The sequence below is a fragment of the Pinus tabuliformis genome, chromosome Q (genome assembly GCF_031772625.1).
Source record: "Pinus tabuliformis cultivar Carrire ecotype Pingquan chromosome Q, CPIR1, whole genome shotgun sequence".
NCBI lineage: Eukaryota > Viridiplantae > Streptophyta > Pinopsida > Pinales > Pinaceae > Pinus > Pinus tabuliformis.
Window position 1 is genome coordinate 249,868,097 of NC_142296.1, and position 72,089 is coordinate 249,940,185.

The window sequence follows — 72,089 nt, forward strand, 5'->3', positions numbered from 1 at the left end:
ATTTCCTTTCCAAGGAGGAATTATAATCATTGATCAACAAACGTTTCTCCCCAACAGTTTACAAGTTACAGGAAGCATTCCAATGATCCATGGAAGCTCTCATTCGCTTCAAAATGTCGGAGTAGGCCTACTGAAAGACCCTACCTTGATGGGTACTTTTTCCCTACTGCCTCCGAGTAATCTGGTAGAAGTGGAGATAGTAGGAACCTGCAATATGATATCTTCCATTCAGAACATTTCCAAAAAATTTATTAACATGGATCATCAACAGGTTTTGCCTCCAAGCCCAATAGAGATTTTGTAGCAATAAATTTTCTCAGCTTGGGTGGCAAACCCAAATCAACACTCATCGAGTGTTTGGGTGGATAGGTCAAAGGAATATGGCACCTCTTCAGATCCTTGGTCACATGTACATTCTACTGATGAAGGAATTATTCAGTCGATGATGATAGGAGAGGCACCATGGGAAGATTACCACCATTGTTCCCATCCTTCGGATTACAACGAAGATTATTCCATCGACCTTGATCATCCTTCAATTTTTTATTTTCTATCAAATACTATAAATACGGTGCATTCCTAGCAAAATCTGTCCAATATTGAAGAAACTATCGCCATAAATATCTCGATCAAACCTAATGTTGTAGAGAATATTCATGTCGACAAATCTTGTTCTTCTTCAGAACTGGAAATATATTGCGCTCTCTTTCGTGAATTCATAGATGTCTTTGCATGGTGATACGAAGAAATGCCAGGCATTGACTCGAGTATAGTTGAACACGAAATCAAGATGTATGCAGATGTCAAACTAGTACGACAACGGCTTCAGCAGGTGCACCTGAAGAAAGCCGCTGCCATTAAGGTAGAAGTTTAAAATTTTTTACATGCTGGTTTCATTTACCCGGTTCCTCTAACTGATTGGGTATCGAATATTGTTCCTGTGATGAAAAAGCAAGGAACAATTAGAGTGTGCGTTGATTATAGGGATGTAAATCAAGCTTGTCCAAAGGATAACTACCCTACACCCTTCATCGACCAGATAATTGATGAATGCGCCGAATGCGAAATATTTCCATTTATGGATGGATTTTCTGGGTATAATCAAATAAATATCCGCCCACAGGACCAGCCAAAGACTACATTTATATGTCCATGGGGCACATTCGCCTATCGCAAATTACCTTTCAGTTTAAAGAACGCAGGGGAAACTTTTCAGAGGGCTATGAATTATGCCTTCCATGACATTAAGAACATTGTTCAACCATATCTCGATGATCTTCCAGCTCATTCGCGAAAGCGGACTGATCATCCGCAGCATTTGAGAGCTATATTTTTACGTTGCCGACACCACAAGATACGACTCAATCCACACAAGTGTGTGTTTTTTGTTGGTTCTAGTCGTTTACTTGGCTTTGTGGTTTTTAAGGACGGAATTCGACTCGACCCATGTAAGGTTCAGGAAATCATCAATATGCCTCCACCTTCAAATTTGCTTCAGATTCAGAAACTCCAAGGGAAAGCAAACCTTTTAAGGAGGTTCATTCCAAATTATGATGAACTTGCTAAAGGTTATACACGCCTTTTGAAAAAAGAAGTACCCTTCAACTGGGATCAGGTTGCAAGCTTCCTTTGATGCTCTAAAGGAATCCCTAATAAAAGCATCATTAATGTATGCTCATGATTATCAAAAAGACTTTAACCTGTACCTAGCTGCAGCAAATACAACCATCGCAATGGTTTTAGTTGAAGAAGAAAATAGAATCGAACATCCTGTCTATTATTTAAGCTGAAACTTAAATGATACAGAAAGAAAATACTCCTATGTTGAAAAGCTGGCTCTTGCAGCTATTCAAGCTATACAGAGATTTCGACACTATATCCTCTTTCGCAAAACTACCATTTTATCAGATTGCAACCCTATGACTTACATTCTGTTACGTCAGTTACTTGGGGGCAAATATTCAAAATGGATAGCTATTTTGCAAGAGTTTGATCTGGAATTCATAAAATCCAAATTAAAGAAATCTCTAGTTTTTGCGGAGTTATTATGCGACTTCCCATCGTCGTCCAACGATTCAACATCCAAAGAAACAATCATCGATGAATCTTTGTTTTTGATATCGTCAAGCGATCCATGTTATTGAGATATAATCATCTATCTCCAAACCCAAACATACAGGCCTAATACCTCACTCTGAACAACAACGTACTCGATACCAAGCAAAAGGCTACATGATTGTCAGTGATATGCTTTACCATCATGGTATCAATATTGTTCTGCGAAGGTGCCTCACCCATGAGGAGGCCGAAAAAGTCCTGAATGATTGTCATTCAAGTGCGTGTGGGGGGCATCAATCTGGTTATGCTACGACACAAAAGATTTAAGAGCAGGTTACTTCTGGCCAACAATGTTCAAAGATTGCATAACCACAGTCAGAAGTTGGCATGCTTGTCAAATCTTTGACCGCAAAACCAAGATACCACCCACACCTTTGCAACCAGTAGTTGTTGTTGGGCCATTCACCAAATAGGGCATAGATTTCATGACATGTAACCCCACCTCGGCCAGGGGGCATTGGTATATCATAGTCGCAGTTGACTATTTTATGAAATGGGCTGAGGCGATGCCTACATTAAACAACAGCGGTGAAACGACTGCTCTATTCTTTTTCAATCATGTAGTCTCTAGGTTCAGTGTTCCACAAACTATAGTCACAAATCATGGATCACATTTTCGCAATCACATGATGGTCAAATTGGCTGCGAAACTAGGATTGTCCAACAATAGTTCTACTCCGTATTATCTGCAAGCTAATGGACAAGTTGAGGCCATCAACAAAGTCTTAAAGCACATGCTGCAAAGGATGATTGGAGTCCACAAACGGAGTTGGCACCTAATGCTATACTCAGCCTTGTGGGCATATAGAACCTCAATAAGAAATGCGACCGAGATTACACCCTTTCAGCTGGTGTATGGCCTGGAAGCCATCTTACCAATTCAATGTGAGATTTCATCTCTCAAGCTTGCGATCGACCTTCTCCCGAAACTTCAGAGGAAGAGGCTCATTTCTTGGAACTAATCCGATTGGATGAAACCCTTCATGACGCCGCCTTGGCTAACAAAGCCCATAAGAAATGAGTTAAGGTGCAGTTTGACAAAAATGTCAAACCCCGTGTCTTCTTAGAAGGTGACTTGGTCTTGATTTATGATCAGGAATCTGATAAATTGGGAGCGGGTAAGTTCCAATCTTTGTGGATGGGTCCCTACATTATTAAACGAGTGTTAGTAAAAGGAGCCTATGAGCTAGTAGATTACGATGGAATTCCACTGGTGCAACCCTGAAACTGGTTGTACCTTAAGCATTACTATGCTTGAATAAGTGTAGTAACCTCTTTATATGCTTTTGTTACATTTTTGTTTTCGTCAAGGGCGATCATTTTGGTTAGGTAATCCACTTTTACATTTTTTGTAGATGTCAAATCTATTGGAATCATTCATTGGATATGCTGACGGAGCTAGTCGTAGTACACGGAACCTATCTTCTGCAGCCTGGGCCATTTTTGATCCAAGTGGCGAATTAGTGTGTTTCAAAGGAGTATGTATCGGTCGATCCATGAACAACATTGCTGAGTATAGCTTGTTGATAGAACTTCTCTCTGATGCCATCACACATGGCATACGCTGACTTTTTGTCAAGCTAGACTCACAACTTGTCATCCTACAACTTACTGGCATATATTCTATTCGGAATCCAGTGGTCTATCGTATGTTCCTAAGGGTCATGATTTTCGAAAGGAAGTTTGATTTTATTCAATATAAACACATTTCCAGAAACTTAAACACATTAACTGATTCATTAGCAAATTATGTGTTAGATAAACATTTGCAGCATTTATAAAAGAAAGCATTTCAATCAACATTTGCATCAGGATCATATAACTTAACCAAAGTAAAGCTCTGAAAATAAAAAATATATATAACTGTTTATAGTTTATCAAAGATGTTCTGTGTCCAAGAAAAAATTAGTCACATGACCCATAAACTCAAAAATGCAGAAAAGCACCCTAGACTAATGGTGACGGTGATAAAAAGTCATCGCTTGTGTGATCATACGTAAAAGCCTAGTCCATCGACTCAGCACGCCAATAGTATGGCGCTGTAATCTCAGAGGTAACTCGTCGGTCCTCACATCCTAGATACCAAGGGTGAGACCCTCGATCTAATCCTGCAATACTGCAATGGTCTCGGCTACATCCAGATCGCGAAGGACAACCCTTCCCACAACCTCTCCTGCTGGAACAACAACTGCTACCCTCGGGCGCACTGCCGGTCGCACTGGTCCAATATCTGCACAAATATATGAGTTTTATTAGTCTTGATAGCATTTAAAAAACATAAGAACATTATAAAAACAATAAACAGAGATATGGTCAGATCTTTTACCTATAACACCCCACTACTCACCAGCTGGCAGCACCAAATCTAGGTCACCCCGGAAATCCATCTCAGCATATGGATACTCAGCAAAGACCATCTCCTGATGGTCGAACCATTCAAAGAAGGCATCAAAGAATGAAATCTGTGACTGACTAGCATGTTTGGCCATAAGATCGACCCATCTCTGCATCCGTGGTTCTGTCGATACTAGCAGTCCGAGTGAAATGTACTGTGGCTGCATCAATGGATCTTCTCCAAGGCGAAAGCGGTCAGAATAGAACCATAACCAAAGTTCTTAGATCTTCCATTCTTCACCTTGGTAAGTTGTTCTTTTATAACCGGAAGTACTGCATCACACCAGTTGAATACCTTTAGTTCAAGGAATTCCAGAGCATATTGCATATAAGACCTATTGGCCAAATGAAGAGTCGCACTACTAGCTAATCTAACAAAGGTGAATAAAATAGTCCTCAAGGACCCATCAGTGACATCTCGAATACTTATCTTACCGTCCCTGCTCGGCTGAGATACATCTCTACAGAATCAGCAAATGTAATCCCTCACGGATTCACCTCCATGGGTGGATCTTGATAGTGAGAGAGGAACACCATGCCTTGATAAACTGGTCAAGAAGTAGATATCCTCAACTATCAAAGGAATGGATTTACCTCGAATCTGGAACACTTGGTTGGTAGGATCCCATGCATCGAGAAAATATTGCAACAAATTAATTTGTTGCCTTATGCTAGATATGCGGAAGAATTTGAGCAAGCCACAGTTCCGCAATGCAGTCACCGTACCCAGATCATGTAAAGCAACCATGTCCTCTTCTTCATGCTCATGTTCATGCCATGTAATGACCATCTTGATCCAATGAATCTCTGAAAAACAAACAAGAGAAGAATTAGGATCTTGATTCAAGAAAAAATAGGCAAAATTTCCATGAAAAAACAGTGCATAAACTTTCCCTTTTGTGCCCATCGCACCCCAGCTGTGTACTAGGTGAGATGCATCCTGATTAGCAAATGGCTAGCTTAGTATGCATTGCACCTTTCGATGTACATTAGGTGCAATGGGGAGAGAATGAATTGTTCAAACCCTAGAGGCCTAGAAGAACAGGAAACCATGCTCAAAATCAGAAAAGGAAAGAATGCAATTGAAGAGCTCAGGGTTAGCTCCTACCTAGTCTAGATGGTGCCAAAAATAGTCCACAGAATCTCCCAAAATCAGCTAGTGAAAATCAAGGGGGAAAACACCTCCAGAGCTCCAAAAATCCCAAATTTGAATGAAATGGTAAAAATGAGAGGCAAAAACTATTATTATGTTACTATTCACGTCGTTCAAGTCAAATATTGTTGTTTAACTCATTTTTCAAGCATGTATTTACATTTCTAATCAATTTGATGGAGTAATTGAACAAGCAACACGACCGTCAAAGGAACATATTGTTAATGGTGAAATCAACGTCTCTAACTAATATCATGAGCAGTTTTACGCAAAGTTCAAGCTCGTTAAAAAATAAACCTAGCCATGAGCAGTTTTACGCGAAGTTCAAGCTCGTTAAAAAATAAACCTAGCAATGAGCAAGTGTTTCCATAGAGTTTAAGCTCATTAAAAAGTGGACCCTACCTTTAGTAAATAATCTTTGTGATCGCAAAATTATTAGCTTTTAAATCTTGGTCGTGTTCTTACCATCACCTCCACTCTTTTTTAGCTGATCATACGCCTCCATTTGATTGTTTACCCTTTTGAGGAATAGTTGTGATGAGTGATTCTATTAGCCACCTTCTTTACACTTCCGTGATTGAAAAGTTCCAAACATTACCTGGAACCAGTTGCTATCCAAAAACATCACTCGTTCCTCAAAAAACGAGTCTCCTTTAAGCTCTTTTCATCGGACTCGTAAAATATGAAAATATTGCTGAGAAATTGGCCTCTCCAGCTTGTTAAGGTGATCAGAAGTGCCATCCCTTCGCTAGATTTTAATCTTTTTGGACCTGAGGTATTATTACATAAAAAGATCGAGCGCTTGTCTTTTTTGGCTCATTAAAACTATCGAAATGGTCATCCCTTTCGTATTATTTTATACTTTTTTGGACTTAAGGGATTACATTACGAAAAATTACCACTGGAGTTTCCTTTCCGTCCCTTTTTAGACTCTGTAAAATTGAAAAGGACCGAGTTATCTTTATCGTTAAACTCGTTAAAACAATAGCGACAAACTTGTCCATGTAGATAATAGCGAGTTTCACTGTCACTAGCCTCGTTAAAACATAGCGACAGGTTTTCCCTAAGGGAAAATTATAGAACAAGCATATGCTATCCTCCTCAAGCTTGACAAAAATAAAGAGATACTGGTCAGCAATGACTGGGGAAAAAGGGAAGAAAAATTGAATAGCTTCATTGGTAGTAGGTCGCTCTTGAACATGACACTTTCACTCCATCACCATGATTGAGTTGGTTTGGGTTATTCCATTCACTAGTCATATCACCATTGGTCCATCGTACCATCCACCTTGGGGTTAACGCTACCAATCCGTTTCAGTGTCACCGGTATGTTCAAGTGAAGTCGCTCAGAGAATTCGCCAACCTAGCTAATGCCTCATCCACTGCAATAACTTCGCTCTCCATTTTTCATGACCGCCACCCTGAACCTTATATCATCAGATCATTTTCACCTCCACAAAATCATTTGCTCCGATCCATGTTGTAGATGTGGGATTCAATAAGGCCCTCCTACAATGGGTCACTTCTTGTCGACATCAGCTCATTATCCAAGAAGTTGACTTAGGAACAACCTTTTCAGTACTTTGAAGCTTGCATGCCTCAATGGAAAGTTTCTCACTTCCAGCGACAAGTTTACATCAATGGCCTTCGACCAAAAGATTTTATGTGGAGTTTGACATCAACTCATGTATTCACACCACGTGAATTGTACTACAGTACCTTGAGGGTCATCATCATTATCAGTGATTCCTCTCACGCCTGTTAACAACTTATATCATTGGCTGGTAATCAGGCGATGTATTTCATGTTCGACATCAGATCATCTTTTGACATGGATCAACTTGTACTTCGGGTGAAGATTGAATGAGTTTGAATACCCTAGATCTAGTTTCATCCATTTGGGTTGTGATAGATTCAAGAAAATAAAGACATCAAATGTACACCACAGCTGCACAGATAATCATCCAAACTAAATGATGATGGCTCTACCAGAATAATCAGTCAGCCACACAGATGATTGTCCATCTTATGTACATGAATATGAATTTATAAAGCTAAGCATGGGAATGTTTTCCTCAGCTAGATCATGAAAATATTGTGAAAATAATGTATTGTATTGTATCTTATTACAGGTCACCTTCCAGTTCGAAAAACCTCGGATCCTCATTATAAAGTATTTCACCCGACATCAAAAGATTTATGACCTCATGCTTTAGGGGGCAACTGTTATAGACATATTTGGGCACTGCAACCCCAATTACATATGTCCATAAACCAAGGGCTTCTAAACCCCTAAAAGTGTTGTTTCATACCCTAAAGGAACAAGGTCAACTGATTACATAATCTCCCAGAAGTTCTCCATGAAAAAATACTCAGAACTGGTCAAAACTAGACTATACAGACTGCTCCAAGCATAGGGTGCGATGCATACTGGAAATCCCTTCTATAGGGTGCGATGAGTGAGAGTAGACAAACGGCGGAAGCAGTTTGCTAGGTGGAAACCCAGAGAATCTTCTAGAAACTGCTCATATGACACTTCCCTCTCTGAATTTTCCCAGGGATGAGTAAGAGATCTAAAATCTCCAAGTGGAACCAAGAACTATTAGTGAAATGACACTAATCAAAATCCCAGAAGCTAACTCACTCTCTTGTAAACATCTATATATGGATCCCTCATCCTAGAGATCCAAAGGCTGGAATTTTGTAATTTGCAAGGAAGTGTTGTTGGTTTCTCTTTGAAGACATTGTTGCGTGATCTTGCTTTGTATGAGGTGAAGAGGGCTTTCATGCTAGGAGGATGATGCTGGATCAGACAGCTTGGTTGTAATCCTCTCTTCTACTACTTCTATCAATAAAGCTATTTGAGTTTTCCTCCATATGCTTGTATATCTCTCAATCTTGTTTGTGTATGCATTTATATGGTTAATGTACATTTGATCCTACATTATTTATGGTTATAGATCTCTATGCTTTGATGGTATTTTTCTGCCTTGACTCTACAGGTGTTCTTTGAAGCGGGACAAGTGAAAAAGGAGTGGCGAAAGCTATATCAAAGGAGAGAGGAAACAAGCAAGGAGACTAGTGAAAGACTAAGGTTGGTGCTCTCTGCTTTTCTCTCATCTATCTCTCATAAAGGAAAACCCAAGTGACTTTAGTTTGCTTGTTTCTAAGATAGCTACCTGTCTTAATGGGACTAGCAGCTCTAAATGGACACTAGTTTTCCCGATAACACACAGACTTGACCAAAACCTCCCAACAAATTAGGAATCTCGATCAGATACAATGGAAGTCGGTAACCCAAAATGAACCCATACATGCTGAAAGAACAACTTCGTTGTTTGTTCAGCTGTAATCTGCTTATTACAAGGTATTAAAATGCACATTTTGTTGAACCTGTCCACAATAACATATAAATAGTCATGACCTTTTCTAGATTTTAGCAATCCCCCAATAAAGTCCATGGAAACGCTTTCCCAAGGACGAGAAGGAACTGGTAGTGGAGTGTACAAGCCTAATTTTATATTGCTGGGCTTGCTTTTAGCACACATAGTACACCCTTTAATATATCTGGAAACGGTTTCAGGCATTCTTGGCCAATAACAGAACCTTTGCAGCTGTGCAACTGTTTTACTTACACCAAAATGACCTGATATAAAATAAGTATGTGCTTCTCGGATTATGTTAACTCTTTCATTTTCTGGAATGCATAGCTTTCCCAAATGATACAAGAGTTGGTCCTTAACATAATAATCCAATTCTTCTACTTGTTTTCCATGACTTAAAGTTGCATATACATCTTTAAAATCTATATCTTAAGCATATTGTTCAATGTAGCTTTCATGCATTACTGAGTTATGATTAAGTATAGTAGATGCATTTATGATTGGTCTGGATAACATATCTGCAACCTTATTGTGTATGCCCTTCTTATATCTGATGACAAGATGAAATTGTTGTAAAAAACCCATCCACCTATAGTGTCTTAATTGCTGCAATTTAGTTTGTGAGTGCAAATACTGAAGTGGTAGATGATCTGTATGGATGATTGTTTCTTTGCCCATTAAGTAATGTTTCCACTTTTTCACACTCTGTACTAATGCATACAATTCTTTATCATATGTGGGATAATTAAATACTACGGAATTAAATGTCTCAGAATGATAGCATATGGGTTTACCGTGTTGCATCAACACTGCTCCCATGGCATAGTCACTGACATCTGTTTCAATCTCAAATGGTCGTTGAAGATCTGGCAGTGCTAGTACTGGTGCTGCACTAATTTTTTCTTTTAAGGTGTCGAAGGATTTCTGCTGTTTGCCTCCCCACTGTAACACCTTATTCAATCCTGTTAAAGCATGTAAGGGAGTTACAATCAAGGAAAAGTTAGTAATAAACTTTCTCCAATATTGTGCTGCTCCTAAGAAACTCCTAACTTCTGTAGCAGATTTGGGTTTAGGCCAGTTCACAATGACTTCAACCTTAGAGGGATCTATCTTCAATTCACCACGCCCTACAATATGACCTAAATAATTTAAATAAGTTTTGCCGAATTCACATTTTGACAACTTCACATAGATATTTTCTCTTTTCAAAACATCTAAAGTCTGCTTTACATGCTTCAAATGTTCTTCCCATGTTTTACTGAAAACAAGAATGTCATCTAAATATACAACTACAAAATCATCAATAAAAGGTCTGAGTACATCATTCATAACTCTCAAGAAAGTGGCAAGAGCATTAGTTAAGCCAAAAGGCATAACCAGCCATTCATACAGCACTTGCTTTGTTTTCAAAGTAGTCTTCCATGCATCTTGTTCTACTACTCTGGCCTAATGATAACCACTACGCAAGTCAAACTTAGAAAAGTAAATTGCCTCTTTCAGCTAATCTAATAGATCATCAATGCAAGGAAGAGGATAACGATTCTTGATCGTTATTTTATTCAGTGCTCTATAATCAATGCACATCCTCCACCAACCATCTTTCTTTCCCACCAACACAATTGGAGATCTACATGGTGATGTGCTTGGTCTTATGAACCCTTTATCGAGCATCACCTGTACCTACTTCTTAATCTCTGCATTCTCTAAAGCAGATAACCTGTACATTCCGATGTTAGGCAATGGAGCATCTTGCTGCAAATGAATATCATGCACTATTTCCCTTTTGGGTGGCAGACCTTTAGGTTCTTGAAATAGGATATCATATTCTGAAACAACTTTTACTAAATCAGCTTTCTGTTTAGCATCACAACCTTCAAATACATTGGTTTTATTAGGTTTCTTTTCCTTTACAACAATTAGTAAAAATTGCTTGCATGAATTTACAATTCTTTTCATTCGCCCTGAGTTTATGAGAGAATAGTTATTTTTGAGTTTATGAGCTCTTACAATATATTCTATTCCATCTTTAGTGAGTTGGTACTTATTTTCAGCTCTATAGAATATGGCTTTTCTATCATACAAGTAAGGACTTCCTAAAAAAATACCACATTTATCCAAGGGAACTATATCTAACTCAACCTCATCTACAAATGTTGACCCAATGGCAAACCTAAGTTTACATTGTCTAGTCACTAGTAGATTTTCTTTATCACATACCCAACCTAATGGATATGGCTTCTCATGAGGTGTTGTTAGTAAGCCCAACTTCTTTACAATTGTTTTAGAAATCAAGTTTACTTGTGATCCACTATCAAATAAAGTATCAATCATTGGATGCTTGGAAATAACTCTAATATGAAAAAGCTCATGTATTTTCCTCTCATTATCTTCATTATCAATAAATTGTTCAGAATTACTTGTAGATGCTTCAGAATTTTTACCTTTTATACCTGTGGATGTGACTATTGTTTCATCACCTGAGTCTAACCCCAAGTCTTTCTGAATAGTTGCAGTAGTTTTCTTCTTCTTACCACCGAAATTCTTGGGTTTCAGCTCTGGATATAAAGACTAGTAGTGTTCATCATCGTGTCCATCCTCATTGCAGTGAGTGCATGAAGGTTTCTCTTTCTGTACAACGTTTGCCTTTCTCTCTTTCCATTTCGGCTTCTTCTTTTACTCGTTTTTGCTTGCAGAGGGTTTTGATGATCTCCCAATCTCTAAGTTCACATTCTTACCTCTAGCCTCTAGATGTGTAGCTTGAACTGATACATCATCTAGGCTGGTGGGAATAAACATGAGAATGGTGTGCTTCAAATAGCTATGTAGACCACCTATATACTTTGACAAAGTTTCAGGTGAGTCTAGAGAAATGCCTAGAGTTAAAGCTCTTTTTCTAAATTCCTGGGTATAGATTTGTACACTTTGGCCCTTTAATTGATCAAGAGTTTTCCAACTCAGAATTTCTTGCCGCATATAAGCTAGAGGATAGAACTATTTTTTAATGGCAAAAACAAATTCTTTCCAAGTAGAAAGAATTTTACCATGCTTCTTCAAATCAGCTTGTGTCCTGCCTTCCCACCACACTAGTGCAGTTCCTTCAAGGTGAAGGTTGGCTAGCTAAATATTTCTCCTTTCTGAAACAATGTTCTACACCCTGCAATATACATCAATCTGTGTAATCCAGTTATCTAGCTTTTCTGCATTTAATTCTCCATCATAAATTGGCAAATCAAACTTTAATCTAATTTAATCAAAGATGTTTTCTTCTTTTTCTTTTCAGGGCTATAAGGAGGTGTTAGTGGAGGAGATGATGGAGGAGGGTCTTCCCCTTTCCCTTTGCCCTGTGGATGGGCATCTAGAAGGGGTTCCTCTACTCCTTTGCCTTGTTTGGGTGTTGGGGTGCTTTCACCTCGACCCTTCTTGAATTCTCGATACATCTCTTCTACCATGGTTCGCATGGTCATGAAATTGTCTATGAACTGAGATTCTAATTCCAATGGGACTTCTCCAGCCATTCTCCTCTGAGAGTAGACTCTTCCAATCTCTGGATCAGCCTCAACAAGCTCTCCTTCTCTTAGTTTGAGCTTTGACCTAGTTAGCATTCAAGGATCCAACACAAGCTTGTCTAACTTTAGTAAACCTAAAGCTCTGATACCACTTGATCTGAAAATGAAGATCTTAGATTACTTTTAAGGTATTACAGACTCATGTGCATGGATTTCCCTATATTACTTAGTGCAACAGATCGATAAGATTGTGAATAACATAGACAATAAGCAGTTAGAGAAACATAATAAACAAACACACATAACAGATCAAGTTTAATATGGAGTTCACCCAAAACTCTTGGGCAACGTCTCTTGGTCCAGCCTTCAGTGGTGACCTCTCTATTATGTCTTCAAGAGAAGAGTTATACAAAATGTGATCTCAAATTGAGTCTCAACACAACAGATACAAACAATAGGAGTTTGCTTGAATCCCTCAAGCCTCTCTGAGTATATAGACTCTCCCTCTCACTCTCTGTCTCTGTCTTTGCTCTATCTTAGAACTTCTTGCCTCTGTCTTCTGTCTTCTGTGGCTTTTAAGCCAATCGGCGCTGTCTGTTTGTTTCCTCTTCTGGGCTCTTTGGCTTCCGGCCTCTGTCCACTCAAATTCCCTTTGAGCGTTAAACAATCACTGTTAAACATCTTTGGGTATGGTGACCACCTGTTTCGTAACGGAATGGACCATCGGCGCCTTTGAAATCCCCAGAATAGTCATTCTCTATTTACACAGAGAAATACACTAAAACACGGGAAAATCCACCAATCTGTTGTTTATCGGACCTGAAATATCATTAAATCTTCCCTAGACTCCTATCGGGTCTGCCTTTATATTGCTATCGCATGTCCATCATTGATCTGAGTGATCTTGATCCAATGGTTGAGATTCATTTCGGGCGACTAAGGCATACAGAGATTACCCGCCCGAAGAGGCGGTTTTCTCAAGCCATGTGTCGGCTAGTGGATGGGATCAAGCAAAGCCCGTCCAATACCACTTACCTCCTAAGGCCCGCCGAAAATCCCACCATTACAGAACTCAAATATATTAAACTGCATGTATAAACCCTTTCAGGTCCGTTTTATCGCTTTATTTGCATTTCCTTTGTTTTTCGTTTATTTAATGAAAATGCGAAATACATTGAAAAACCCTTTTACCGGACTTGAAATATTATCAAATTTCATCCATAATCCGGTCAGGTCCAGCTATCGTAGTCGCATATGTATCGGCCCCACTCCTTTGTGTTGCTCCGATGCGATATTGCAATGTGATATGTCACAATCCCATATCGCGTAGTCGTCGGGCCGTTGGTAAATGCTCCTTGTATTTTGCCGATGCGATATTGTGGGCTAACCTGGGCCGTCGATCTACTCACTTGATCGGTGGTCCTCGTTGATTCGTGTTGATCGCGATTGAAACTTTCATATGGTAGCCTCTGATATCCTCCACTTGACATCTCCGATTGCGATATGACAATTGGATCTGGACCGTTGATCGACCAGATCTGACGGCTCCTATGCATTGTTATGCAAGCCCTCGATAACTCTGTTTTTGGCCATTTCTTCTTGTTTTTCCTTTGCGATAGTGTTTTCTGCCTTTTGTAAAGGTTTTTATTTTCCGATAGTTTTTAATATTATGAAGACTTAGAGGGTTTTAGGATCCATTTTGGATCACTTGTTCAAGCACTTCCTCATTGGAAAAATCCAACATTCAACCCAAGCCCCATCCTTTGTCTGCCTTAACCTCTTTCTAGACAACTAAAATAGTTGTGTTATAATAAATTCAAGTTAAACTCTTCATTTCCCTCTAAGCTCTTGATGTAGATGCCCTAAGAAATCTCATCATCCCTTATGAAAATGACCACCCCTACCATGCGTCAAGGGAATAAAAAGGCAACAAGGATGTATCAAACAACTAGGGGAGAGTAGATGGAGCTTGTATAAAGATACCACAATATAACTAACCAAAGAGTTACAAAGGGAGTGTGCTAGGAAGGACTTTGTTGAGGAAACCTTATGGAAATATCTTGAGATACAATTATTGATGATGCCATGAAACTTCAACCCCAAATTTGTTAAGGACTTGGTATCGAGAATGACCTTCCAAATTTATTGCATGTGGATAAAATACAGTGAAACAAGGCTTGATACTGAAACCAATAGTACTGTAACTTATAGCGATCTAGGAGAGAGGGATAGGGGCATGGGATGAGGGTTATAAACAAATACTAGTTGAACAAAAATTGACAAAGAGTTTTGAACTAAAAGAACCGATCTTAGCCAACCAATATCAACTAAAGAGATAGACCTAGGATTAGAAAATGAATGCCATCCTTTCCTTTTAGACCTGCCTTTGCATATAAAGCATACCACCATAGTAGAATGCACAAAAACGGAAAACAGGTTTAAAGCATAAATACTACTTGGAAGTGAACATGAAAAGTCGAAAGGAAACAACCAAAAAGAAAGGAGAATAACCTATTTAATATTGATTTAGAGCATAAATACTACTTAGAAGTGAACATGAAAAGTCGAAAGGAAACAACCAAAAAAGGAAGGAGAATAACTTATTTAATATATTACGGCTGAATAATAACTCATTCATATGAAGAAGAACTAGATCCTCTTTTCTCTACATAGACTCTAGCCACCCGTCCCATCATTATTGCTTTTAATATTATTCAAACCCTATGTAGCTACCTCCATGATGCACTAATACTACTCAACATCTATGGAACTACCTTTCCTCATTTGAATTTTCATGTGAACAATCATTGTAGCTAATTGGAATGCAAGAGATGGTGGAGTTGAATATGGCATCCCCACATTTTAATTTAATCTTATTATTTATCTGCCAAGTGAAGGCTATCTTACCCTCGCACCTCCTCCTCACTTGACATATCAAGTCAATCATTAATTCCTTGTTGGAGCAACCACCCTAGGTATATATTGATATATATTACTTGAATTTAGATTTTAGGATTAAATGATAATATTAAAAAATATTTTCAAGATATTTAGGCATTTAGGGGATTGAAATGAGAATAATGTGAAAATATTTTATCTTAAAAATCAATTAAGGTAGTTAAAAAAATTATAAATTTCAACAAATAATATTATAAAATGTTGATGCTAAATAAATGAGAAAAATATATCTTATAGAAAAGGTGCAAAAATAAATTCATTTTAAATGGTAAAAATATTAAATTCATTCCATTGATATGAATTAGTGTATAGCTCAAGGAGGAAAAAATAAATGGTAATAAAATATATCTTATAGAAAAGGTGCGAGAATAAATTCATTTTAAATGGTAAAAATATTAAATTCATTCCATTGATATGAATTAGTGTATAGTTCAAGGAGGAAAAAATAAATGGTAATAGGTAAGTTATTAAGGTAGTCCTGTTGTAAAGGTTTTATGTTTGAAACTCCGTGAACACAAATTCAACAATTATCAAGAAAATAATTATTATTCATCTCATCTTTAAAAAAAAAAATCAATAGTTTCTTTCAAAATCATAGAATTATTAGTGTTGAGGTGACTTTGCTATGATTGAAATGGAGTTGTCTTTAGTGCGATTTTTTGGAAGTTTTTATTGTGGGTTTTTCTGGTGTAATTTTTCTAAAATCCAGTAGGAATTTATTGAAATCACAAGCTTCATGGGTACTCCTGTGCAATCGATGTGCACTAGGGGTTTTTTAGGGCATTGAATCCATATATGAAGTCAAAAAACTAGTTTAAATAACACAAACCAAGATTTCACCTCAAAATTTGCCACAGGATTCTGCTACCAGAAAGTCCAAAAAGTCACTCTAAAGAAAACTCCGATTGAAATTCTTTCACAAAATTTTCTAGAGAAAGAACGAGTGTCCCAAGAAAGGAAAAGATTTGACATAAAGGCTCATATGGAATTTTAATTTTCCTCAAGGTCAACATGGATTATTACCATGCTAAGGGATTATCAAGGAAAGACTTCTTTATCAAAGAATATCTTTGGAACAACAAAAATTCTTTATAGTACATGTACTACTTTTTTGGAATAAAAAAGAAGACACGTGGAACATATAAGGGATTATGTAGGAAAAACTTCTTTATCAAAGAATATTTTTGGAAAAAAAAAATCAATATAGTACATGTATTACCTTTATGGAATAAAAAGGAGTACCCATGAAACATATCTAAATTAAATCTGATATAGTTAGTATTAGTTTTTAAAATTTCATCTCTTATATGTAATAAGATACTGGAGGCATTAATAGTGGAGCAATAGAAGTATTTCAACTATGTCACTAAAGAGTTGTGCACTAGAAGGAGATTTGAGATACTTAGTTAACTTTAAGTTCTTTTGGCTTAACCTAGAATTAGGGTACCTATGAATTTAAGGGGAGTTACTAAAATGGATGTCAAAGATATTGATCTTGGAAAATTCAAATTGGCAGTTTATTAAATCAATTTTCCTTAATCTTAATACTTTCTTATGAAATTTATTATTTTTCTTGTGTTTTTTATTACATCTTCTTTATCAAACAAATATCAAGAGAAAAATAATAAAGACAGTGGACACATAAATTACACCCTAAGCTTCGGCAAAACCTCTCTAACAGGAAAATGCATAAACCTAGAAAAATCAATAATATAGATTAGTAATAAGCTAAGATATTTTGGAGAAATCACATAATCATTTTAGGGTCGACATGTTTTGAACCTTTATCTAGGTTCATGAGCAGGATAGGGATGAGGAGCAAGATCAATAGACCATTAAATTATATCATAGATGAAATGGTAAATTTCCAACGTTCAAAAAGAAAAATAAATGCAAAGATCATTTAAGAGATAAAAACAATTTAACTGTTAGTTATTTTTGAATTTTATACTTAATTTGTTTAATTTTCAAACTTCAGAAATTATTATATACTCAAACAATTTTTTTTTAATTGTTATGATTCAAATATCATATTAATTCAAATTATATTAATTATAAATAATGATTTATGAAAATAAATATCTATATAATAAGCATGGAAATTTTTATAATAATAATAATAATAACCAATAAAATTATATCTATCTAATAATATAATAATATTATTATTCATAAAATCAATAATAAACCAAAATTCAAAATAAAATCCAAGACAATTACAATAAAAGAGAAAATAGAACCGGACACATACCAATCCAAAAAGGAGAAAGACCAAAGGACGAGAGAGAAACCCTAGGGAGGTTTAAGAACAAAGAGAAAGTACCCATGAGCTACTTAAATTCCTTCCATCATCATTATTAAGAGTCTTACTTCTCTTTTCAATTTCGACAACTTCCCTTAATTTTCAAAGGTCGAAATGATCAACCCTTGTGAGGACCTTAGAATCCTCTGAAAAAATATGGTGTTTTTTTAATTTAGCATGTTCCGCTAGAGAAGAGGAGTGAGTCCTACAGTGCCTAAGATCTATTGTGTGCTCCTAAATCCTTTGAGAAATGGAACAACCAGTTTATCCAATGTAGGCGGTTCCACAAGGACATGGAATTAAATAAACACTCTTCATGCTTTTGGGATCAATCGAGTCCTTGACGGATCTTAAAGAGCCACGAATGGTTTTCAAAGGTCTAAAGGTGGATCCAATCTTATGATTCTTCAGGATCATAACAATCTTGTCAGTCATCCCCTGGATAAAGCGAAGTTGGATACTAGATGCCACCTCAACCTCTTTCTTAGTTCTAAGTCCCTGACTAGCTTTGGAAGAGGCCCATAAACCCTCAAACTTATTATAGCCATTCTTCTTGAAGATATTAAAGAGATGGGTTTTCTCAACCCCCATATGTTCTTCATCAAAAACCCTTAAAGCCCTACTAGCTAGAGTGTTGAGAACCCCTAGTTTTTGGGTTGGAAAGTGATGAGATTTAGAATGAAGATATTGTTCTGTGTGGGTTTCCTTACAAAAAACTTGGTGGGAGAAACACACATGGAACAATATCTTCATTCTAAATCTCATCACTTTCCAACCCAAAAACTAGGGGTTCTCAACACTCTAGCTACTAGGGCTTTAAGGGTTTTTGATGAAGAAAATCTCGAGGTTGACAAAACCCATCTCTTTAATTTCTTCAAGAAGAATGGTTATAATAAGTTCCAAGGTTTCCAGGCCTTTTCAAAAGCTAGTCAGGGACCTAAATCTAAGAAAGAGGTTCGGGTGGCCTCTAGTATTCAACTTGCCTTTATCCAAGGGATGACTAACAAGATTTCTAGGATCCTGAAGAAGCATAAGATTGGATCCACCCTTAGACCTTTCAAACCCATTTGTGGCCCTTTAAGATCTGTCAAGGACCCCATTGATCCCAAAAGCATGAAGGGTGTTTATTTAATTACATTTTCTTGTGGAACCCCCTACATTGGAGAGATTCGTCATTCCATTTATCAGAGGATTCAGGAGCACGCAACGGATCTTAGGTGTTGTAGGACTCGCTCCTCTGCTCTAGCAAAACATGTTGAATTAGAAAAACACCATATTTTCTTAGAGGATTCTAAGGTCCTCGCGAGGCTTGATCATTTCCATCTCCGAATATTAAGAGAAGCCATCAAGATTGGAAAGAGAAGTAAGAATCTTAATAGGGATGATGGATGGAAGTTTAGCAACTCATGGGTAGGCTCTCTTTTTTCTTAAACCCCTCGTGGGTTTCTCTCTCCTGCTTTCGTCTTTCTCCTTTCCCGATTGGTATGTGTCTGGTTCTATGTTTTCTTTTGTTATAATTGTTTTGGATTTCTTTTTGAATTTTGGTTTATTATTGATTTTATGAATAATAATATTATTATATTGTTACATAGATATATGTTTATTGGTTATTATTATTATTAGTATAAAAATTCCCCTCCTTATTACATATATATTTCTTTTAGTAAATCATTATTTATAATTAATATAATTTGAATTAATATGATATTTGAATCCTAAAAATAAAAAAAATGATTAGAGTATATAATAATTTCTCGAGTTTGAAAATTTGACAAATTAAATATAAAATTAAAAAATAATTAGCACCATTTGTAAGTCCCTTAGATCTGTGAAGGATCCTATCGACCCTAAGGACATGAAAGGGGTATATATTATTCCTTGTTCTTGTGGGACCCCGTATATTGGTGAAACTAGTCGCTCCATTAATCAAAGGATTAGTGAGCACGCAGCTAACCTTAAGCATAGGAGAACCAAGTCTTTTGCTTTGGCAAAGCATATGGAGAAAACCAATCATCATGTATGTATCGAAGAGGCTAGTGTTATTGCTAGAGTTTTGCATTTCCATCATCGGAAATTTAGGGAAGCCCTTGAGATTGAAAAAAAGCTGAACAATCTCAATAGAGAGGATGGCTTGAAGATCAGTAGTTGCTGGGTCCCAGCCCTCTCCTCCTAGTCGTTTTCTTCCTTTGGTTTAGCTTGTTCTTGTTGTCTTCTTATTTTTCCCCTTATTCCCTGTATCGTGTGGCCTTAGTTCTTTGAGATGTAGTTGTTATAGTTTGAGATATTTTAATAGCACTTAATTTATGATTCTAATAACATAAGAAAAATAATCTTGAAACTAATCTTTAACCCTTAATTAAACTATTAATTAATTTTAAATATTTAAATATTATTTCTAACCCTTAAATCACTCTAACATTTATATATTTAATAACCTTTATATATAACTATTAATTTAAAATTAATTTATTTTACAGTTAATTTAGTTTAAAATATTAATTTATTATTAAGATTATTATTTAATAATTTTAATAAATCAAAAATTTATCAGAACATTCTTGTGAGTTTGGATCATTTATAACCTTTATAAATAACTATTAATTTAAAATTAATTTAGTTTAAAATATATATAAATATAAGTATAGTCACTTTAACTTATATTTGAAAAAAAATATAACTAACTATTTTACTCTAATATTTATATAATAATTTTTGCAACAAACTACTAATTACTCTATTATTTATATAGATGATTACCTTGTCAACTTATTAACTTATTTTATAATTTAGTTTTTTTATTATTTTAAATTATATTTATAATTGTAAAATGGTCCATTTACTTTAATAAGAATACAACCTTCCAAATTTAACTTATTTAATTAAATAAAGGTTATCCCCCTAGTCAAACTCACTGTTCCCCGGTCAAATTTAGTCGTTGCCATCATAGCCGTTACCTGGTTATGAAATATAGCCGTTGGATATTCTGCTAGGGCTATTTAATATGCAAAGCGAGATCTGTTCATTCAACTTGTCCTGATGATGAACCGCACTGGTTGGTTCGAAACACGTCAACATAAGCATCCTGATGTGATTTTCGCTGAAGAATTCTCTCTCAAACTTGATATGGATCACAGAAGCCTAAATTCAATAGTTAAATTGTTTTTATCCCTTAAAGATCTTTGCATTTATTTTCTTTTCTAACATTGTGATTTTCGCCGAAGAATTCTCTCTCAAACTTGATATGGATCATAGAAGCCTAAATTCAATAGTTAAATTGTTTTTATCCCTTAAAGATCTTTGCATTTATTTTCTTTTTTAACATTGGAAATTAATGGTCTGTTGATCTTGCTCCTCATCCCTATCCTAAAAGTTCGACTCGTCTCTAAAAAGGTTATGTGATTTCTTGGGAAAATCTTAGCTTATATCATGAATCACAAAAAGATCCAATATAAAATGAATTAATAATATTAATAATACATAATGTTATACATCACATTAATCCATAACAATAAATTTGAGTATTACATATTCAAATTTATTATCACTTTCTATATTAATTATTCAAATTTATATATTCTTAATTTAAATAAAAAATTAATATTGAAATAATTTTTATTTTTTTATTTTAAATAATGAATATCATTCTCCACCTATTTATTTTTCTTAACTTGAACTTCATTTATTTTATAGTGATCTTATTGTTATTAATTTTATTTTAATAATTATAATGAATTATTTATTAAGTGTGAAGCCAAATTCATGCAGGATCCTAAATCCTTTTACACTGCCATTATAATTTTTAATAATTATAATGAATTATTTTTCTATTAATCTCCCAAAATTTAATAAATAATTTATATTAATATTGAATTTTTTTCATTAACCTATTTTTACTTCCGAAATCTTTCCACTAATTTATAACATTAATTTTGACCAAATTTAAGAGAGATTTACAAAAGTGAGACAACACTTTGCAAAAAAAACAACTATTAAATCGCACAATTAAATTCCCAGAAAGAGCTATTATATCGACATCTAAATTTACATTTAAAAACAGAGAGACACTGTTACATTACAGAGAGACGCTCAAAACAGTATTGTGTGAAGTGGGGATTTCGTGAGAAATGTAGAGCATGTTCTTTAGGTGGTATCAAGTTCTTGAATTCTAAAAGGAATCTGCTTTAAGCTCTCTCCCGACATATTAATCTAATTTACAAGCAGAAAGGAGCAAGAAATCCGGGCGGATTTTCTCCCCATTGACGTTGCTTCCCGGCCGAATGTAAAAGCAATTTTTTTTCTCAGAGAGCAGATGCCAACAATCCGTCCTCTGCAAAATCTGCAATTATTTTTGTTACCTTTGTTTTCAGAAATAGTAGAGCATACCATCATTCTTTAAACTTTTGTTTTCAGAAATAGTAAAGCATACGAGCTTGAGTTATAAATTGTTTTACCCTATTCTCTATTCTGTTAAAACGAATGTAAACTTATTTCCAACTCTGAATTTATGATAACTCAAAAAGATAAAATATTTTGAATTTTTGTTTGTTCATCTATAAGAAACAAGACAAAACTACACCTACAACAAAATAATACCATATAATTTCAGAATGAAAAAAAAAGATAGAAATCTTGTTAAATTGTTTACAAGTTATAGTGAGGTTAAAAGAAATAGCCTAAAAAGATAGAAAGCTTGTTAAACTGTTTACAAGTTGGAGTGGGGGTTAAAAGTACTAGCCTAAACCTGAAAATTATTATATAGATAAATACATAATCAACAAAAGGGAAAGTAAGGTTTCTGCTTAAATGTGCTTGGTTGCCACTTTGACTTTATTTTAGTTGTCTTTTTACTTTATTTTTGGAGTTGAATTATGTTAAGTACTACCATTGTCATCCATGATCTAATGTCACATTGTGTCAAAGATTGTCTCAATATGAATATCAACCATGGTCAATTTTGGTCAACTATGGTCAACCATGGTCATTAATCATGGTCACATTGTGACGATGATTGTCTCTTGGTTCAACGTCACATTATGACAACCGTGATCATCCATGGTAAACAATGATCAACTATGGTCCATCATTGCATTATGACAAAGATTGTCTCAATATGAAAATCAACCATGGACAATCATGCTCAAATGTCACATTGTGAGAAAGATTGTCTCAATATGAAAATCAATCATGCTCAACAATAGTCCATCATTGCACTGTGACAAAGATTGTGTCAATATGAAAATCAACCATGGTCAACAATAGTTAACCATGTTTATTTTACGGTTTTTAATATTTATCTTCGGGTTTATATACCTTGGGTTTATAATATTAAACCCTTGGATTTAATATTATACTCTTGGGTTTATAATCCCTTAGTTTTTTAATATCGATCCCTTGTGTTTCTTAGTCTCTTTCCTTTATAATATCAATTCCTTGGGTTTATTAATCTAAGGGTTCATATTCCTAGGGTTTAATATTATTCATATGGTTTATATATAAATTCTAGGGTTTAATATAAATCTGTTCGGTTTATATTATTGTCAACTATGGTCAACCATTGTCCAACGTCACATTGTGACAAAGATTATTTGAATATGAAAATCAACCATGTTCAATCATCATCAATCATGATCCAACATTACATGGTCAATATTAAAATCGACCATGGTCAACCATGTTTAATCATGGTAACCCATGGTCAACCACGGTCCATTTTCGCATTGTTACATTACATTGTAATTTATTCAATGTGGCATTGTTATTACAATACAAAACTTGGGTTTAATACAAGGTTTATAATATTAGGGTCTTTCAATATCCAGTGTATAATATTAAAGTTTATATTGGATCCCTTAGGTTTATAATATTAATAATTAATTGGGTTCATTAATCCATTGGATTTATAATATTACTCTCTTTGGTTTTTAATCCTTAGGGTTTATAATATTAATCCTTGGGTTTATTGATCGTTTGTGTTAATAATCCCCAACATTTATCATATTAATCCCCTCGGTTTATAATATTAATAATTCATTGGCTTTATTAATCCCTTGTGTTTTTAACTTGTTTGGTTTTTAATATGAATAAACCCTTGGGTTTATAATATCAATCTATTTGGTTTATAATATTCATCCTTTTTCTGAACAATAATTATAATTATTCATAATTATAATTTTTAAATTATTAATTGTTATTAATTAATTAATTATTATTAACATGGCTATGGTTTTCAGTATCAATCTATTTGGTTTATTAAAAAACTTTAATAATTTAGAGTTAATAATTATTAATATTATAATTATTTATAAATAATATAAATAATATTAACCATATTGTAATTAAGAAAAATCTTTTGATAGAAACCACATAAGACAAAATTTTGGCTGACGTGTTTCGAACCAACCAGTGTGGTTCATCATCAGAACTAGATGAAACGGCAGATCATGGCAAAGGCTTGACTTTGATTTTTGATTCTTGTTAGTTATATTTTTTATTATTTCCCATTAATAGAATTTTTAATAATATTTTATTTTAATAAATTATTTTAAATATTATTTTTCAAAAACTAGCCATTTAATATAGCCGTTACTTAATAATATTTGTCTTTAATAAATTAATATCATAATTTAAATATTATTTTTAAAAAATAACCATTATTGAAATTATGGTCTCTTCATTGTTCTCTATTTAAGCATTTTCCATAGTCTGCCTCTTAATCTGGTCCCAATGATGAACCACACTCGTTGGTTCGGAACACGTCAGCCAAAAAGTTTCTCTTGTACGATTCCTACCGAAAGTCTTTTCTTAATTCATTATGGATCACAGAAGCCCGAATTCAAAAAATATTTATATTATTTATGAATAAATATAATATTATTTATATTATTTAGATATAATTGTATTATTATTAATATTTATTTATATTAATAATATTTATTTATTAATTTATACTGTTTATATTTATTAAGATAGAATGCTTCCTGAAAATCACATTTTGATTTTTGTTGTCTACTTGTTTTGAACTACTAAGTGGGTTAGATGATGAACCCACTTAGTGGTTCGAAACACGTCGACAACAAAAATTGAGATGTGATTTTCCAAAAACATTCTATCTTAACATTACGAATCACAAAAGTTTTCATTATAAAATAATTATTTTTATATTATTTTTTTAATTTTTAATTTTTAATTATTAATATTATAATTATTTATAAATAGTATAAATATTTAAATAATGTTAATATTATAAATAAGGTTAATATTATGAAAAATATTATGATTATTTATAACTAATATAAATATGTATATTTGTTTTATTATTAATTATTATTATTTATATTTATATTATTTTCAAAATGGTTTTTTTTTAAGTATCAAATAATAAAAATATTGTCAATGTTAATAGCAATTTATTAATATAAATAATAATAAAGGTGGTTGATATACACTTATCGTTGTTTATCAACCACATTTATTAATGTGGTTGTGCCATTTTTATAAATCAAATACATAACTAACAAAACTTTGTAGAAAAAACATATGTAAAAGACTAAGAGGAGGTAAGATTTCCACCTAAATGTGCCTGGTTGGTACCTTGATATTAAGAACTAGGCCTACTTCAATGCAAATAAGTTGTCCCTTAGTTTATTTTTGCAGTTGAATTATGTCAAGCACCACTAGAATTCTATCATGTACCAGACAATAATCCACACAGAGTTTACCATGCAATGCCTTTAGGTGCCAATATAAATTAGTTGTACAAAGGTATTCATCCTATCCGCCTCACATGTGCCCAATGTCTAGCACTTAGTAAACATGTTCCTCCATCACCTTTATTTTAGGGTGTCATTGGCATTTGAGCTACACACATTCATTTTGTTTTCCAACTCTGGTTGCATTTATGGAAGAGTTTGGTCATGGTAAAGTTGTTAAAATATAATAATGTCATGTATATTTAGAATTTAAGTTTAAAGAAGTAAAATTTATTTCATTTATTAGGTTTTACGAACCAAAAATATAGTTTCCAAACCTATTGTAATAGATCCCACTTCACATATGTTTCTAATAGATGAGGTCGTTGTGCAGGTGGTGTAAGCCATAATGTAATAATTCTCTTGAAGAATAAAATCGTAATTTCGTTTCTCTTGGTGGTTCCCCTAACAAATCATTAGGGTTTTACGACATAAAAAAAATTACCCGTATATATTGTGTATGGCATTAATTTGTGTATAAGTTTTAAAAATTGACTTTGAATAACAAGTGGTATCAAAGTAGAGTTAGCGAAGTTTAGTTGATTCTTGGGGGTTGTGAACAACATGTTGCTCATAGAGGAAGAGTTAGGGCCACAGAGACCAGCGTAACTAGTCATTAAGGGGAGAATAATTCTAAGGAAGAGTTAGGGCTAGAGTGAACAGTCAGAGATTCAACTATTAAAAGAGGTATTTGACTCTGACCAATCATACATGTCAGCACAAGAAGACACAAGCGAAAAGGAAAAAGAACCGACAAAAAAATGTGTTGTGTTGTTTTTCGTTGAAACCCTAGTTGTCGTTAGTCGAATTTTTATGTACCGAGAATAAAGGAGCTTGCCACCTATTTGAGAAGCACATGGTTGTGTAAAACTAAAAGCTAAGTTGATAGAGCAAAAATTGAATTATTATAGGTCGAGCCTGTCCATGTGTAGAGGTAAATATAGAGAAGCCATGGTGAAAGAGCATGGAATATTTCCAAGCAAAGGCCAAGTCAGTCCACGTGCCAAACACTGGATCAAACCCTAACTATCGAATTCATAGGGAGATGAGTATTATTTTTGTAAATCCTAGCAACATTCTTTTTCTCGAAGAAATTTTTTTTATTTGAAGGAAGGAATTTTTTGTGGAAGGAAAAAGGTTCTAAGGAGACTCAATTTTTTTCTAAGAACCAGGTTTTTTGTTTTCAAAATGCAGTAGGGTTTATAAATGACATATTTTTAAATAGGGCCTCTAAAAGGATTTTTTTGAAAGCATTTATTTTTCTATTTGATTAAAATTTCACTAATTTTGGAAGGAAAATCTATTTAACGACTTACGGAAAATGAAAATCTAAAGTTGAAAATTTTAATGAGAAAAATAATTTTTAATTATGGAAGTTAATGTTGAGATTTTCTATTTTAAATTAATTTTAGAAAAAATCTCATGTATGTGACAACAATAGGATTAGTTGCTATATTAGCTCTAGTATTTTTTGAGGAGGAGTTAATGCATCCTATATTTGTTGTGAGGGAATTTATGATTCAGTTTTATACTCCAGCTATAAGAAATGTAATCCCGTAGAGGATTGTGTGAGTGTAGAGAAAATAGGGTGAGCTGAGAGTATGTGTGAAGAATTAAAATTGTTGTAATCTCCTGTTGAATAATAAGATTGCCGATGCCTCTGTTCTGGTGGATGTAGCCCAGATTGGTTGGGTGAACCACGTTAAAATCTTTGTGTTATGGTTTTGTGATTTTGTATGTGCTGTGTATGTATGTTTATTTTTATTTCCACTGTGCATTGTTTGGTATAACAATTGGTATCAGAGCAGTGCAGCGGAAGCGTGGAGGGCCCATAACCTACAGGTCTCTGGTTGTGGAGCTAGTACGTGTGACAAAGCTGCAGAAGGTGGAGCTTTGTCGTTGGCGCGGTTTTGTCAGAAACAATTGTGCCAATTTTGATAGTGAACGGGTTGGTGCGAGTTATTTTGGAACATGCGCGCCAATTGACACGGTTCCGAGTGTAATACTCGCGCCAGTGCACCAGGATCCCAATTGGCGTGGAAACGACAGGTATACTCACGCCAATTTTGTGACATACCGTTTTTGTGTCTGGCGCGGACCTTTCGCTGTCAAGGAAGCGCCAAGTCCCTTTCGGCGCGCCAAGCATTTTTCGCTTTGGTAAAACTGCAATTTTTTGTTTTTCTTTTCAAATTGTAATTACACGGTATGACAAAGGCATTTTATAGTATAAAGAAAAGGCATTTTTTAATTTGGAATTGGAGATTCTGTTTGTTACAACATGGCAAAAACTCAAAGTGCTCGTTTTGAGATCGAGAAGTTCAATGGCAAAAATAACTTCGAAATCTGGAAAGTGAAGATGCATGATCTACTTGTGCAACAAGGCGTGGCGAAGGCGCTGTTGGGAAAATCCAAACAGCCTTACACCATGACAGATGATGAATGGAATGAATTGGATGGAAGAGCTCTGAGCGGTATTCGACTGTGTTTGGCGGATGATGTTTTGTTTAACATTGTGTCAGAGAAAACTGCTGCTGGTTTGTGGACAAAGCTTGAGAAGCTGTACATGACAAAATCCTTAACCAATAGGATTCTTCTGAAGCGACAATTGTACAGTCTGCGCATGAAGGAAGGTACAACTATTATTGATCATTTGAATGTCTTTAATACTCTCCTGGTGCAATTAGAAAGTATAGAAGTAAAATTTGAATCAGAAGATAAAGCTATAACTTTATTATGCTCGTTGCCCAAATCATGGGATCATTTTGTTACCTCTATAAGTCTAAGGATATCAGAAACCCTTGAATTTGATGATGTTGTTGGAGATTTGTTGTCTAAAGAGACAAGGAAGAGGTCAAATTCCGAAACCTCTACATCAGAAGCAATGATGGCTAGAGGTCGTTCTAGAGAAAGACGCTCCGGTAAGCACAGCGAATCGCGTTCAAAATCGAAAGGGAAGAAGAGTAAGGTAAAGTGCTGGTTTTGTGGCAAATTGGGACATTTGAAGAAGGACTGTTGGAAGAGACAACAAGCATCCAAAGAAGACTCTTCAACAGAGAAGAAAGAAGCAAACACGACAAATACAGGTTCGACATCCAAGACAGGTATGAGTGATGAAGTGTTATCAGTTGATTTGTCTAGTCATGATCAACATTGGCTGTTAGATTCTGGTGCATCAAATCACATGTGTATTCATAGGGAATGGTTTAAAACTTATAAACCAATCAATGATGGAGTAGTTTACATGGGAAATGATGTCACATGTAACATTGTGGGAATTGGAACCATTCAGCTTAAAATGTTTGATGGGACAAATAAAGTTTTAACTGATGTAAGACATGTACCTGAACTAAGGAAAAACCTCATTTCATTAGGAGTACTAGACACTAATGGATATAAAACCTTTATTCAAGGTGGAGTAATGAAATTTTATAAAGGAATTTTACTAGTAATGAAAGCAAAGAAGGTTGGAAATATTTTTCAGTTAGAAGGAAGAATAGAGTCAGATCATGTTTCTACAGTGTCTAAAAACGACAATAATTCTATTCGTTTATGCATCAAAGGTTGGGCCATATGAGCGAAAGAGGTTTAAAGATTTTATCTGATCGTAAGTTACTTCCTAGTTTAAAGTCTGATAAGTTAGATTTTTGCAAACATTGTCTGTTTGGGAAACAAAGCAAGCAGAAGTTTCAAACCAGAAAACATACTAGTAAGGGAATCCTTGATTATATCCATTCTGATGTTTGGGGTCCATCTCCTACAACCTCATATGGAGGTTCGTCATATTTTGTATATTTTATTAATGATTTCTCTAGAAAAGTGTGGGTCTACATGTTAAAGAAGAAGTCTGATGTGTTTACAGTTTTCAAACAGTTTAGAGCATTAGTTGAAAACATCACTGGAAGAACTATTAAATGTCTAAGAACTGACAATGGTGGTGAATTTACTTCAAAGGAATTTGATAATTATTGCAAGGAAGCTGGGATCGAAAGACATAAAACCACTGTGTATACTCCTCAGCAAAATGGAGTTGCTGAACGCATGAACATGACTGTTTTAGAGAGAGCAAGAAGTATGCTGAGTAACGCCAATTTGCAGAAGGAATTGTGGACAGAAGCAGTTGCTACAAGTTTCTATTTGATAAATCGATCACCATCAACTGCAATAGGATGCAAAATTCCTCAAGAGGTATGGAAAGGTCATCCTTGTGATTATTCTAAACTGAAAGTTTTTGGTTGTCATGCATATGCTCTAGTTCCAAAACATCATCGTTCTAAATTAGATCCTAAATCAAAAAGATATATCTTTGTTGGATATGGTGATGGGACTAAGGGATACAGAATGTGGGATCCTACTACTCACAAGATCATCATTAACAAAGATGTTAAATTTAATGAATCCTCACTTGAAAGTTCAGATGTAGATGATAAATTGAAACAGGATAATGTATCTAAGCTTCAACACATTTAGTTTAAAACCAGTTCAAATACTGATGATGATCAAGATGAACATGCTTTAGATGCTAGTCATGAACAAGTTTCAGATGTAGATCATGAACTTATTTCAGATGCAGATCATGAAGAAGTTCCTACAGATAATAATCAGCAAATTGTGGAAGTACCAGAAACATCTTTGAGGAGGTCCACAAGAATTAAACGTCCTCCTAGAAGGTATGATGATTATGTTACTTCAGTTGCTTTAACCGCTAACGATGATGAACCTTTGTGCTATCAGGAAGCTGTAGAAGGTTCTAAAAGTGAAAAGTGGAAAGAAGCTATGAAGGACGAGATGATGGCATTAGACAAGAATGACACATGGGAACTGGTAGAACTTCCTAAAGACAAAAAAACTGTGGGATGTAAATGGGTGTACAACTTGAAAAGGGGTGTTGATGGTTCAAAGGATAGGTACAAGGCAAGGCTGGTCGTGAAAGGTTTTTCTCAGAAAGCAGGCATTGATTTTCATGAGATATTTTCACCAGTTGTAAAAATTGTTTCAATTCGAATTGTATTAGCATTAGTTGCCTTACTTGATTTAGAATTACAGCAATTAGATGTTAAAACTGCATTTTTACATGGAGATTTAGATGAGGAGAATTACATGGAACAACCGGAAGGGTTTGTTCAAGATCGCAACAAGAAATTTGTCTGCAGGCTCAAGAAATCATTGTATGGTTTGAAGCAATCGCCTCGACAATGGTACAAGAAATTTGATTCTTTCATGTTGAGTCAAAATTATATAAGAAGTGAATATGATCGTTGTGTTTACTTTAAGAAATTAAGTAATGGCATGTTCATTATCTTAGTGTTATATGTTGACGATATGCTTTTAGCAAGCAAAAGCATAACAGAGATCAACAGGTTAAAGGCTCAGATGGCTAGGACATTTTATATGAAAGATCTAGGAGTAGCAAGACAAATTTTGGGCATGGATATTTTCAGAGACAGGAGCAATGGTAAGATGTGGCTATCACAACAGAAGTATATTGAGAAAATACTCTTGAGGTTTGGTATGTGAAGCCTGTTTCAGTCCCTTTAGCTTCCCTTTTAAGATTTCTTCAAGTTTATGTCCTAATACAAATGAAGAAAAGGAATATATGTCTCGAATTCCATATGCCAATGTAGTAGGTTGTTTAATGTATGCGATGGTTTGTACTCGACTAGATATTTCACATGCAGTTGGGGTTGTCAGCAGGTATATGGAAAATCCAGGAAAAGAACACTGGTTAGGAGTGAAATGGGTGCTTCGGTATTTGAGAGGCACAAGTAATTATTGTATCACTTATAACAGAACTAGTGAATTTGTTTGCAGATATGTTGATTCCGATTTTGCAGGTGACTTGGATAAGGGAAGGTCAACTTCAAGGTATGTCTTTACTCTTACAGGTGGAGCTATTAGCTCGATGTCAAAGCTACAAAATATTGTTGCTTTATCCACTATTGAAGCAGAATACATAGCTACTTCGCATGCTTGCAAAGAAGCGGTTTGGTTGAAAGGTTTGATTGGTGAGTTTGGTAGGTTACAGGACAACATCAAGTTATTTTGTGATAGTCAAAGTGAAATTCATTTGGCTAAGAATCCTGCCTATCATAGTAAATCAAAGCATATACCTATCAAGTAACATTTTGTAAGACAGGTTATCACTGAAAGGGGAGTGTCCCTTGAAAAAGTGCATACGAAGGAAAACTGTGCAGACATGTTCACGAAACCAGTTTTGTTAGAGAAGCTACGTTGGTGTCTGGCTTCTCTTGGCTTGCAGAAAAGATACAAATAATAAATGAACAGGGTATCAAGCTACTTGTTGTCAAGGTGGAGATTGTTGAGATTTTTTGTTTTAAATTAATTTTGGAAAAAATCTCATGTATGTGACAACAATAGGATTAGTTGCTATATTAGCTCCAGTATTTTTTGAGGAGGAGTTAATGCATCCTATATTTGAGGGAATTTATGATTCAATTTTATACTCCAGCTATAAGAAATGTAATCCCGTAGATGATTGTGTGAGTGCAGAGAAAATAGGGTGAGCTGAGAGTATGTGTGAAGAATTAAAATTGTTGTAATCTCCTGTTGAATAATAAGATTGCTGATGCCTCTGTTCTGGTGGATGTAGCCCAGATTGGTTGGGTGAACCACGTTAAAATCTTTGTGTTATGGTTTTGTGATTTTGTATGTGCTGTGTATGTATGTTTATTTTTATTTCCGCTGCGCATTGTTTGGTCTAACAGTTAAGAACATGTTGAATAAGTCATTGGGTGGTAGAAGTAACAAGCCTGTGACAATGACCAATGATGAATGGTAGGACTTGGATTCCAAATCTCTCAGTACAATATAGTTCTTTCTTGTTGATGATGTTTTATTTAGCATTGTTTGAAAAGTGATGGCAGCAGGCTTGTGGACCAAGTTCGAATGTCTATATATGATCAACTCCTTGACAAAAAAATCTACTTAAAGAGGAAATTGTACAACTTGAATATAAAAGAAGATATGAAAATCATAGATCACCTAAATGTGTTTAGTAATATTATTTTCTAATTAAATAACATAGATGTAAAACTTGGTAGCGAAGATAACATAATTACATTGTTATTTTCACTGCTTCAATCATGGGACCCTTTTGTAACCTCTATCAACTTAATCACAACTTAAAATCTTGAATTTGATGTTGGTGTTAAAGCTCTATTGTTTGAAGAAGTGAGGAGGAAATCAAGTGTTGAAACCCCGATGCTAGAAGCAAGAGTGGCTAGAGGTCACTCTATAGAAAGAGGAGAAGAATCAAGAGGTTCTTCAAGTCAAATTTAAAATAAAAGAATGAGGAAACAAAGATGTTGGTTTTGCAAAAAATCAGGGCATCTTAAGAAAGATTGTTGGAAAAGACAAGAATCTAAGGAGAATTCAAAAAGGGAGGAAAATCTATTCCAATTGAGTTCAAGTATGATTGATGAAGTATTGTCAAATTGTGATGTTCCTAAATATTATGAATATTGACTATTATATTCTAGTGCATATCATCATACATGTTTACATAAACACTCGTTTTCAAATTATGAATTTTTTGATGGTGGATTTGCTCTTATGGGTAATAATATTTCCTGTAAGACTGTTGGGGTTGGGAGTGTCAAAATCAAGGTGTTTGAAGGTATTATGCGAACATTAATAGATGTAAGACACATACCTGAGTTAAATAAAAATATAATTTCATTGGGAGTATTATATTTTGGTGGTTATAAGTTCAAAGGTCAAGGAGGAACGTATAAATCTCTAAGGGCGTTTTAACGGTCATGAAGGCTACAAAGATAGAAAACCTTTACAAGTTCATGGGAAGTACTTAGATCAGAAAAGTAACAATGTAATCTAAGGACGAAGTTGAATACACTCATTTAAGGAATTAGTGAATGGGTCATATTTGTGAGAATGGGCTTCAGGTATTGATTGGATGCACCTTAATTCCAAATTTTAAATCACTAAATTATTTTTTTACAAACATTGTATATTTCATGAAAAATGTAGATAGAAATTTAAAGTAAATAGTCATAGCAGTAAAGGTATTCTTGAGTACATTCATTTTGATGTTTGGGGGACATCCCCTACTATTTCTTTCGAAGTATGATCAAATTTTATCTCAATTATAAATGTATTTTCTAGAAAGGCAATTTATTTATTAAAAAGAAAATTTTATGTGTTTAAAACATCTAAACAATTTAGAACCATGGTAGAGAACAGAACTAGCAAGGAAATCAAATGTCGAAGTAAAAATAATGAAGGTGATTTTTCATTTTTAGATTTCGAAGAATATTGGAAGGAGGTTGGGATCATGAGACACAAAACCATGGGTAGTACTCCTTGGTAAAATAGTGTGGAAAAATAGATGAATAAGACTCTTTTAGAAAGAGAAAGGAGCATGCTAAGAAATTCCAGTTTTCAATGAGAGTTTTGTGTAGAAGAAGTTAATATTTCTTGTTATCTAGTCAATCGATCACCATTTGTTACAATAAACTACAAAACTCCTGAAGATGTATGGATAGGTCATCTATGTGATTATTTGAATTTGAATATTTATAGTTGTGATGTGTATGCTCTTATTTCTAAGAATCAACATTCTAACTTACACCCTAAATTAAATAAATAAATATTTTTTAGTTATGATCATGTTGCTAGGGGATAAAGGTTGTGTGATCCTATTTCCGACTAAATTGTCATAAAAAAAGATGTGATATTTGATGATATTTATCTTACTAAATGAGATCATGCAAAAGATGTTGTGAAACAAGAACAATCGCCAAACCATCAAATTCAGTTTGAGACAGAACCATCTAGAAAAGCATGGAAGAAAGAAAAAACTTCTAAAGATAAAATTTTGTAGATGTTGAAGTCACTCAAGCAAGTGTTGAAGTTCCAAAACCTACACTAAAAATATTTACAAGGGAGAAAAAAGATCCAAAATGGTATACTGAATTTGTTTCATTTACTAAATTGGTTATTGAAGTTGAGCAACCTTCTTGTTATTAGGAAGTAGTAAATGATATCAGCAATGACAAATGGAAAGCAACGATGAAGAGGAAATGGATGTCATGGAGAAAACCAATATGTGGGACCTAGTAGAACTCCCAAAATATAGGAAGGTTGTTGGATGCAAATGGGTTTTCAAATTGAATAGAGGATTTGATGGTAATATTGAGAGGTATAAGACCAAACTGTTTCCAAAAGGTTACTCACAGATGGAAGATATACATTTCTAGGAAATATTTTCACCAATTGTTAAAGTTGTTTTTGTTCACGTGTTGATACTAGTTTCTTAGCTTAATTTAGGGTTATTAAATGTTAAAGGAAAATTTTTGCATGGACATTTTTATGAGGAGGTTTTGTTCAACATTGTAATGAAATATTGGTTTGTAATCTCAATAAATCACTTTATGGCTTGAAAGATTTTCCTAGGCAATGGTATAAGAGGTTTGATGCGTTCTTGATGAGGTAGAATTATACTAGAAGTGAGTATGATCATTTTGTGTACATTAAAATTTTGAATGGCATATTCATTATCTTTGTGTTGTTTGTTGATGATATTCTCATTGCATGTAAAAGAATGGAAGAGATAAATATGTTGAAGTCTTAGATGGATAGGATGTTTGATAAGAAGGATATTGGAGCTACAACACAAATCTTGTGTATTGAAATACATAGAGATAGAAGAATGGTAAGCTCAAGTTTAAATAGCGAAAGTATGGAGAGAAAATACTTGAGAAGTTTGGGATGAACAATGTGAAACTATTTATTAATAATTTTTAAATATTTATTAATAATTTTTTAAATATTTATTAATAATTTTTAACTAACTATTATCATAAATTATTTTTAAATACTAATTTAACTTATAATTTTTAATTAATTATTAATAATTTTTAACTAACTATTATCATAAATTATTTTTATATATTTTAAGGGATTGGTCCCCCTAGGATAACTTATTTCCCTTAAATTATTAAAAAGTTTTGATCCCGGTACATTAGTCAAAAGTAGCCGTTGGTCTAGTTAGCCGTTGGAGGCTCTACTCAGTCTATTTAACTTGCTAAGCTGGATCTGTTTCTTCAACTTGTCCTGATGATGAACCACACTGGTTGGTTCGAAACGCGTCGACAAATGGTGTTTCATGTGATCTTCGCCAAAAATTCTTTTGTAAACTTGATATGGATCACAGAAGCCTCAACTCTACTAATGTGAAACTAGTAAAATCCCTATATCACCTTGGTTTCGAAGGAAAATGCGGAAAAACCAAGTGGCTTCATACCTATCGCTCTATGCAATGTTATTTCCAAGATTATTACAAAAATTATTGCTAACAGGCTAAAGCATCTCCTCCCCAATATTATATCTCTTAAACAAATAGGGTTTATGGAGGGGTGAAAAATCCTTGAATGGATCATGGTAGCTATAAACTATTCCATTCATTAAAGCTATAGTGAAAACTAGGGATGCTCTTGAAGCTTGATCTCTCTAACGATTTTGATAAGCTCGGTTGGAGTTATTTTCTCCAAATTATCTGGGCCTTTGGATTTTCCCCTAAATGGAATATGTGGATTAGAAATATCCTATCATCTACCTCCTTTTCTTTCCTTGTAAATGGATCTACTTTAGAGTAATTTACAACTACTTTGTGTATTAGAGAAGGTGATCCACCATCACCATTCATGTTCATTTTAGTGATGGAAGGTCTATGGAGATATATCAAAGTAGTAGTATGTGAGAACCAACTCAAAGGCCTCTGAAAATTTGGTGATGATCTTCCACTCACTCACCAACAATTCATATATGACACAATAGGCATGGGAACACCCACTATCTTAGAAGCTCATTCTTTTATTCATGTTTTAGAGACATTCTCTCTTTCCTCAAGTATGGAAGTAAAAAATTATAATTTTTTTTTTTTTTTTCAATTATTTAACATGTTTGTACCTATTTAGAGACATATTTCCACTCTTATGGGCTTGTAGCCAAGAAAAATACCATAAAAATATCTTAGTGCTTTATTGGTTAATAACTCCTTGAGATGGTGATTATGGGAAGATATCATGCAAAATATTCATAGCAATATAGAAGGATGGGCTTTTAGGTCTTTGAATATTGTAGGGAGAGAAGTTCTACTAAAATAATTTCTTTAAGGCCTTCCCATATACATGTTATTTGTGTTGATGGCATCATCCTCGATCGTCCAAGAACTAAAGAGAATCTGATAGCAAATTCTTTGGGAAGGTCCTAATATGGAGTGAAAATGAGCTATGGTTGCTTGGGATAAAATATGTAAACCAAAACTAAAAGGATCTCATCAACTGTGAGACCCTGCAACCATGGTTGTAGTCCTTTGGGTGAAAATATGTTGGAAATGTATTCAGGGAGGAGTATACCTTTGGAAGTGGCTATGGAAAAGAAAATATGCCACCAAAACTTAAATTCAAGATATGATGAAGCTAAATCACTTAGTAACGGGTTCATCCATTTGGACTTTGGATAAAAATGACATTTCCTTAATCTAACAACACTGCTTTTGGGAAAAAAAGGTAATAATTTCCACTATTTTTGGATGATTCTTAGATATATCTCCCTAAACTAATTGATGATCTGAATAATGCAAGACATGATGGAAAAATTAAGAGATTGAGGATATAATAAGTTTGTACATTATTGGTCCTGTGAAGCCACATATTCTTGATGATGTCATTAGTAGATGATAGATTTTTGGCATCCTAAGCTAGAGGAAAATAAATGGAAGCAATTTTGGACTTCTCTGCAACATAGAAAAATCTCCATTTCCATTCAAACAGATAAATTTTGGGATACTCTTCAAAAGGAACCTTATATGTTTGGGAAGCTTGTCATTTAGAAGTAGGGTATCATTGATTACCAGTGGAATAATTCTAGATAAATATATATAGAAGTAACACTCATGTTCAAAAGTAACATTTTCCCTCTAACTGCTCTTCCTAAATAAACCTTTAACCTAGGATAATCTTATCAAATGGTACCATGAAGGCCCATCTCACTGCCCTTCATGTCTTCATCACTCAGAGTAAATGGGTAACATGTTTAATAATTTCTCTTATACTCTATTCCTCTAGGACCACTTCAATCAAATCCTCTCATGCTATGACACAGAACCCCATATTATCCTCAACAATATTGCTAATTAGTCTTAAGGAATATTTTCCAATCCCATCCTAAATTGCATATGGACTCTTGCCCTTGGTTTCCTACTTTGGGATGTATGGAAAGAAATGAATCACATAATATTTAAAAAATCCTCAATACATGAAGCTTCTTTTTGAAGTATCACCTAGACTAACATTAAGGAACCGATAATTGCCTCATTTTGGTCCTCTATTGACTATCAAGCTCAGGGATTTGAATATAGTATCCTATATAGTTAGCATCTCGCTCCATACTCCCTTCTCCCTCTCCCTTCTTCCCCCCTCCATTCTAGGCCAATAGTCCCCCTTATTTCCCACCAACCAACCCCCCCCCCCCCCCCCCCCCCCATATTTCCCCAAACTCAATTTCAATGAAGAAGCAAATGGTAACCCAAGTCTCTCTAGTTTTAGTGGCATAATCAAAGACCATCAAGGATATGCCCTTCACCTCAATGCTAGTTCCTTGGGAATAAATAGTAATATGGTCATAGAGTTTACAAGGCTTGTTTTAGGGTTAGGATTAGCTTGGTCTCTAAGATGCACTTAAGGCATTATGGAAGGAGATTCTCATATTATTATCAACAGGCCAGGAAAATTCAGAATGGTACCCCTATTTCTAAAATATTAGCTAGATGGATATTGAAGGACGTTATTTTCCATGCCTCCTCCATCATGGGCCTCCTCCCTATCACCATCCCTTCACATGTTCAACATGCAGGTAACAAAGTGGTGGATATGTTGGAAAATCATAGGTGTATGGATTCCAAGTACCAATCTCTTATCCTAGGAACCTTGTGACCAAATCCCATCTCAAAGAACATTGGAAATGGTTGATAAAAAAGGATGTGGACTCTCTATATGATGTATCTTTCCCCCTCGATTAGATGACATGAGCATGTAAAAAGGGGTGGTGGCAACATACTCCCAACAAGAGTTAATGCTAACATGCGTGGCCATTAATCCATCCCACTATTTTTGAATGATGAGATGGCATCCAATATTAAGTGGGAAACTAGAGAAAATGAAGCATGCGACACTCATGATGATTTCACTTAATTATCTAAGGGTCAATGAGGGGCGTGAAAATGTAGACCTCCAAGCAAGATGGATCTTGATGGATGGATATCATTATGTTTGGCACTCCAAATTTCAAATTCTCAGGTTGAATGGTTTGAATTGAAAAACAAGGAACATGGGCTTGGGCAGCTGTAGTGTCTATTTATATCTCATTCCCACCTCTTGGTGTGATATTTATCCCTAATGTTTTGTTTTTACATGTCATTTTGTCTCATTAGGAAAAAGACCATCAATATGGATCTTTCACTATCCATCAAAGTGTTCTAAAGCATCCCCCTGCAAGGCTAGAAACCAAAAAATCCCAAATAGAATGAAAATCCTGGATCTCGAGGCCCAAAAACCCATTTTTGGCTTCCTGCGCAATTCCCTTGTCAATTTTTGTGCATACGTAGAGGAGACCATTATAAGTTGTGCAAACGTGCACTATATCTTAGAAGGTGGCCCGTGTACATGACTTAAAGCAAGTAAAAAATAAAAATTAAAGTATACAAGCTTTGTTATTCTAACCTTTCCCAACTAACAACTTCGAATGGATGCCTACTCAAGATTGATCCCTCCCTTCATGGAGCTATTTCCATCTCTTTGTAGATCCCCTTTCCCACCATTTGTGGATCTCACCCCTTAGGAAGATGTTCCCAAAACTCCTCCTCTTGGCCTATAAATCAAACACAGGCCAAAGGATTGAGGAGGACCATTGAAGGTAGGGTTATGCTATAGAAAGAAGGATTTTTATCCAAGGATAAGGTTAGAGATTGTGGGAAGAATCTTGTAACATCAAGGCTTTGAGGTTGTAAGTTTTTCTCCCTTTTATTTAATAAAAAAGAAATTTTTGTTTCCTAATATTGTATATTCTAATACCATTTATGGGATACATTGATGGCCCATAGGTTATGATTGATTACTGATTCAATATATGATATATGTTGAGTCAAGTATTTCATTTATATTTCATTCTATACACTAGATTCTTTGATCTTTTGCGTGTTTTCATCTATCTATATCTCCTTAGAAACATCATGGAGAACATGTGGAAAGTGTTGGAATGGTCTCAAAAGTAGCAAGGAGAAGATAATTATCGAAGGCACTAAAAGGACTTCAACAGGCATTTTGTTAAACCAGTAAGTGATCCCTCACATATTACCTATTTCAATCAATCATAAGCTAAGGAATGGTAGCAATTCTTTTCTTGTTTGTTACTAGATTTCATTTGAGATTTAGGGAGAACTGTCTTTTCCATAAGAGCGATTATTCCACCTAAAAAATTGGCGACTCTTCTGGGGAATTTCTCACTCTCCATCATTCTCTTTGTTTTGAATTTTGATCCTTTTGTCATAGCCCTCTCTGAGTGTTTGTAAAATATTGAAATTATGGATTTTATTATTTGTTTCGATTATTTTTATTTTTTCTTTACTTTTCTTGTTGTGCGCACTTTATATTTAGGCTCACATCGTACTTCTATGCACTTAGATTTTAGCAACAATGCATATACACACTAAACTATATTGATTTTCTGTGCACATGTAGGTTTTTTTTTTTGTTTAAGCTTTCTCATTGCTGAGTCCATGACCTTTTGATTTTTGTGTTTAATTAGGTCTGTTTACCTTTTTGAAATGTACCCCTTATTTTGATTTGATGTTTTGGGTTTCCTTTTCGAAGAATTCTTTAATTTTGCAAATTAGGGTTCAAAGTTTGATCTAGTGAATTCCTAATTAATCAAAAAAAGGATCATTTATTGCTAAGATAGTTTGAGTGTGTCCTTTTTTATGTCAAAAGATCAGATTAAGTACTTTTTTTCTCAATTGCAAAGTGTCATTGGTATTAGGAAAATTTTAGGGTTTTTCAAGGCAACACTTGTGATTGGGAGTTTGTTGTTTTTTTAAAGTGAATATTGATTATTTCTTTTTATATGACAAAACAATATTTTGATTACAGTGATTTATAACTCACTATGTCAAATTGAAGTTATAGTTTGTGTATGTTGACGGAAGAATTCATTGTTTGTTTTTGTGTATGAAATAAGTTGATAAGATTAAAATTTTCTTCATGCAACTTAGATTTTGAAAAATTTAGGTCACATTTCTCAAAGAAGAGCCAAGGATCGTGTATTCTGTATTCTCTTTGACTTGTGTCTTGAAAATGATTCATTGATTCTTGTATTTTTGAAAAGTTAATGAAACTTCTTCACTTATTTTAGTTACAATTAATCGAAATTAAAAGACTACAATATCATGTTCGATTGCATTGAAATTTTGAGCCAGGTCATAACACCATCTATTTCACATCCATTTACCCTATGAGTAAGTAGCAACTCTTAAAAGCAGCACTAGTAAAATCAATTTTAGAAATTTGTATTATTTTAGGGCTCTTTTCCACCTACATTGGATCAGTTTGTAGGGCTTTGGAATAGGGAAGTGAGTTAATTTTCCAAAGCTGCAAACAAACATTAGCATCTTGCTATAGGGAGTAAATCCATTTATTGCAATTTGGCTCTGGGAAGCCCCCCTTACAAAGGAGTTAAGCATGAGATCATGTTCAACCTAGTGGAGTGATCGAATCCACTTCATTGGTTATGGTAGAGTGATTTAAATGTAATAAAATTGGTGCTTAAATGTACTTAGGAGTCACTTGGAAGTAAAATTGATATTAACCATGTTGAGGAACTTTCAAGGGGATTGAGATTTGTTACTCTGCCCTTGCATGTGCGTCTGATCTGCAACTGTCCTGTTGGGTTAAATTGTTTTAAGTGGTAACCTTAGAGACCATAATCTTAAGGCTATTACCCAAGGTGATGGAGGAGGGGAAGTCTCCTTTGTACCTGGAACAAACATTGGTTAGACTCACTTGGACCTTTTTGGAGGGTATTCTTCACTTGAGATGGCATAAGTGAATATTACTTGCACCAGATCATGTACATTAAGCAGGTTTTCAGTGTAACAGGTTCCACCCACTGTATCTTTAGCCACGTTTCACATTGATCTCTACGGTGTTGGGTTTCATCACAAACTAGTGATTTTTCTATGAAAGTATTGTTTGCATAGTTTGATTCCTTAAATTTACTAATGCATGTTATTTTCTTATTTTTACTTTCTACAGACCTTAGGTGTGGATTTTTATTTTGAATCGTTAATATTGGTAATAAATTTATCTAAGTTGAATCTAATGGCAATCATTTCGTAATTTACCAATAAATAACCCCATTTTTATAGGAATCCTAGTCCTCTCCCTGGCTTTGAAAATGTTGGTCCTCCTTATATGGCTACGTTTTCACTTTCTTAATCCTAAATACCCAAACTATTTTAGCTCAGCCAAGTTTTTCACCTCAACGGAGTTCAAAATATCAACATCGCCAACCTCATGTTGGCCCTTTACCTTATTCACCCAACATGTCATCCTCTATTTCTTATTCTTCACTTGGTAAAAGCCTCAAGTGATGTTGGTAACTGTGTGACTAAGAAGGAAAAGAGAGGGAATAAGAAGAAGAAGCAAGATAATAAATATGTCAACCAATCAACCATGGATGTAGGTATTGATAATGTTAAGGAAGCTTCCAGCATGCATCACAATCCCAAATACCCTTGCAAGCTTTCTAAGGGTGACCACTTCCTTATCTATTGGCCTAGTATTACTAAGGTCTTGGAAGTATGGTCAGAAAATTATTATCAACTTACTATTGATCCATCAACCAGTGATTGTGAGGTTCCTGGGAAAAAGGGTAAAATTAGGTTTCCTTGTAGGTTATGCAAAGGGATTCATCATAGTCAACTTTTCCCTCATACAAATGAAGCCTCAAAATTGTTGGAAAAAATTACTATTTGATAGAAACAACTTCCAACTAGTTACTGTAAACTTTCTCCCAACCTACCATCGGTTAATGGAGTGATTGATCTAATTCCAAGTAAGATCAATCCCACTCTTCCATGGGAAAGTGAAACACATATCACTCAAGTTGATGAACCATTGGTTGATCAAGTGGTCACTTGATTCCATAGTTAGTCTATCCGCTTTCCCTTTAGAGACTGAAATTAACACCACTCAAGTTCTTCTTGTTACCTCAGATTCTTCTACACATGGGGGAATTTCACCTATTTGCATTGAACCCCCTCCAAGTAATGAGGCTATTTCCTTTGATTGGAATAGATTGATAGAGCCTCTTATTCCTTCTTCCACCCCTTTTCCAAATCACTGTGAAAGCGTATGGTAAAAATGTGTGTCACATAAACATCGACAAAGGTGCTTATGTCAGTATTTTATCCTCATTCACTTGGCAAGCTTTAGGTTCCCCTCAGCTTGTGCTTGTTACACAGAAATCCATCAGCGAACCTTTACGGATCCTTCCTAAGTTACCTATTACTCTGGAAGGAAAGATTGTCTATATTGATATTATGGCAGTCCAAGGCCCCATGGATTTCAATTTTATCGTTGGGCGAGACTATGTCTAATCCATGAAAGCCGGCATGTCCATACTCTTTCGAGTGATGTCTTTCCCTCACAATGGAAACATTGTGATGATTGACTAGATTTCATTTGTTGGTCTTGACTCGACTACCTACCATCTGACATCCCTTTAATGTTCCTTACATGCACGTGGTATCTACCCCACCACAAGTCAATTATGTGGCAACTGCCCCATGATTTTAGTTACCAATGTAAGCAAGCCTCTCACTACTTTCTGGACTTCTTATGACTTAGATCAGGTAATTGACATAGGGATCCTTATGGGGTAATTTGAAATGGATTTTCTTACCCCTTTTGATTCTCTTCACATGTCTTCTTTCTAGAGATTTATTATTCCTTCTGATGAATATATCTTTGAAACCATGGTTGGGAACTATGCCTTGGCATGTGTTTGTTCTAAATGGAAGCCATGATCTAGGCCAAGCAAAGGATGGTTCTTTTACCATGTCAACCTCGTTAAAAATTGAAACAAGTTCTTACAAGAATAGTTATTTTTTTTCAAGATTGCATAAACATGAAACAACCCCTGAGGATGGTTCTTTTACTATTTCAACCTCGTTAAAAAATGAAACAAATACTTGAGAGTACAGTTCTCCTAATATATCAACCTCGTTAAAAATTAAACAAGTGGTTATGAGGATAGTTATTTTATTATGTCAACCTCGTTAAAAAATGAAACGATTGACTATGAGGATGGTTCTTTTGTTATGTCAACTTCATTTTAAACAATGAAATACATTTCCTCTGAGGATGGTTCTTTTGTTATGTCAACCTCACTAAAAAATGAAACAAATTCATGAGCATAGTTCTATTTCAAGCTCGTTAAAAAATGAAACAAGTCCCTTTTTAAACTGAGTCTTTTATGTGAGTTTTCAATAAACCTTTATTTTAGCTTCCTAATAGCACTTTACCCTTTACTTAAGAAAATCAAACAAAGCTCGGGGTGCATGTGCCTCTCCATGGGTACATTTTAATTATGTTTCGTGCGTGACATTGTTAGCATGTTTTTATGATTTTCTACTACTTCTCCTGTTTATCTTGGAACACGTTTTGATTATTGATGCATTGTCTAATTATGTGTTAAATTGGAATTTGTAAACAATTGTGAGAAAGAAAAAACAATATTAATCCATATAGTGTACAAGATAGGCTAAGATAACAGTAATAGTTTCATTAGTCAAAATGTCCGTAAAAAGTGTGGCCTTGCAAAATGTCATCCAAGACATGAGGCCCCGTCATCAAAAAAAAAAACTAGCCCTAAGACTAGCATCCACGCATGATTATCATGGAACCAGACAATAGTGCGAGCTATTCGTCATAGCAAGCGACTAGTTAGTCTAGGCATCCCCATAGTGTGCCTCTGGTAGTGGAGAGGGAGGTCATCAATCCCAACATATGGGATGTCTAAGGTCAACCCCTCTAGGTTTTTCTCTAGCTCAAATAAAGCCTCTACTGCATCGAGGTTTTGTACTGCAAGAGATGCTAGCTAGTCAATGCATTTGTTGAATCTAAATAGTATTGTTGGTATCAATAGGCCCACATCTACATGAACATTTCATATAGTTAGTTTTGGATACCAAAAAATAGAAAAATATGGAAAACACAAAATGACCAAAATGTGAAGTTTTTACCTAGGTCACCCCACTGCATCCCAGTCAGAAGTGGGATATCCGGATCACCCATGTAATCCATGCCCACATATGGAAAGTCTTCAATCATAATGTTTTAATGTTCCAACCATCTAAAGAAATCAGGAGTATATCGAACAATTGGGCCATCACCACCTTTGTGGTGTGCCATCAATGTGACCCACTTCACCATACAACAATCCTGTGGTCCTCTTACATCTATTGCTACGTGTGGGGCGAGAAGGGGGATCCTCTCTAGAGAGAACTAGATAACAAAGGCCCCATATGATTTTCTCCTCCATGGGTACATTGTAATTATGTTTTATGTGCGACATCTTTTAGCATCTTTTTACACTTTTCTACTAATTCTCATGTTTATCTTGGCTACATTTTGATTACTGATGCATTGGCTAATTATTTGTTAAATTGGCGTTTGTAAACATCTGTAAGAAAGAAAAAAACAATATTCATCCATATATTGTACAATATAGATTGAGATAAAAGTAGTAGTTTTCATTAGTCAAAATGTTTGTAAAAAGTGTGCCTTTACAAAATGTCATCCAATACATGAGGCTTTGTGGCCTTTATTATCCGAACATGCTGATACATAATCAAAAAACAAAATCTATCCCTAATCCTAGAAACTACAGATGATCATCATGGTAGAAGAAAATAGCGCGAGCTACTCATCATAGCAAGCGACTAATCGGTCCAGGAACCCCCATAGTGTGCCTCTAGTAGCAGAGAAGTAGGTCATAAATCCCAACATCTAGGATATCTAGGGTCAACCTGTCTAGGTTGTACTCCATCTCAAACAAATCCTCTATTGTATCAGGGTTCTGTACTACAAGAGTTCTAGGTTGCTCATTGCGTCTGTCGAATCTGTGTAGTGCTAGTCTCACTGGACCCACATCTACATGATCATTTCGAATAGTTGGTTTTGGATGCCAAAAAATTGAAAAACATAAAATGACCAAAATGTGAAGTTTTTTACCTGGGTCAGCCAATTGCATTCCATCTAGAAGCGGGATATCTAGATCGCCCATGTAATCCATACATGCATATGGAAAGTCTTCAATCATAATGATTTGATGTTCTAACCATCCAAATAAATTAGGAGTATATTGAACAGTTGGGCCATCACCACCTCCGTGGCACGCCATCAACATGACCCACTTCATCATACGAGGATCTTGTGGTTCTCCTGCATCTATGGTTACCTGTGGGGCGAGAAGGGGGATCCTCTCTAGAGCGAATGAGATAACAAAGGTACCATACCCAACATTTTTTAGTTTGCAGGTTTTCACTCTAGTTAGTTTCCCTTTGAGGTTGGAAACTACCCCTTCACACTAGTTAAATATCGTAGGTTGCAAGCATTCTATGGAAATATGCATCTAAGCCTTGGTGAGTAAGTGAAGTGTTGCACTCCCACATAATCATGCAATTGTAAAACCAATAGTCCTCAAAGGAAGTTGGTCAATGGTTTTGATATCAATTCATCCATCTTTGAGTGCGGACCCTAGAGAACAATGTTGTGCTAGGTAAGTGGTAGTTGTTTCACCACCTCATCTATGCCCATACAAAGAAATGTCCACTCCATGACATGGGAGCCCAGACAAGAAATAGATGTCATCAGCATCTATCGTGAGTCTATGATCCCTGATCATGAAGCACTCTTCTTGTACATTCCATTTTCTCACCATCCATTCCAGCAAATCTAGTTGGGCCTTCATGCCTGGGATTGTGAAAAATTTGTATAGGCCACAGTTTCTCAAAGCCTGTAATGTTTGTGGATGGTTTAAAGTTTCCACATCTTGTTCTTCATGTTCACGCTCTCTCCACTCCATTTTTGTAGATCAAAACCCTGCAAATAAACATGGAGGATCATTAGAAAATGTTGTGGTGATTTTTTGCAAACAAATTGGGCATTTTTCATGATTTTTTCGAAGCCCTCGGTGTTGTGTGTGACCGCTTTTGAAGAGTAGTGTGGATTTTCATGGTCATATCCCTAGAAACCGCGTAAATCTTGTTTTTATGTGTAAAAATATTGGTCAGTTTACGAAGGCCCGATGAAGAGGAACTGCACACACTGAGGGCAATTTTTGAATTTATAAAATCCCCCTACAAACCTAAATACATGGTGAAATAAAAAAGAAAACAACGAAAATAAAGATATAGGAGAGTTCATTTACCTAGAGAAGACAGATCGTGGTTTGGTCCAATGGTTTTCCCAAAATCTACCTCTGAAATTTTGGTGAAAAATGTGCTCTATCACTCTCAAATTGTAAAAAACAAAAACGGTAAAAGGTTTTTTTAGTTTTTAGATTTTTATAAGTTTTTTAGGCATATTAAAATATTATTATTTTCCTATTAGGCACTGAAATCCATTTTTTTTAATTTTTTTACGATGTTTTTGAGGAGTGGCCATTATTTTTTAGTTTAAATGTGCAGAACATAGGTTATTTACAAAAATGAATAATTTTGGTGATGATTATATTTTATCACTTTTTTGAACTCGTTAAAAACTTACAAAAAAGAGAAATCCATGAATTCTCCTTAAGCCCTTTTCAGGATCCCTAAAAGATCGTTGAGTACTTGACTATTTGAACTCATAAAAGTAAATGAACAATCGTCTATTGAGTATAAGATAACCCCTTTTATAAAATGAATTAGACTATTTTATGAAAAAGGTATACGTTGACTAATCATGGTCAATAGAGTTCTCTCTTTTATTATTTTACCCTTTTTCGGGCTTGAGAGACTAAATTTACGAAAAAGGACACTATGGAGTTTACTTACATTTTTCTCTTGACTCCCTAAAAATGAAAAACACTGAGCTTTATTTTCTCCAGGCTCATTAAAATTTTACATTGAAAGGACTAAATGAGTTTTCCTTTTGTGCCTTTCTAAATTCTTTAAACATGAACACGACATCGAGTTACCCCTTCACTGGACTCGTAAAACATAAACAATGTAGGACTCGTCAATCATGACGAAACCAAAGCAATCCTTCCTAGTGTTTGTTAAAAATACTCTGAAGGACTCATCCGAAGGATCAGCTTACAGGACAAGCATATGTTATCCTTCTCAAGCTTGCCAAAAATAAAGAGGTACTTTCTAGTCATGGTGGGGGAAAATTTGGATAAAACATTTGTTTATATTGCAAAAGGTAGTATGTTGCTCTTGAACATGACACTCCGTCACTTTTGTGTCTAGGTTGGGAAATCCATTTGCCTCTCAGTTTACCATAACATTTGGTATTATTTTTTAGCCAAATGTTTCCAAGTCAGAATTTCGTGTCACCGATATTTCAAGAGAAGTCCAGCCTCAGTCCAAATTAATTTTCTATTTATAGCGTTCACTTGCATTAACCATCCCTGAGTCAGTTCTAGATTACTCCAAACTATTCTTCTTCAAAAAATGACATGATTTTTTTTGTCGTAGGCCCTCCTGTGACAGCTCACTTCCTATGAACTTCAACTCACTATCTAGGAAGTTTATCTAGAAACCTTTCTCAGTACCTTGGAGCCTACATGCCTTAATGGCCGGTTTCTCTCCTTCGATAACAGGTTCTAATCATTGACCTTCAATCAAATGATTCTATGAGTGTTCGACTTCAAGACATCTTTTCACATTTCATAGATTGTACTGGAAGTACCTTGAGAGCCATTGTCATTATTGGTGGTTTCTCTCACACTTGTTAATGGTTCACATCATTGGCCGGTAGTCAAGTGGTTTCTACCATGTACAACTTCAAGACATTCACTCACATGGTTAAATTCTTACAACAGATTGAGAGATGGAGATTAATGCCATGGATCTATTTTCATCCATCCAAGTTGCATGTAGTTATTAAATATTCATGATTGTAAACATAGATCCATTGATGGCTGCATCCATACTGTGCCTTTTGTTGACATGGATCTTCAAATGTATTTTTGTACTGGTTCTTTGAGACATTTATGTTATGAGTATGGGAATTCCTACCTCAGTGATGATTTTATATTTTCATTTTAACATTTGATTGATTGTTTCAAGTCTCCAATTGTATTCTCTAACCCGAACCTTGGCATGATAAAGCACTTCAGTCATCAAACATCTTTTCTGGCTTTGCACTTTATCGGAGATCTGTTACATGTCATTTTCTTGCATTAGGAAAAATACCATCAATCTGGATCTTTCGCTATCCATCAAAATGTTCCAAAGAAGTCCAACAATCCCAAACAATCCCAAAGAGAATGAAATTCCTAGATCTCAAGGCCCAAAAACCCATTTTTGGCTTCCTGTGTAATTCCCTAGTTAATTTCTGTGCATACGTAGAAGATACCATTAGAAGTTACAGAAAAGTGTGATTTGTCTTACATTGTGGCCTACCCACATGACTTAATGCAAGTAAAAGATAAAAAGTAAAGTCCAAAAGCTTTGTTAGTTGAATCTTTCCCAGCTAATAGCTTAGAATGGATGTCTACTTAAGCCTGGTCCCTCCCATCATCGAGCTACTTCCCTCTCTTTTTGGATCCCCTATCCCACCATTTGTGGATCTCATCCCTTAGGAAGAGGATCCAAAACCTCCTCCTCTTGGACTATAAACCAAACACAGACCAGAGGATTATGGAGGACCATTGAAGTAGGGTTATGTGACAGAAACTAAGCCTAGAAGGATTTTCATCCAAGGAGAAGGTTGGATATTGGGGGAAGAAGCTTGTAACATAAAGGCTTTGAGGTTGTAATTTTTTTCTCCCTTTTATTTAATAAAAAAATAATTTTTCTTTCCTAATCATGTCTATTCTGATATCATTTGTGGGATTCCTTAATCACCCACATAGGTTATGATTGGTTACTCATTCAATTTATGATATATTATGAGTTAAGTATTTCATTTATCTTTCATTTTATGCATTAGATGCTTTGATCCTTTATTTGTTTCTGTCTATGTAGATCTCCTTCGAAACATCATGGAGAAGTTGTGGAATGCACTAGAATGGTATTTAAAGCATCAAGGAGAAGCTAACTATCTAAGGAAATAAAAATACTTCAATAGGCATTTGGTTAAACCAGCAAGTGGTTGCTTGCATATTACTTGTTTCAATCAATCGTAAGCTAAGGAAAGGTAGAATTTCTTTTCTTGTTTGTAACTATATTTAGTTTGAGATTTAGGGAGATTCATCTTGTTCGAAAGAGGGATTAGTCCACCTAACATGTCGATTTCTTGTTCTTACTCATTTCGAGTTTTAAATTGTATTATTAGAGGTGATGTTTTCACTTTGATATTGGTTTTGGCAGTAATCATTTCCCCTGGTTTGCAAGTAGTTTTTGTATGGATTCCCTGGTGGGTTGTACATTGTCCTTACGTTGTGTTTTGGGAGGCCCAAAAAAAGGGGAAGAATTCTAGTTCCCCATCATTCTGTATGCACTTCCATCTCAATGTCTTTTGGGATCTTCGATGTTTGAGACACATCTCCTAGTCCTTGGATTGCTTTATTGGACAAAAGATGGCATTTTGGAGCCTTGACAATAGGTTGTAATATATGGTCCTTCTACTGGTGCAAGCATGAATCTATTGAGATCTTAAACACTTCTTCCTTTGTAGGGTGAATGGGGTTATGAGGTAATTCATGTACTTCTATATTCAAAAGAAAAAATTGGTTCATGAGTGGTTCATCTATTGTAAAGTTGTTAATTTTGGACCCAGTGTTGTAAAGAGGCTTGGTGGGTGAACACATTTGGTGTTGGTTTTGTTTTGGCTTTCTGATATTTCTTTGTGGGGTTGGTTTCACTATTTTCTTCTCAGAGTGTCTCTAGATTATATGGTCCTTATGTTGGTGTAAGCATGTATTTGTTGGCAACTTGGAGATTTCCACCTTTGCAAGTTACATGGTTGTACGAAGTGATTCCTCTATTGTAAAGCTAGTAATTTGAGGCATCAGTTGCATAAAGAGGCTTGGTGGGTTAGCAAGTCTAGTGTCAATTCAGGTTTATCTTTTCGACACTGGTATGTGCTTTTGGTTTCACTATTTTTTATCATAGTTTCTTTGAGATTACTCTATTTTAAGGGATATCTTTAGGAAATGGGATGACAGGTGGTCTCATATAATTTGGTGGTTCGCAGTGTGGTTACAAGAACTATGGAAATTGTGTTATTGCACTAGTTTTTATTCTGGATAACTTTTGTAACCTCTACATTTGAGTCATGGGTATTATTAAGCTTAGGTATCTTCCTTCCTAGTCCCTCCAATCTATCTCTAATTGTTGGGTAGAAAATACTACCCCTGGTTTCATGGCTGTTTATTTCCACATGCTTTCTTATCAAGAACTCACCCCGACTCATGTTTAGGATGACCTCGCTATTATGGAGGAGGAAGAATCTTCTAATCATTCCTCCCCCTCAAGCATAGAGGTCGTAGCTTAGATGGATGACTTGATCCCAACCATTGGCCACATGAAAGGGATATTTAATCATTATATGTAGGAAATTGAACTATATTGAAAAATGAAATTTTAATGTTTCATATTATCTTGGATTACCATGAACCCCATTTGGATATCCTCCATTACCTTAAGCAAATTCATAAGCATCTCAACACTCTTGACAAAACAATGGAGTAGAATGAACACCATCTTGGAATTCTCTCCAGAATAAGGGAGACTTCAGTAGATTCCACAACTCCCATTGTGGTAATAGGATATGATTCAAAAACCTCAACATGGTGCACAAAGGTTTTGTCGTGTGATCAAATAGCTATAGTTTCTTTTGTAATAGGCCAATTAGGCTTGGATATTAGATGTAGGTTTCTTATTTTTGTAACTTTCAAGTTTCATTTAGCTCTCATTTCCTTAAGGAGAGACTATTTTTTTCTCTGGTTCAGTCTCCCTTGTGATAGACTGACCTAAATTTTGGAAACAACTATGTAATTCCTAGGTTTATTAGTTAATAGAATTTACCCCACAAAAAAAAAAAAACAATGAGAAACCAAAGAATATCCTTTTTCTTCCCATTTTAATCTTTCTTCGAGTCTATGTCTTAACAATAAAGAAGAAAAGGTTTATATGTCTCGTGTGTAATATGCTAATGCAATAAGAATAATGATGTATGTGATGTTTGTACTAGACTTTATATTTCACATTTCTAGGTTAGATTTGAATGGAAAGAAGAGAAAAAATTATGTTGGTACTATAAAAGGATGGTGTTGGGTCCCTATAATACTAGTGATTACCCCATTACTATTGTAGTTTCATCCCTTATTAATATTGTTGTGCCCTTATTATCCCCATATTGTTATCACTGTGCCCCATAGAATCCCTCTATTGTTATTTTTGTGGCTTTATATTATTATTGTTAGGTCGGCTGGGTTATATTGTGACTCCTTAGACTCCTATATATAGAAAGGAAGTTTTTTCATTTGAATCATCCAAGAATTGTTCATTTATGTAATGTAAAGGAGGTTGCCCCCTCGAAGAGGCTGAATTCTAAGGTGTTCATCTATCTCTTCTATATTTTCTTGAGCTGGTTTCATAATAGATGGGGAATCTAAAAAAGGATTTTTAGAAAAGGCAAGAATCCAAGGAAGACTCCAAAGGGGAGGAAAATCCAATTGAATAAGGTTCAGGTATGATTTATGAATTATTATGTATTAATAATGTTCCTAAGTACTATGAAGAATGGTTTTTATAATATGGTGCTTCTTGTCATGCGTATCTACACAAAAAATGGTTTTCCTCATATGAAGTTGTCGATGTTTGAATTGTTATTACTGGAAATAACATTTCTTTATAATACCATTGGGGTTGGAAGTGTTAAAATTAAAATGATTGATAGATTTAAAAGGACATTGATAGATTTTAGACATGTGCCTAAATTAAAGAATAATTCAGTTTCTTTGGGAGATTTAGATTCTAAAGGTTGTAACTTTATAGCTGAAGGAGGAGCACTAAAGGTGTACAAGGGTGCTTTAGTGATTATGAACGATACTACAATAGGAAACCTTTACAATTTGGATAGAAGTTCTCATATCATGACATATTAATTAGATCATATCAATAAGAAAGGACTATATGTACAAATAAACTGCAAATTACATCGAAAATTAAAATCTCCAAATTTTAATTTTTGCAAACATTGTATATTTAGAAAGTAGTATAGACAAAATTTTAGAGAGTCATTTTAGTAAAGGAATTCTCAACTATATCCATTTTGATATTTAGGGATCATCCCCTATAGTTTACTTTGAATGATAATCATATTTTTTAACATTTATAAATGATTTCTCTATAAAAGTGTGGTTTTATGTTTTTAAAAGAAAAGTTGATGTGTTTAATATATTTAAACAATTTAGAGTTTTTAATAAAAATAAAACTAGTAGAACAACCAAATGTTTATGAATGCATAACAAAGGCAAGTCTACATCTTTAGAATTCAGAAAATATCACAATGAAACTAGGATCATAAGACACAAAACCACTATATATACTCCCTAACAAAATGACATAGTAGAATGAATGAACATCATGACTCTCCTACAAAGAGCAAGAAGCATGCTCAATAATGCCAATTTGCAACAAGAGTTGTCAGCAAAAGTAGTTATTACTACTTGTTTCCTTGTAATAAATCACCATTGACTGTAATAAATCATAAAATCCTTGGAGAGGTATGGACAACTCAGCCTGCCATTATTCAAATTTAAAAAAATATGGTTGTGAATCTTACACACATACTCTTAAGAATCAATGTTCTAAGTTAGACCCCAAACCAAGGAAATAGATATTTCTTGGTTATGATTATGTAGCTAAGGGATATATACCATGGGATCATATTTCCCATCAAATGATCATTAGCAAGAATGCAATATTTGATTAACCTTTTTTATTTAAATAAGATAATGTAGAAGCTAATTTGAAACAAGAATAAGTACCATTAAATCAACAACTCCAGTTCGATACCCAGTAATCTACAAACAAAATGAAGAAAGAAGAAGTTTCTAGTGATAATGAAGTCATAGATGTTGAACACATTAAGGGAAATATGAAAATACCACAATGAACACAAAGAATGTCAAAATGAAGGAGAAGTCCTCCTAAAAAATATCAATTTTACTTCTTTTATTGCTTTGGTTACTATTGATGAGGAAATTTTTTATTATTAGGAAGAAATAGATGATATCAATAATGCCAAGTGGAATGTGACAATGAAAGAAAAGATATGTTCCTTAGATGAAGGGAAAACTTGAGACTCAATAGAAATTCCTAAACATGGAAAGATTATATGATTTAAATGGGTCTAATATTGAAGAAAGGAATTTATAGTAATGATGAAAGTTATAAAGTCGTACTAGTTGCAAAAGGTTACTCTTAGATGGAAGGTATAAATTGCTTTGGATTTTTTATTTTTTTGTTAGAGTTATTCAACTTGCGTTTTTTCATATTATGTCAACATTAATTAATTTTTGATTTAGAGTTAGAAAAATTAGATGTTAAAACAAAATTCCTACATTGATATTTGGATGAGGAGATAGACATGGAATAGTTAGAAGGTTTTTTGTAACATCCAAAAATAACATTAGTCTGCAAGCTCAACAAATAATTGTATGTTCAGAAGGTATTGACCTAAGCAGTGGTACAAGAAGTTTCCTTCATGATAAGCTAGAATTATACTCAAGCTGAGTATGACCATTTTGTGTGTTTTCAAAATTTTGAATGGTATATTCACTTTCTTAGTGTTATATGTTTTTGATATGCTTACTGTAAGCAAAAGCATGGAAAAGATCAACAAGCTGAATGTTGGGTCCCTATAATACTAGTGATTACCCCATTACTATTGTAGTTGTACCCTTATTAATATTTTTGTGCCCCTAGTATCCCCATATTGTTATTACTGTGCCCCATAGAATCCCTATATTGTTATTTTTGTGGCTTTATATTATTATTGTTAGGTCGGCTGGGTTATATTGTGACTCCTTAGATTCTTATATATAGAAAGGAGGTTTTGTCATTTGAATCATCCAAGAGTTGTTCATTTACGTAATGTAAAGGAGGTTTCCCCCTCGAAGAGGCTGAATTCTAAGACGTTGATCTATATTTTCTATCTTTTTCTTGAGCTGGTTTCATAACATTTGGTATCAGAGCTTTGGATTCTAAGGTTTCGCTGCTCCAAACAGGTCATCATGGCATTTTCGCTATAACTTCTTTCTGTGACGTTTCAGAAGTTACAAAAAAAACTCATTTGAGAAGAAATCGCGCTAAACCTCGGGTCCGAATTTCAGAGCTGTTCGTGCTATATTTGCGGAGATATGATCTGAGGAAGTTGGTCTTTTTGCAGACTCCTAAATTACATTCCAAATATGTGACCTGGGGAAAAGCATCATAACTTTCTCTCTGGGGATCAGATTGAAATTTCGTAAGAAGGTACAGAAAGAGGACGGAGTTTAGTTTCTTGTATGAAATTTTCAGATCCAAAGGTCGAAATAGTGACTCATGGCAAGTCATACAAGTTCACTCTACTGAACTAGTCTATAATCAAGTCACTGTGGGAGATTTCGCATAACTCTTCCTTGGAGAATCCAATTTGGGTCAGACTTGTGGCATTCGAAAAGAGGACACAGATGGCTACTGCAGATCACAAATTCAGATCCAGATGATTGGAAAGTACAGAGATACATCAGAGGCAATATCAAGCTCCTACAAAGTGAAAAAAGGGTGTGTAGATTTTCTTAAATTTTTGCTTAAGCTTGGTTTGAAAATTTATTTTGAAGGAATTCAAAGGGCATAGTAGAGCATTATTATCGGTAACTGATGCCCTAAGGAAAGAAATGCAAACACCTAGTAAGGAACCTGAAATCTCTAGCATGACTCATGAAGAAGAGGAAGAAATGCAACATGATATATCAAAATTACAAGACCAAGTGCAACAATTGTCCCTTACACAAAAAGGAACAAAATCTAAGATGGATGGTTTAAAGGAAGGCGTAGAAGCTAAGATGGATTTTTTAAATAAAGGTGTAGAAGCTAAGATGAATGACGTGGAAGCTAAGATGGATGATTTGAAGATAGATTTGAAGACAAACATGGAAGAATTGAAGATAAATATGAATAAGTTGCTACAAGAAAGGGTCAGTAATGGTGAAAGGGTAGTAAAGGAAACTCATGATGAGAACAAAAGAAATGTTAGTCATGATTCCATAGACTCTAATGTTGGATCAAAGACCCACCATATTCCAAAAATCGATATGAGGAAGTTTGATGGCAAGGATCCCGCAACATGGATATTACAGATGGAGCAATTTTTCGATCTCAATAATGTGCAAAACACACAAAAGGTACGTATTGCAACTTTATATTTGGAACCAAATCAGTTTGTATGGTATCAATGGCTTTGCTCTCGTAAACAATTTATCACTTGCGCAATTTTTACGGAAGAATTGATAGCACATTATGAGGATACAAAAAGCAACACTTTTTTTAGCTAATTGATCAGTCTCAAACAAAAGGGTTCAATAATGGAGCACACTGAGGAGTCCAAAAATTGAACATAAGGGTAAAAGATATTCTAGAGGAGCATAGGATTGATGTGTTCATAAGGTCTTTAAAGGATAATATCCAACATGATGTTTGCCTTTGGGAACCTGATTCATTAGAGAAGGCATTCAGGTTAGCAAGAAAAATGGAAAACAAAATTATGGCAACCAGGAAGCATACCACTCACAACTATAAAGACGGAAGTGTTGTTGCCGCTAGTCTTCCACAACCTATAAGGTTGACACCACAACAATTGGAAGAAAAAAGAGAAAAGGGGCTTTGTTACAGTTTTGATAGCAAATACTGTTGGCATTATGATTCAGGTGTTGTCCTTGATGGCAAACCCATTCAGGTGATAAATCAAGAAGGACGCTGGAAATATGTTCAGCCAGTGCGTCCCCGCAGGTATACCATACAGAACCCGCGTCCAGGGACGCAGGCCAGCCGTTCAGGAGGTGCGTCCGCCTAGTGCACACTTTTCAAGACAGAGAAAAGCCGTGGGGGTTTCTTGTGTGGTATCTAGCCGACGGTCTTGTGTTTCTATGGTGTCGGCTCGTGGTATTGTTCCATGTTTTGGGGAGAAGCTTGCCTATATAAAGCAAAGGAGTTCATTTGGATTAAGCATCATCTTGGTTGAATATCTTTTGGTGAGATCTAGACAAGATCTATGAAGGCGAATCTTCTAATGGACTGTGATCTCTATGGCGCATGATCAGATCTGTGGATCTGAGTGTTTGGGTTGGTTCTGAAGTCCTCTTATCTTCTATAACTGAAGGGACGCAGATTCAGTGAAGGGAAAGTGCGCGGGACGCAGTACAGTAAAGGCTCAGGTGTCTCTGAGGCAAAGGACGCGGCGCAACGGTGTTATATGGGTGCGTCTCTGAAGCAAAAGACGCGGCGCGACTGTTTTATTGGGTGCGTCTCTGAAGAAAACGACGCGGCGCAACAGAGTCTTTTGGTGCGCCGTCACAGCTAAGCATAGAGGAACAGTGCGTCTGCACGCAGAGCAGCGGAAGGTAGACTGCGTCCAGTCGCAGGCCACAGAAATAAAATATGCGTCCCTGTCTTGAGATGATCTGTTGACTGTATATTTCTATTCGTAAGGTGTTCTGGGTTATTTCTGCAATTACTGATCTGATATCTGTAGTGGACTGTATCTGTTGTATACTTGTTGATCATTTGATTCTTCATGAAAAGAAGTAGGGGGTTGTAGCTCCCTTCCAGGAGAGACTGGAAAACGAGAGAGAGTTGTAGCTCTCTGCAGGTTGCAGCCTAACGTGCTGGTAAAGGACTGCACCAGCACAAAATCATTGTAAAAAGAATTTCTTGAAAGAAGATAGAGACATATTGCAGCAGGTGGTTTTCTCTCCCGCATTGGGTTTCCACCTTACATCTTGTGTTCTTTGGTGTGACTGTCTATTTTCTTTATTCATGCTCATTGTTTTATGGTACTGATATGCAAGAATAATCAAAAGATCAAATAAGGAAGATTTGGTAAATTGCTAGATAATACTGATTCACCCCCCCCTCTCAGTATTATTTCCAACAATTGGTATCAGAGCAGGTCCTTCGGAAAAGCTTGATCGCTTGAAGGTAGATCGTTCATCATGAGCAACTACGAGAGAGAAGCATCAATCAGGCACCCGTCTTTGATGGGACAAACTTCAATTATTGGAAGGTAAGATTACTGCATATCTTCATCTCTTGGTACAGAAGTTTGGAACATTGTAGAAACAGGCTATGCCTTTCCTTCAGTTACTCCTACAGATCCAGCTGAGAAAAAGCAGTATGAAACAAATGCAAAGCAGTCAGTACTCTATTAGGAAGTATATCCCAAACAGAGTTCATGAAGGTCAATGCAACTTCAAATCAGCAAAAGAGATATGGGACAAAATGATCACTAACTATGAAGGAGATGAACAGGTAAAAGAAGCTAAACTTCAAACTCTCAGGATTCAATATGAGACTCTCAAGATGTATAATGATGAAAGTGTGGCTAATTATTTTCTTCGGGTAGATGAGATTGTTAAATGTATGAAAAATTTGGGTGAAGAAATAAAAGAGACTATAGTAGTTCAAAAGATTCTAAGATCATTATCCCCCAAGTTTGAATCTAAAGTATCTACAGTAGAAGAAAAGGAAAATCTCCGTGTTCTCACTATGTCTCAGCTACATGGAATTCTAACTGCTTATGAAATGAGAAAGGGAGGTCCATCAGACAGAAGGGAAGCTGCTTTAAAGCATCAGGCAAAGAAGATTACTATGAAGCAAGCCATGTTCCAGAAGAAGAGGAAGAAGAATCAAATTTTGTCAGAAATCTTCAAAGGGGTTCTGGAAGGTTCAGAGGTAAGCTACCTTTCAAATGCTTTGCTTGTGGAAGAGTAGGTCATTATGCTGCAAAATGCTCTTATAAGGATAAAGGAAAGGAACCAGTTAGATGGAACAAGAAACAAGCGCAAATAAGAAAAGCAACTACACCCATGAAGATAGTGATGGCTTATCAAACAGTGATGAAGATGAACAAGGTAATAAATATAGGTTGTTAATGGCATTTGAAGATGATGATTATGAGGATGCTGTAGATGTGGATAACCTTTATGATGAAATTACTAGACTCAAGAGAATCTAGAAGAAAAGAGACATGATTATTGATACTCTACAATTCCAAATTGATGAAAAGGAAAAACATCTTGAAAAATAGAAGGTGAAATTGTTGGTCTTAGAAAAGAAATTGAGAAAACAAAAACTATTAATCTCAAGTATGTCAAGGAACTGAAACTTTGGATGAGATTATCAGTGTGCAGCGGTCTCCACTAAATAATGACAGGTTATGGCTATAATGGAAAACTTCTCAAGCATCCACTTCAAAAAGTTATCTTGATGCAGCAAGAAGAAATGAGCAAGAGCACAAGGAAAAAAATCAGGTAAAGCAGGGACAAATGTCAAACAGAAAGCCTATCAAGGGCAATCCAGCTCAAGGGTGAACAAAAGCCACAACCAGCCACAGGTAAAATCTTCTCAATTTGGTTCAAGAATAGATGAAAATAGAAATTACAATCAGTTGGCTGGTAGATCCAATAATCGCAGAAGCTTCTTCAATGGACAATGCTTTTCTTGCCATAACTTTGGTCACAAAGCAGCTCAATGTGTTGCGTATAAAACAATCATGACTAGGGAAGCTCAAAACAAAGAAGTATGACAGGGATTACAAAAAGGACCTATAACAACTTTTCAGCTCTTGAAAATGAAGTTGAATGTTCTATTTGCAATAATTTTGGACATAAAGACTTTGAATGCAGAAGCAGGTTTCCGGAAAGAAAGGTACAAGAGCAGAAAAAGGAACAAGCCTCACGCCAAAACAAGGAGAATAAAGGAACCTCAAACAGAAAGATGTGGGATAGCATTTTATGCAGAAGGACAGAAAAATCTATGTACATTGACAGTGGATGTTTTCGAAGCATATGACAGGTGATAAAGAAAAACTTGAGTCTTATTCTAATTTAGAAAAGGGAAAGAAAGTCTCTTTTGGAAATGATACTCCTGCAACTATAAAAGAAAAGGTATTGCTCCTTTAAAAAGAAGATGTTAAGGCTGGAAATGTTTTATTTGTTGATGATTGTAAGCATAATCTACTAAGTGTCAGCCAAATGTGTGATCAAAAACCGAGGTTATATTCAGATCAAATGGATGTCTTGTTCGTGATCTTGATACAGGGAAAACAGTTCTCAAAGGGAAAAGAACTCCAAATAATCTGTACATATTTGAAGAAGGACAACAAACAATGCTATCTAAGCAAGGATGAAGAGCACTGGTTATGGCATCGAAGGTTGGACATCTAAGCTTCTCACAAATAAGGAAAGCATGTAAATATCAGGCAGTTCGCGATCTTCCAGATATCAAAATTCCTGACAACACCATATGCAGATCATGTCAGTTTGAAAACAACCAGACTAACTTTCCAGAGAAAGAAGGATCAGATAGCATGCCTCTTGAGCTCGTACATACAGATGTATGTGGACCATTCAGAAAAAGAACACCTAGAGGAGAAGAATACTTGATATTATTTATTGACGATTTCTCCAGGTTTGTTTGGTTAGGACTTATGAAGCACAAAGATGAAGCATTCGAAAAGTTCAAAACCTTCAAAGCCTTGGCTGAAAATGAATCAGGTCACAAAATTAAGTGCCTCAGATCTGACAGAGGTGGGAATTTACTTCAAATGAATTTTCGATTTCTGTGATGAACATGGGATAAGGAGAGAATTCTCTACAGCTAGAACGCCTCAGCAAAATGGAGTTGTAAAGAATGAACAGAACAATCCAACAAATGGCTCGTGCTATGCTTGATGAATCAGGAACCCCTGCAACCTTCTGGGGTGAGCTGCACATACTGCGGTTATTATTCTCAACAAGACAAATGTCCAGGTGAACAGCACTCAAACCCCTCATGAGCTCTGAGTGGTAAAACTCCTTCGGTAAAGCACTTCAAAATCTTTTGGGAGCAAATGCTATATCAAGAATACTGAGGAGCAGCTTGGCAAACTTGATCCTAGAGCAGATGAAGGTATTCTTCTTGGCTATTCTCCACATAAAAAGCATACAAATGCTACAATAAAAGACTTGGCAGAATTGTTGACAGCATTGATGTAGTGGTTGATGAAAAGGGATATATTCCTAGGCAAATACATCGTGAAGACATCGAAGAAGATGAAAGCTACCCTCAAAGACAGAATGATGAAGAAGAAGAACCGCAAGAAGAATCTCAAGAAGAACCTCACGAAGAAGCAAAGAACGAACAAGAATAGAAGAAAAGACTCCATCCAGATATGTTCAAAAGAACCATCCAGAATCTCAGATCATGGGACAAAAAGAAGCAGGTATACAAACTAGAAGAACAGTTGCAGAAGCTTCAAGTTATTTGGCATTACTCTCCTCTACTGAACAAAAAATGTGAAAGAGGCATGCAAAGATGAATGTTGGGTGAAAGCAATGGATGAAGAACTCGAGCAAATCGAAAAGAACAACACTTGGGAGCTGGTTCCTAGACCAAAGGATAAGAATGTTATCGGAACAAAATGGGTCTTCAAAAATAAATTGAATGAAAATGGAGAAGTAATTAGAAACAAAGCCAGACTTGTTTGTAAAGGGTATGCACAGCAAGAAGGAATAGACTTTGAAGAAACTTTTGCTCCTGTTGCAAGACTTGAGGCCATCCGAATGTTCCTTGCTCTCTCAAGTTCTCAGAACTTCAAAGTATTTCAAATGGACGTAAAATCAGCCTTTCTGAATGGAGACTTGGAAGAAGAAGTGTACATTGAACAGCCAGATGGGTTCATTCTTGGAAATGATCCAAATCTTGTATGCCGATTGAAAAAGGCTCTCTATGGTCTCAAACAAGCCCAAGGGTTTGGTACTACCGGTTGGACAAATATCTTCATCAACAAGGTTTTTCAAAGGTTCAGCAATAGCAATCTATATATAAAAATTGAAAATGACAAATTGCTAATACTTGTTGTGTATGTAGATGACATTATTTTTGGTAGCAATGAAGAAGCTATGAGCCAAAGCTTTGCCTCAGTCATGCAGAAAGAATTTGAAATGTCATTGCTAGGAGAACTGACATACTTCCTTGGTTTGCAAATCCAACAAAAGAAAGGAGGAATCCTTTTATCTCAAACCAAGTATCTCAAGCAGATTTTGAAGAAATATGGCATGGAAGATGCAAAACCAGTATGTACACCCATGGTCACAGGATGTAGTCTCAGTGCAAATGATGATTCTGCAGCAGTACATCAACCAACCTACAGATCTATGATTGGAAGTTTACTATATTTGACAGGTACCCGACCAGACATCATGCATGCAGTTGGAATAGTTGGAAGATTTCAGGCAAATCCGAAGGAGACTCATCTTCAAGCTGTGAAGAGAATTTTCAAATATCTTCAAGGGACTCAAAATTATGGCTTATGGTATCCTAGAGATACAGATCTTACTCTTCATGCCTATACAGATGCAGATTGGGCCGGAAGCGTGGATGACAGGAAAAGCACAAGTGGTGGTGCGTTCTTTATGGGTCCCAGACTGGTCTCTTGTTCAGCAAGAAACAAAGTTCAATTGCCTTGTCTACAGCTGAAGCAGAATAAGTTGCTGCTGCATCTTGTTGCACCCAACTCCTTTGGATGATGCAGAATTTGCAGGATTATCAAATCACTTGTACTCCTCCAATCCCTATCTTATGTGACAACACAAGTGCAATCAGCATCTCAAAGAATCTGGTTATGCATTCAAAAACCAAGCACATACCAATCAAGTACCATTTTCTCCGGGAACAAGTACTTGAACAGAAGGTCAAGTTGGAGTATGTTCCTTCTAAGGAACAAGTTGCTGATATTTTCACCAAACCGTCGCCCAGGGACACTTTTGAATACCTCAGGCAAAAGCTGGGGGTTGTTGATGCATCATCTTACTGTTGATCATCTCGTAATGGTGGTATAGGCTCAGGGGGAGCACATAATGCATTGTTGGCATTATGGAGAAGGAGATCTTGGAAATAGCTGCAATATGTCTCTATCTCCTTCATGATGGATTTCTGGTTACAGATCTGGAGATGCATGAGCATAGGGGGAGCATACCCTTTGCCCTTGATGTCAAAGGGGGAGAATGAAGCTGAAGATTATGAGGTTGCCATCAAGTCCAAAGGGGGAGATTGTTGGCATTATGATTCAGGTGTTGTCCTTGATGGCAAACCCATTCAGGTGATAAATCAAGAAGGACGCTGGAAATATGTTCAGCCAGTGCGTCCCCGCAGGTATACCATACAGAACCCGCGTCCAGGGACGCAGGCCAGCCGTTCAGGAGGTGCGTCCGCCTAGTGCACACTTTTCAAGACAGAGAAAAGCCGTGGGGGTTTCTTGTGTGGTATCTAGCCGACGGTCTTGTGTTTCTATGGTGTCGGCTCGTGGTATTGTTCCATGTTTTGGGGAGAAGCTTGCCTATATAAAGCAAAGGAGTTCATTTGGATTAAGCATCATCTTGGTTGAATATCTTTTGGTGAGATCTAGTCCAGATCTATGAAGGCGAATCTTCTAATGGACTGTGATCTCTATGGCGCATGATCAGATCTGTGGATCTGAGTGTTTGGGTTGGTTCTGAAGTCCTCTTATCTTCTATATCTGAAGGGACGCAGATTCAGTGAAGGGAAAGTGCGCCGGGACGCAGTACAGTAAAGGCTCAGGTGCGTCTCTGAGGCAAAGGACGCGGCGCTACGGTGTTATTGGGTGCGTCTCTGAAGCAAAAGACGCGGCGCGACTGTGTTATTGGGTGCGTCTCTGAAGAAAACGACGCGGCGCAACAGTGTCTTTTGGTGCGCCGGTCGCAGCTAAGCATAGAGGAACAGTGCGTCTGCACGCAGAGCAGCGGAAGGTAGACTGCGTCCAGTCGCAGGCCACAGAAATAAAATATGCGTCCCTGTCTTGAGATGATCTGTTGACTGTATATTTCTATTCGTAAGGTGTTCTGGGTTATTTCTGCAATTACTGATCTGATATCTGTAGTGGACTGTATCTGTTGTATACTTGTTGATCATTTGATTCTTCATGAAAAGAAGTAGGGGGTTGTAGCTCCCTTCCAGGAGAGACTGGAAAACGAGAGAGAGTTGTAGCTCTCTGCAGGTTGCAGCTTGCGTGCTGGTAAAGGACTGCACCAGCACAAAATCATTGTAAAAAGAATTTCTTGAAAGAAGATAGAGACATATTGCAGCAGGTGGTTTTCTCCCGCATTGGGTTTCCACCTTACATCTTGTGTTCTTTGGTGTGACTGTCTATTTTCTTTATTCATGCTCATTGTTTTATGGTACTGATATGCAAGAATAATTCAAAAGATCAAATAAGGAAGATTTGGTAAATTGCTAGATAATACTGATTCACCCCCCCTCTCAGTATTATTTCCAACAAATACACTAAAGGTCATAAGTGTGCTGAGAAGAAATTATTCTACATAGATTGTGAAGAGGAAGAAGAAAAGGAGTAAGAAAGGTCAAAAGAAGAGGATATACTCCAGGAACAAAGCCTAGATAAAGAAGAAATGAATCCGACCATATCTTGTAATGCATTGGTGGGAATTACCACTCCTCAAACCATCAAGATAGAAGGACAAATCAAGAAGAAAAAGGTAATAGTGTTGATTGATTCAGGAAGTACCCACAATTTTATTCATTGTAAGGTAGCAAGAGAATTGAATTGCTTCTTATATCCAGCATCAGAGTGTCAAGTGATGGTTACAAATGGAGGAACAATAAATTGCTCGGGAAAGTGCCATAATATCAAGTTATCCATGGGAGAATATATATTGACTAGCCCAATGCTTTCCATTCCAATGGGAGGTGCTGATGTTGTACTAGGAGTCCAATGGCAACAATCCTTGGGTACAATAGCTTTTAATTTTCAAGAACTTTTCATGAAATTTTCTATGGAAGGAAAGGATGTTGAATTAAGGGGTATTGCAGGGAAACCGGGAAAGATAATCAACTCTAATGGTATGATAAAGCTTCTAAAAAAGGAACAAAGAGGTATAATTGCACAATTATGTTCGCTAGATGTGTCCACAGTGGAATCATCTATTTCTCCAAATCTCCAAAAGGTCTTGGACAATCATTCCAAGGTATTTGAGACTCCCAAAGGTCTCCCACCTATTCGTGATCATGATCATGCTATTCATTTGATTCCAGGAAGTGTTCCTCCAAACATCAGGCCGTACAGATATCCCTATGCCCAAAAGAGTGAAACTGAACGTATGGTTGCAAAAATGCTAGAGATTGGTATAATTCAACCAAGTCAAAGTTCTTTCTCTGCTCCAGTCGTATTGGTGCACAAGAAGGATGGATCATGGCGCATGTGTCCGGATTATAGGGAGCTCAACAAGCTCACTATTAAAGATAAGTTTCCCATTCCTATCATTGATGAATTACTAGATGAATTGCATGGATCAATTTACTTCACCAAGTTGGATCTTCGTTCAAAATATCATCAAATCAGAATGAAGATTGAAGACATTCCGAAAACAGCATTTAGAACTCATGAGGGTCATTATGAATTTTTGGTCATTCCTTTTGGCCTTACCAATGCACCTTCAACATTTCAAGGTTTGATGAATTCAATTTTCAAACCATTCCTTAGAAAATTTGTGTTAGTATTTTTTGATGATATACTAATCTACAACAAGTCTTGGAAGGATCATGTTGAACATGTTGACAAGGTGCTACAACTATTGGAGGAGAAACAATTATATGCAAAAGGATCCAAATGTTTCCTTGGAGTACAAGAGGTGGAATATCTAGGTCATATTGTATCTCATGAAGGAGTTAAGGTAAACCCTAGCAAAATTAAAGCCATTAAGGAATGGAAAATTCCCACATCCATAAAGCATCTTCGAGGATTTCTCGGGTTGACAGGGTATTATCGCAAGTTTTTTAAGAATTATGGGAGAATAACAGCACCTCTAACAACATTATTGAAGAAATATGCATTTTCATGGACTCCAGAAGTAACAAAGGCATTCGAACATCTTAAAGAGGCAATGTGCCAAGCACCGTCTTAGCTACACCGGACTTCACAAAAACCTTTATTGTGGAATGTGATGCTTCAGGAAATGGAATTGGTGTTGTTTTAATGCAAGATGAAAGACCCATTGCTTTTGAAAGTCGTCCAATCAAGGGAAAGTTTTTACACAAAGCTATTTATGAGAAGGAAATGTTGGCAATACTCCATGCACTTAAGAAATGGCGACCCTACCTAATGGGAAGAGACTTCAAGGTAAAAACGGATCATGATAGCCTTAAATACTTTTTAGAACAAAGATTATCCTCTGAAGAGCAACAAAAGTGGGTCACAAAGATGTTGGGTTATGACTTTGAAATCATCTACAAAAAAGGGAAGCAAAATGTGGTGGCAAATGCACTCTCAAGAAAGGATGAGGATGTGGAAGCATTGTTGTGCACCATTTCTATTATCCAACCAGATTGGATAAACGAAGCAAGGGAGGAATGGAAGAATGACGAAGAAGTGTGGGCACTTGTTCGAAAGTTACAACAATATTCCAGTATGTCTGATACATTTAGCTGGAAAAATGATTCGTTATGGTACAAAGATCGCTTATACCTCTGTAAGAATTCCAAGCTAAGACAAAAGATTCTTATGGAATTGCACACTTCTCCCTTAGGAGGGCACTCAGGATTTTTAAAAACTTACCACAGGGTTAAGAAGGAATTTTTTTGGGATGGCCTTAAAGAAGATATTGAAAAGTTTGTGGCGGAATTTTTGGTTTGCCAACAAAATAAAGTTGAAACAATTAAGACACCGGGTCTATTACAACCTTTATCCATTCCAAGCCAATGTTGGGAGGAGGTTTCAATGGATTTTATCACAGGTTTACCCAAGTCTGAGGGAAGAGTGTCATCATGGTGGTAGTTGACAGACTTACCAAGTATGCACACTTTTGTGCATTATCACATCCATTTAAAGCCAGTACAATTTCTACTGCATTTATGGAAACAATTCAAAAGCTACATGGAAACCCAAAGATTATTGTAAGTGACAAAGATCCCATTTTCACTGGAAATTTTTGGACAGAATTATTTTCTTGTCTTGGTACTCAGTTAGCTAATAGCTCATCTTATCATCCTCAATCTGATGGAAAACTGAGATAGCAAACAAATGTTTGGAAGGATATCTTCGCTGCTTTGTATCTGATAAACAGACACAATGGGTCAAATGGTTGCCTCTGGCTGAATGGTGGTATAACACTTCCTTCCATACAGCAACAAAAATGACCCCATTTATGGCACTTTATGGGTATCAACCACCATCCATCACATCATATTTAAGAGAAAATTCTAAGGTTCAAGTAGTGGAACATCACATTGAACATCAACAACAAGTCCTCCAACTCTTAAAGGATAACCTCGTGTTGGCACAAAATAGAATGAAACAACAGGCAGATCAACATCATAGCGAAAGAAGTTTTGATGTAGGTGATTGGGTATTCCTACGGCTACAACCATATAAGAAAATGTCCCTCAAGCAAGCTAAGAAGGATAATAAATTATCACCAAAGTATTATGGTCCATACAAGGTGTTGCAAAAGATTGGTACTATGGCATACAAATTGGAGCTTCCTGCAGCTTCTCAATTGCACCCAATTTTCCATGTTTCATGTTTAAAGAAGGTTTTAGGTGATAAGCTCCCAGTTCAAACAATATTGCCAGAACTTGATGAGGAAGGAAAAATTATATTGGAACCAAAAGCAGTCACAAAAACAAGAACTCGACAGCTACGAAATCGATCAATTTCAGAGTATCTTATCATGTGGAAGAACTTATCCGCTGAATATTCCACATGGGAGGATGAGAATTTTATACAGAAGCATCCAGAACTTCTCAAGCGTTGAGGACAACACTTTTTTTATGGAGAGGGGCATGTTGGGTCCCTATAATACTAGTGATTACCCCATTACTATTGTAGTTGTACCCCTTATTAATATTGTTGTGCCCCTATTATCCCCATATTGTTATTACTGTGCCCCATAGAATCCCTCTATTGTTATTTTTGTGGCTTTATATTATTATTGTTAGGTCGGCTGGGTTATATTGTGACTCCTTAGAGTCCTATATATAGAAAGGAGGTTTTGTCATTTGAATCATCCAAGAATTGTTCATTTACGTAATGTAAAGGAGGTTGCCCCCTCGAAGAGGCTGAATTCTAAGGCGTTGATCTATCTTTTCTATTTTTTTCTTGAGCTGGTTTCATAACACTAAAGGATCATATGGGTATGAACTTCAGTATGAAAGATCTAGGGGCAGAGGACAAATCCTGGGCATTTAAATAAACAAAGATAGAAAAATGTTATGCTTCGGTTTTTACAAAATATATATATATATAAAATACATGTAAATTTTAAGATGAATGATGTGAAAATATCCCTTCACTTCCCATTTTATGTTTTCTTCATGTTTATGTCTTGGTAATAAGGAATAAAAGGATTATATGTCTCATGTACCTTATTTTAATGTGGTATTGAGTATGATGTATGTGATGGTATGTACCATACCAAATATTTCACATGCAATGGGTGTTGTAAGTAGGTACATGGAAAATCTAGGAAGAGAACATTGGAATGCAATTAAATAGGGTTCTTTGATATCTTAGAGAAAGAACTAATTATTGCGTCATTTTTTGTTGTAGTACTCATTCTATATGCATTTATGTTGATTTAGGTTTGGCTTCTGATATGGACAAAAGGAAGTCTACTTCAAGTTATGTCTTTATTCTTGAAGGAGGGTCTATTAGTTAGATGTCCAAGGTTCAAGAAACAATTACTTCATCCACTATACGATAAGAAAATATCATTATGCCACATGCTTGCAAAGAGGAAAATTGGTTGGTTGAAGTTTCTTAGTGATGTTGCAAAATATTAGAACAATGTAAATGTATTATGTGATAGTCAGGGTGTTATTTAATTTGCTACAAATATAGTTTATCATAGTATGAAGAAGAATATTGATATCAAGTATTATTTTGTAAGATGGATCATTCATGAAGGTGGAGTAGATCTTAGAAATATCCACACTCAAACAAACTTTGTAGACATGTTTACGAAACTAGTGTTGTTAGATAAATTGTGGTGGTGTTTAGTTTCTCTTGACTTGTAAAAGACGTGATGAATGGACTTGAGAAATGTATTAGGTTGTGAAGATTTAGATTGTTAGAGTGAGGTTGGGATTGAGAAATGTATTAGGTAAATTGTTGTCAAGATGCAGATTGTTAGAGTAAGATTTAAGCCAATGATCAATTTCATAACTAATATAATGATTCCTACTTCATTTTATCATTAAACCCTGACTAGATTATAAAAATAATGTTAGTCAATAGGTTTCTTTAATAAATTGTTAAAATTTTACCACATATTTATATTATATATTATTCTAAATTTTATCATAATCTCATTGCTCATATTAATATTCTTTACAAATTATTAAAACCAACCAAATCTATTTTACAAAGCTCTTATGAACAAATAACTTTAGGAAGTTGCTATTTGTATTTGATGATGTCTCAACCCACATATCAAATGTGAAATTGATAATCATATATAACATAATTGGCAGTAATTAGATGCAATTACTTACACAGGTATAGGTGATTAAAAAAATGTAGTATAGCACAAATCTCAACAATAATTTACAATTATAGTTTATGAAAATGTATTATTCCATTCAGCATTGACTACTTATAGTAGATTAAAAAAATGTATTATAGCACAAATCTCAACAATAATTTACAACTATAGTTTATGAAAACTTATTATTCCATTCAGCATTGACTACTTATTAATTTCTACTTTAACCAAAAATTAAATCATATTATATAAAATTTATATTACCAAACAATTTTTATTTTTTTTTAAATATTTAAATTTTATTTTTTTGAATTGTTATTGGTTTACTCCTTTCACTCTTATTGTGTAACCATATTAATATACCATCAAGCATGTTAGAACATGCAATTTCCCGTACTTGTCTTGAGGCATGACCTAATTTGGAAAATTTCCCTTTTAAATGAACACCATAAAAAAAAAAAGTGGAAACCGAGCATGGTGCCCACATTGGTTCAACCATTATTTTTTTATGTTCCATTTATTCAACTCTCTGGGAAGTTGATGGGTTCAATTTAAAAAGTAAATATTAAAAATTTGTTTAATTAATTTTCAAAATTAAATACTTATTTTATTTTTAAATAATTATTTTTTCAAAAAAATATAAATGAATATTTTAATTATTTTTTTAAATTTATTAGAATTATAAACGGTTATGGTAATTTCATAAATAAATAGATCATTTGTAATTTGAAATGATTTATTATTATTTATGTTTATATTTTACAAGCAATATGTGTATCATAATATTAATTACATATTGGTTTTAGGTTGACCATATATTACTTTGGTTAAACTTATTAAATAATTTTCAATTTCATAAAGTAAAATTTTACAATTTTATTTTTTTATTTATTGCAAAAAAAGTATGATTGATATACAATTTAGTGTTTAATTTTTATTATTCAAATGGTTTTGGAAATAAAATTCAAGATGTTGAGATTGAGATGTAATAGTAGAATTAAGTTCAAAATAATTATTTAGAATATAAATGTAATGCTCTATGTAGTAATTACTGACTAGTGAAATTATACTAGTGAAATGAAAAGAGTCAGTGATTAATGTCATTGTATAAATATAATAAATTTGTCTTTACCTAGTAAAATAATAGTGTATTTTTAAAAACATCCATCTTTCCTAAAAAAATATACTTATAGTTATGAAATAATATGTCCATGTGCTTTTGCAATTTTACTATTATTCATATTTTTTAAAGTTCAATAATGGAACTTAACAGCAAGAACCGTACCTATACAACTTTAATTTACAACTACCATCCCTAAACAAATTTTATTTTACTACATTTCTACTTCATGAATACCTTCCTTTGCCAACAATTATAATATTTTATTGTTTTTTTGCCACCTTTAAATAAAATAGATTCCAACTCCTTTGCAGCCTCACGTGATAAACCATAAGTGATAAATGTAAATTCCCTTCTTTCCTAATGACGTATGGAACTGGAGTAGATCAAAAGATGAACTGGCATCTATCACTTTCAGTTGGAAACAACGTCAAGGTGAAGCAACAACCGAGGATGTCGTTCTGCTCTCTCTTCGAGTAAATGAGATTGAGAAAGTAAGATTGTGACATTAAAGCAGATTCCTTTGACTACCAGAAAAATGATTTCCGGAAAAACGGTGTAAAAATTGTTGTAAAAATTGTTGACATTTTCATGTTGATTGTTGATTTTTTGAATATTTGGGAATGGTATTGACATATGTATGACGGACATGATATAAGTGAGTCTGCCTAATTCCTGAATGTTTAGGGAATCAATAATGGACATAAATATTTGGGAATCAATAGAGACGATGTCCATCCAATTCTGGAATATTTAAAAAAACTAACAATCGACATTACCTCAGAAGAAATAGAGAAGATGATAATAATGAGTAAAAAGTTTACTTTAAAAATCAGAAATTTTAATCATTTTTACCATTTTTCTAATTTTTTTTTTTTTTAATTTTGAATTATAACTATGAAAATCTACCTTCCAAAAATCTTTGATGAAAATCCTAACGCACATTATGCATTCACACTGGACTGCTCACTTCACGTGACGCCTTATGCGATGTCGTCCTTGTTATCCTCTCTGCAATGCGACGTGGCCATTGTTATTCGTCATCAATGTGGACAAGACATTTTCTTTTAAAAAACATTAGTATTTTAATTCTATAGTATGTCTGGAGTGGCTAAGAAAGTTGGTGGTGTTGTTCCTAAGTCATTAGTATGCATGACATATTTCTTAACTTTTGTAATGTAGGCCTACTAACTCATATGACGATGTTGCTTCGCTTATATGTATGCCTACTTAACTTTCTTAACTTTTATGACATAATATTTTTTATACAGTTATTTTATAAAAATAAGTTTATTTTTTAAGATTTTAAAATTATGATTTTTATATAGTTCTATATTTATATATGTTTATATATATATATTTTATATTAATGCATTATAATTTTAGTGATATTTTAA